The 72,089-nt window shown below is 41.5% G+C and overlaps 1 protein-coding gene and 1 pseudogene across 1 annotated transcript in view; both read right to left on the bottom strand.

The window, feature by feature from the left end:
- Nucleotides 1–5,932, bottom strand: part of guca1g (guanylate cyclase activator 1g) — a 12,425-nt gene extending 6,493 nt beyond the window's left edge. The window contains 2 exon segments of the mRNA XM_034162662.1: nt 5,454–5,603; nt 5,735–5,932. Coding sequence (XP_034018553.1) covers nt 5,454–5,603; nt 5,735–5,932 — 348 coding nt within the window.
- Nucleotides 5,933–10,473: 4,541 nt separating this feature from the next.
- Nucleotides 10,474–51,491, bottom strand: LOC117503440 (annotated as a pseudogene).
- Between the last annotated feature and the right edge of the window lie 20,598 nt (nt 51,492–72,089).

Genomic DNA, 72,089 nt, shown 5'->3' on the forward strand with positions numbered 1-72,089 from the left:
GTGGCCTACAATCTTCCTCGCGGTAGCCAAGGTGTCTATCACGTTGCATTGAGAAAGCAAGCCCTCATGCACACAAAGTTGGCAAGAATGCGTGACACAGCCTGCACTCTGCACCTCCATCTCACTCATTGCTTTCTTCATATTAGCAGCGTTGTCGCGTAAAATTACGTGGCCCCGTTGCTTGTTGATACCCCAGTTGTTTAGCATTTTTTCCATAGTCTGTTTGATACACTCTGCTGTGTGGGATCTGCAAAATTCCTGGGCATGCAGTGTCACACGGCGTAAAACAAAACTAGAGTCGACCCACTGAGCGGTGAGGCTTAATAGGGACATCGGAGTGACAGCCGAACTCCAGACATCTGTGGTAAGCGAAATAAAGGGCACGTCTGATAACAAGATAAGAGGTTTGTCCTTAACCATCTTTTGGAGTGCTGGCAGAGCTTTCTCTGTAAAATAGTGGCAAGAAGGCATTTCAAAACGAGGCTCCAAGAAATCCATCAACATAATAAGCCCAGGTCTTCGACAAAGGTTAATGTTTGGTCACTGATCGCTATCATTTGGGCTATCTTGGCGATGATTCCTTGTGCCTTTTCACTGTCACAGGGCATTTTTTTTTCCTTCTGTTTGAATGTTTCGTGGAGCATGGGTTGAGTCATTTTGGATTGTGTTGATTTAGCAAACTCCATGTATTGTTGCGGGTGTTTGTTTTTGAGATGCCTGAGGTTTGTTGTATTAAACGCAGCTTTATCCTTACCCCCCTCTTGAAATGCCAAGCTTGCATGTTATGCAGTTTGCTATTGCACTGTTGTTCTCATCGACTGTAAAGAATCTCCACACCGCAGACATCTTTATGTGCGCCTCCTGCTCAAACTGGTGCCGTATTCTGCTGCGCTTTACGGCAATAAACTGTCGTGATCCGTTCATTCCACATATGAGAGACTTCAACAACGCCATTAATCTGCAATAATGAGCTTGAAATAGCGCTGAACAAAATAATGAGGATAAAATCTATATCAGATTCCTGATCGGGATGCAACGTCTGATTTCGATCAAGTCTGAAACCACGTGATCGGGCCCGATTTCCGATCACGTGGTCAGATCAGGACATCCCTAGTTTTTATTTTATTGTTCTCCACATCAGCGGTGTGATGTGCTGCACCACGTCCCAGCTGCTCACCCTGTGTTCCTGCTCACACAACACTGTCACTGCAGTGGGATCATTCACGCCTGCCTATCAACTCATTGTTTTTGTGGTTTTCTGCCATGATTTGCCCTGATTTGTACTTATTCGTACTATTGGATAAATTATGGAAGTATGATAGCAGAGGATTAGCTCATGATTGGATAGCAAATTATTTGCACAACAGGTATCAGTGTGTTCAAATTGGTGGGATAAATTCAGAATTTTTGAAGTGCACTTTTGGGATGTCCCAGGGCCCAGCCCTTCGGCTTTTGTTGTTTCTTTTGTATATCAATGAGATATGTTTGGTTTCTAGGTTTGTGAGTTGCATTTTATTTGGTGATGACATGACTGTGTTTTGTTGTGGGGATCATTTGGGACAGGTTCTGGACATGATGGCGAGGGAACTACAGAAGTTCAAAGAATGGTTTGACTCAAATCAATTATCGCTTCATTTTGGTAAAACATTTTGGTATCATATTTGGAAATAAGCCAAGGAATTTATGTAGAAACTAGCTGGGGTACCCGGCGCTGCCCGGGTTAACCTGTTTTAGACATAAGCCAAATGCCAATCATTTTAATCAAAACAACTGCCCAACATTTGTTTTTGTAATGCTGATGTCTTATAAATATAACAGTTAATGGGCTAAAGTTTGTCCAGCAGAACTATAAGAGGTGGACTCCCCAAACTAAGTGGAAATACTTGGTTAAAAGTCAAACACATTTGAAGTCCTTCATGCAGACTTTGTTTTTCAATCAAATTATAACAAAATTACACACAAAAGGTAGGTAACAGTAAATCTAAATATCAATGACTCAAAACTGAGGTAGTGGTGTATTTCATTGTTTTCACATTGCAATTTTACAAACATAAAATTAATGTATTCAGACAGGAAGGCAAACTGGGTTGTACAGGACAGTCAGGTGCTTAACAGTTGAGAACATAAAGTAGCTGAAGAAAGGGATTAAATAAACAGAGATGGCCAACACATATACAGGGCTGGAAATTTGAATCTGCCTGGTCATACCCACAGCCGGCTATTTTGGGGGTAATTTTCAGTTCAACTTTTAGAAAATGGTACCAGTTTATTCCCCGTGTCACGAGGATTCAGAATATATATAGTTTTTAGGGCTACATATTATAGTTTGGGAGTTTATCGCACATGGTACAACAGTGTATGGTCCTAAATAAATGTATATTTTGGGGGTAATTTTCAGTTCAACTTTTAAAAAAATGGTAGCAGTTTGTTCCCCATGTCATGAGGATTCAGAATATATATAGTTTTTAGGGCTACAAATTTGGGAGTTTATTCCAGACAGACAGACGTAGTTCTTTATGTATATAGATTTACTCATACACAATATTGAAAATAAATTAAGTTGGAAAACACATATAAATTCAGTCAAAAATGTCAAAAGACATTGCCATTTTGTATAAAGCACAATTATTCATTACTTGTTTCATACATGACCTATTGTATTGAAGTTTGGGGAACCACCTACAAAACTAAACAACAAAACATTATTTGCGTCAGGTGTCCTGAGGAACTGCTGCAACCTGTTACCACATGTTATGATTAATGGCACGTGTTGCTGGAGAATTATCAGGAACCATTACGCACGGTCAAGAATAATGTTCCGCGTTATTGCACGCTATTGCACTTAACAGCGCATCATTAAGTTCTGTCACTTTGTGAATGAGGTGAATTGTCTCCACACACACACACACCCATATTCATCCAACCAAATTCAGATCACTCCAGTTTTTCAGAAGAACTTTGTGACTGCATGCGTAGTTGGGCTCTGTGCCATGGAGTGGCGCAGACGGACAGAGCCAGATGTGTGGCTTCATGCGGCAAGTCTTGTCTCGCGCATTTTCCCAAACATCAGGCACATGCAGCAGGTGGAACACCTATAGGAGCGCGCTGAAGAGCATTGAAATGAGACTTTTAGCCGACTTGGTGTCAGCAATCAAACTGAATGCAGTGCAGCAGGGTTTAATTGTGCGCGCGCTTCTTCCTCCGCCTGACTGGAGGAGGTGCAGAGATGTCTGGCTGCACGTGAGTTTCCTCTCACTCAGACTCGTTCTCCTGCTCATCGGTTACAACAGCAGGTGGAACACCTGCAGGAGCGTCCTGAGGAGCTTCAGCAGGAATTGTGGAACGACATTTGGCTGTCTTCGTGTCACTGTTCCTCTTCGGCATACTGCATCAAACTGAACGCTGTGGAGCCAAGTTTAATTGTGCGCACGTGACAGAAAACTGATTCGTCGTGGTGTGCAGTGAAATGTGACGCCACGTTACAAGTCGTGTCAAAACTTGACAGTTTCCGTGTCACGTAATAACGCGTGACAGTTTCGGCTCCAAGAACCATCACAGGAACCACTACGAACGTTGTCATGTTCTATTAAGGATCACAACTCATCAAGATGGATCAACACGCTCAGTTGCGATCTCCACGACATGAGACGAAATGAGGGTGGTGTGTGACATTTGTGGAAGATTTTTTGACAGGCAAAAACATGCTCCACGAATATCAAGAATATCATGCACCAACACGCCCTATTAAGAAACCTATTCAGATGCGTTAAGTCACGTTAAGAATGTCAGGAATGTGTCACAAATGACAGAAAAATGACATTCGTAACGCGTCTTGCTTATGCGTAAACGCACCTTAAAGGGAGTGCTCCGTCAGACAGGAATATGAAATCATCCACTTTAACAGTGATCATTCCACCTTATTTTATTATTATTATCTTATTAAATCTGCTTTAAAACATTTTAAGCAGCACTCAAATGCAACTCAAATATCCATGGTGGAATGCCATGTAAAGCGGTAACAACACAGACTGATTATTGCTGTGTGTAGTACACTGATCTCCTGAAATAGGATTTCTGAGTACTGATGCTAAAAATATCTGGCACTTGAGTGTAACCACTACTTGTAGCCAGAAGCACGTACAACTGTATTGTGTAACTTAAAATATTTAAGTTGTTGTTGAGACATCCAATTGTAAGAAATCTAATCAAAGAATACTTCCTTTGATGAGACAAGAAATTCTTTAAAACAAGATTTCACTTGTGGTGGCTTCAAGTGTTTTTTTTTTCCCCCTTTGGTGAGGTGACAGAATTTATAGTAAATTTGCAAATATGCATTTTAAAGTAAACTTTCAGTACAGTACAACATTTGTATGATATACAACTAATAGAAATAACAGCAGCTATTGTTGTTAATCAATAACAGTTACATTTTTGACAGGACACATCAAGTGGTATTTTATATGACAAGGGTCATGATATTATCAGTTATCAAGTTGTTCACCAATGAATATGGCTTTATACACCCTGAAGAAAACCATACACCCTTCGGCCTCAGGGTGTATGGTTTTCTGAAGGGTGTAAAAAGCCATAATCATTGATAAAACAACTTAATAAAGATTTTATCATATATCTATAAATGATAAATGTTGTATGGTTTTCTGAAGGGTGTAAAAAGCCATATTCATTGGTGAACAACTTGATAACAATTTTATCATATACAGTGGTCCCTCGTTTATCGCGGGAGTTATGTTCTAAAAATAACCCAGGATAGGCAAAATCTGTGAAGTAGTCAGCGTTATTTTTTACAATTATTATAGATGTTTTAAGGCTGTAAAACCCCTCACTACACACTTTATACACTTTTCTCAAACAGGCATTAACATTTTCTCACTTTTCTCTCCTGTGTAAACACTCAAAGTTCAAACCTTAGTAGAAAAAAAAAAATAGAACTTTTTCCTATAAATAATTATGATGGCTTTTATAACTAACGAATTTAATTTTAACGATCAACCTACAAGGTTGGACATGTAAGAAATTATTAATAGTGACTCACCAGTATTTCACAGTTCCTCTGACCGCGCCTCTTTGTCGTGGCACCTGTCCGCTGTCCAGATTGGCTGATTACTCGGGTGGTATGAAAAATATTACCCGTCTGCGAAAAGGGTGTATTGCTATTTATTCTTTAGGTATATGATAAAAATAAATAGTTAATAAATGAGTTAATATTATTCTCAATTTCATTGTCCAAATTTAAGGTTAGTATAAGCTTGGTTGCAGAAGGTTCCCAATTCAAACGCCACCACTGCCACGTTTCTCCATGTAATTCTTGAGTTGTGTCAGGAAGGGCATCCGGTGTAAAACATGTGCCAAATCAAAATGCAGATCTGCTGTGATGACCCTGAGTGAAAAAACAAGGGAACAGCCAAAGGGACTTACTAAATCATAATGCTTACCTTTAAAATTACTCTCAGTTCATTTCTTTCTAGACAACCATTTCCATCTCTGTCGTAAACTCTGAAAGACCATTTCAGTTTGTCCTCCAGTTTTCCTCGAAGAACAAGGTTCACTGCTGCCACGTATTCCATGAAATCGATTTTTCCATCCTGAGATGTAGATAGTTGGGAGGAATGAACAAAGGTTGAGATGACGATGTGACACTGAGTAAAATAACAAGAAATATTCACAAAACTACCAAATTGTTGTCCTGGCAAAAACGTAAAGCCACAGTCATTGCCTTATTTGTGTCAAAGGATCTGAAGATGTTTTCCATATATGCAGCTTCTCCCATGGAATTGCTGTTGATCCCAAAGATTTTCTTGAATTCATGTAAATGCAGACTGCCACTTGGACATTCTCTCATAAACCTTTGATAGAGCATCTGAATGTGTGCAAGAGTCACTTCCTTATCGCTGCCGCTCTGAATCTGGCCCATAAATAATCTTAAATAAAAATGGAAAACTTTACATTGATCCACAGTTGTCTGGCACATTTGTCACCACGAATCCAAGTCTCCGACACCCTGCGGGCTATTCCAGACACATCTAACTGATTTCCAATGGTCTTCTCTCAACCTTTTTTGACAATAGAATTTTCCCCCAGTAAAATTCCAGCATTTAGAGAAATTCAATGTAAACTGCTCCGAAACTATACAGCTTCACTCACTGCCGAGTGTCACCTTTACATGGAAGTCATGGATTCTTTGCTTCACTGACCACAGTGAGTGGGAGGATTAGAACAACAGGTCACAATCAAGACTTATACATCATTAACAGAATGCAATGTATAAAAAAGGATGATGCTTCATTTATAACATACAGTGTAAAAATGGGCTAATGGCTCATTAATAATGTAGTCAAAAAGGGCCCATACCTTATTAATAATACACAGTCATTAATGAGGTATAATCCCATTTTAATTGTATATTATAATGGGCTCATGTCTCAATAATATACAATTTAAATGGAATCATACTGCATTAATTTTATGCAGATAAAAGGCTCTTATACCTCATTAACAGTATGCAATGCAAAGAAGGATAATTTTAGTTACAATATACTGTCTAAAATGACGCTAATGTAACATGAATGATTTACATTTAAAATGGGCTAATACCTCATTAATAATATACAGTTCAAAAAGGCACTCAGACCTCATTAATAATATACAGTTTAAAAAGGGGGCTTACACCTCATCTTTAATGCCCATCTGATTTTTTTTTTTTTTTTATCAAACAGTTTGTCCATTGAGATAAGACAGTCTGACTTGGTAGGTTTGTTTCAGTTCAAGTTAAAGACTTAACTGTTTGCTTTATAATATAATTTGGATGAACTTAGTTGTGTGAACATTTTTAGCGCATTGTTAGTCTACTGCTTTTTTGTGTTTGTCTTTTAATTTTGTTTTATTGTTGGTGGGTGTGGCCAAATGATCACCTCACTGGAACTGGTTAGCTGATGTGTACCTTGCCCTTGTGAAGTCACTTGTGTTGTGCTTTGACACTACATAAGTAAGATGGAAGTGAATTCAATACCTCATTAACAACATATATACAGTGAAAAGAGGTTCATACCTCATTAATAATCTGCCATGTAAAAAAGTGGCACTGCATCAAGAGCTGTCATTCATCAATAGCTGAAATAACCACATGGGCAAGTTTATTTCTTTATTTGGAGATGGTTCTGGAGACCGTGACGTCATCTATGCACTTCCTCATGTAGGCAGTGACAGTCTCCGTGTACTCCTGGAGGTCTGTGGTATTATTGTAGGTGGCTGCCTGTCTGAACATGCTCCAGTCAGTAGTGGAAAAGCAAACTTGGAGCGCTTCTGATGCCCCCTATGGCCACACCCGGATCTCCTTTTTGGCTGGTTTTGTGACTTTAACCAGCGATCTGTATGCAGGCATTAGCATAACAGTGGAGTAGTCGGAGGTCCCAAGGTGGGGGAGGAAGGAGGCTTTGTAGGCTTCCTTGTATGTGGTGTAAACATTGTCCAAGATATTGGTGCCTCTAGTGGGAAAGTTGACATGTCCATGGAGTTGTGGAAACACGTTCTTGGCATGGTTGAAATCCTCAGCCAGGATGAGGAAGGCATCAGGGTGGGCTGTCAGCTGTTCACTGATGTGCTGATGGAGTTCGTTCAGTGCCTTACTCCTGTTGTTGGTGGTGCTGGGAAGGACGTATATAGCTGCCAGCAAAATAGCAGTATATTTCCTCGGCAGGTAGAATGGCCGGCACTTAATAATCATCAACTCCCCCAGTGGTGAGCAGTGCTTGCAAACAACAGCAGCATCGTGGCACCAGACATCACTGATCCCCCGCCACGGGTCTTTCCCCCCTTGATGAGCGCTCTGTCCGCCCGGTAACATGTTACCTGTGCTAGCTGGATAGCATGGTCCACGACACTGTCGTTGAGCCATGTTTCCACAAAAACAAAGACACAGCACTCACCCACAGTCTTGGAAGATGTCCCGAATAAATGAATATGGTCCAGTTTTTTGTCCAGCAAGCGTACGTTGGCCAGGGTGATGGAAAGGATAGCCGGCTGGTAAGGTCTGGCGGCTAATCTAGCCCGGATACCTCTGCGCTTACCCCTCTTCTGCTTCCTCAGGTCCCGCCTGTGGCGCCTCCACTGTGGGCTGGATGCAGGAATGGGGGTCGGGGATTGAACAGGCCTCTGGAGTGATGTGTTGCTGTGATGATAAATAAACAACAAGGTAATGTCCCATGGACAATGTAATGAATCTGTAAACTTAAGTGAGCGATCTGAAACCACTGACACAAGAGACACAATGTCAATATTTGAGACAGTAATACCATGAGCATGGACCAAACCCAGGGTATTTCCACTAATGTCAGTTGAACCCTGAATGCATTGCTGGAATATTAATGCATCTATAATATCTATGAATGATTTGCAGAAGGGTTCTGAAGGTTTGTTTTCATTAATATTGAAATAACCAACAACCAGAATATTACCTGCATGGGTTGCCAAATTGGAGATAAAATCACCAAATTCATCTAAGAATCCAGAATATGGGCCAGGGGCTAACATACGGTGATAAAGTAACATGTATGAGTTTTGTTCATCTGACCTTGGTTATAGTATGTGGCATCCTGAACAGAGTAGTGAGTCAAATGTTCAAACGAGTTATGGCAAAAGTAACTAAGTTAGATTGCTAGTTACTTTATTAGTTAGTTCCACCAGCTGCCGACGACACCCCCCTGCCATCTCAACATGAAAATAACTCGTTTTGCCAATACTCACTTTATAGTCACCCTCTCTCAGTGGTGGGCACAGTTCTGCTAATCCACTAACTGCTAATTTGTGAATCTTACTTTTTCATTAGCGTGGGAGCTTTTCACCTAACTTTGAAAATCATCAATGGACCAATTAGCTTCCGCGAAATTTAGTTCTGCTAAGTTTCAGTCCGCTAACATTTTTTTTCCTGGCATTGTGAATAAAGCTTAACCCTAAAATCTTACATGTTAGGGCCTATCATGTGTTTTGCAATAATCAAACGGTTGTAAGAAGTTCAGTCCGCCCCCCCCCCAGCAGAAGAAGAAAGCAGACCGGCTGCCAGGTGCTAAAAAACATAACATCATCATTTTATTTTTTTAATTGCAAAAAAAAAAAAAAAACACCTTAAATGTTACATTCACAGATGTGCTTAAATCAGCTGTTAATGTTAATCATGTAAATTCATGACTTTACAGGAAGGTCTTTAATTCTTTTCTATTGCATTTAACATAATTTGTCATTATTATTATTTTCATTTGTCATATTTTGTCAAACAAAAACAGAAGAAATAGCATAAGCATTAAACAATGACATGTTGTGTGGGGCTGCTGAAGAGGAGGTACTGCTGGCCCACCACCAGATGGCGCCCTACCATGTAGGCACCTTTTTGTCCTGAAGAGGGCGCACTGGCCTGTTGGCCTCTTTTGGCACCACCAGGTGCGCACTGTTAAGCTGTCATCAGCTGTTTGTCATCTTCATCACCATAAAAGCCTGGGAAAGACACCATAACTCTGCCGAGTTATCAGCTTACCACACAGGTAAACCTTCTCAGCCGTTTTGTGCCGTACACGCATTCATTGTACTGAAGTCTTTGCAGTTGTGACTTATACTTGCAGCTTGTAGCTGGATTTGTGAAAGTTGGAGGAGTTGGTGTCTCCACTCCTCACTTCTTACTTGCTAAGTATTACAATTGACACTGCACGTTCTCAAGTTTTCCTCTGCACTCTGGGAGTTATTGGATTTATTCCCTCAGGAGGATTACTGAGTTTTGCTGACTGTTTGCTGGGTGTACACATACCCACCTAATCTGTTTTTGCTCCTGCCAGCAGTACCGGTCCGACAGCCTTGAGTGGTGGCCACCTGGGGTACCAGGACTTGGCGGTTCTGGTGTGTTGCAGACCTCCGGCTGGCAGTGGAACTACGTGGGTCCCGGCTCTTCTCTGGATAGGCGTCTCCTACCCTCGGGTCTGCCCACGTGTCACCATTTGTTACTTAATTGGACTTTACATATTTGGGACCCTGTTTGCACTTTTGCATAATAAATGGTAATTTATTGGAATTCCTATTGACCGCTCATTTACGCCCCCTAACGTGGGTCCGTGCATTCACTTTCTCAACATGACATTTATAGAAAAGCTGTTTTTGTAACATTCACATATTACACATTATAAGAAAAAGGCTGCAATATCTGTTCACAAGCATGTATTTAAAATTGCAGCAAATATTAGCTCAGCATGATTAATATGGGAGATTGACATTTTTCTGTCCATTCATTACTGGCATTTTCCACAATGGGGTTCTCACATGGTCTCAAATCAGATGATGCCTGTTTGTGACTGATTATTTTACAACTACCCTCCCCCCCACCAAAAAAACAAAAATTCTGTTTTTGTACATTTCCACTCTTGCGTGTGTGAGTTTCACATGCTTTTCTGTATTTATGGAAAGGCCAATGTGCTTTTAATTTCTGTCATTGTAGAAGAAAGTACTCTTTCTTCTCTGGTCCATCATCCATCCACAGGGATTTATGTCCAGCTTCTCCTCGAATAAACTCGTCCATGCTGACGTGACCTGTTGAGACAAACATTAGTCAGTTTAAAAAAAAAAAAAAAAGAAACTTAGTCCCTGTTTTTAACAGCTGCAATGACGTTAAAGCACTGCATTAAAACCTGTCAGCACTCGACACATCCTGCTGATTGCTTTGTGAGTGGAGGACTCAGGCAATCAATTCGGCACAAACTTTTAATATGACTAAAACTGTTAAAAAAAAAAAATCAATTCATTTCAGGTTCCTGCTGGCTTCCAAAATGCTTACCGTCTTCATCGGTATCGATCAACAGCCTCATCTACTGTCAGCTTCATATCCTGTGGATCTGTCTTTGAGCCTTTCTTTAGCCTGTGGATGATCTTCATAAAACAAGAAGATATATCATATTAATGATCACACACACACATGACAAAAAAGAAAGAAAAAATATATTTGTTCAACTGAAGTACAAATTTCAGACATGGTCACTGTGGCTCAGTGTTCCTCCAAGATCTTCTGGATCTGGGTTCTAGAATTATTTAGATAGTGGATTATCACTGAACGTACATCTGAACAAAACCTGAAAAGAGGGAGCATCCTGCAAGACATACTGTTAGGGTTGACCCAGGAACGGACAGATAGGGTCCAAAGTGCAGACACAACCTGGGGACAAAGAATCAATCAATCAATCAAACTTTATTTCAGACACTATTGGTCCATATAAAAATAAAAAAAATTATAAAATAAAATATATTAAAAAAAAAACAACAGACAGTATATAGAGAGTACATACTCTATAAACGCTATAGTCCATACAGACACATTCTCCAGTGCCTCCAATAGCAGGAGGTGTATCTGATGCTGCTCTTTTGTAGAATTTATTAAAACAACAATTATGTAATTTTTGGAGTCCTCCAGTCGTAATAAAAACTTGTACTCAAGATTTCTGATCACAGCATTTAGAGTAGGAACATTATTTTGCACAAACAACTGGCTGGCACTCATCCAAAAAGGGACCTTCCACGGGATCCGTAGTGCATCATTATATGCCACTTGTAACTTCTGCATCTTCACCTTACTATAACTGCACCACTAGTGGGCAGTATACAGTGATGTTCAGTAGGCTCAGGTTCAGTAGTGATGGTCTAGTGGTTAAGGTGTTGGGCTTGAGTCCAGAAGATCATGGGTTCAAATCCCCGCCTGACTGGAAAATCACTAAGGGCCCTTGGGCAAGACTGTTAATCCTTTTGCTTCTATTGCTCCCGGTGTGTAGTGAGCGCCTTGTATGGCAGCACCCTGACATCGGGGTGAATGTGAGGCATTATTGTAAATCGCTTTGAGTGTCTGATGCAGATGGAAAAGCGCTATATAAATGCAGTCCATTTAAAATATAATTACTCTAAATCAATAATAATGACAGTATTTATTTAAAATACATAAAGTATATTGTTTGAATTGCATAATAATTATGTTACCTATGCCATTTATCTTGTATAGGTAACATAATTATTATGCAATTCAGACAATATACTTTATGTATTTTAAATAAAAACTGTCATTATTATTGATTTAGAGTAATTATATTTTATTAATACTAAATACATAAAGCTGAGGATTATGCATTTCAAATAAATAGGATTCATTACAGTAATGAATATGCATCATGTAAGGTTTATTTGGTAGGTTTGTATTAAAATTATCTAAAAAAGTAAATGGGAATTTGTCATGTAATAAAATTACATAAATCTTAAAAGTCAGGGTTAAATATTTCTGTGAGTGCACTAACAGGAGCTCCCGATGACCCAGCAGGTGGATGTGGACAGGAGCGATGAAACTCCCTCACTAGGATTTAGCACTCACTCCATCCTAGTGGGGATGGAGCGAGCGCTCCTCTGGCCCATAACCCTCCCAATCAACCAACGATCAAGGTTGGGTAGGATTACTTTGAAAGAATACATGTGGATTACATGTATGTATGTACATACATTTGGATTACTTGTAATCTGATTACTTTTGGATTACTTTTCAAAGTAATCCTACCCAACCTTGCCAACGATTGGAGTCCCCTGCCATGCCAACAAATATTCAGAAGGACAGAGGACAGAGCAAGCCGGATGGCCATCGGCAAGCCGGGCGAGAGGACTGTCAGAAACAAGTTTGAATTGGACAACATGGAAGGTAGGGTGGATGCCTCAACCTGACAATGGTTGGGCCGACAAGCTTGTCAATAGCAAAAGGACCAAGGTAACAAGGTGCCAGCTTCTTGGAATCTGTTTTTATAAGAATGTTCTTAGATGACTGTAAGGCTGTAACATAAAATGTGGAAAAAAAATGAAGCACTGTGAATACTTTCCTGATGCACTGTAATCCAGATCATGATTCACATGACAGATGCTGCATGTTTTCTTCCAGATTTCCACATGCTTGTGATATTCCACAAAGAACTAAATCCAAACATCCTATATAGAAGTGGGGAACTGATCAGCATGGCTGGAGGTCTGCAGTTGGTCAGTTGGTCATAATTACCTCCGCCAAGGAGGTTATGCTTTCGGTCGCGTTTGTTTGTTTGTTTGTCTGTTTGTCTGTCTGTCAGCAGGATAACTCAAAAAGTTTTGAACAGATTTTGATGAAATTTTGTGGTGATCCAGATCACAATCCGGATCCCGATGCTAACGCGTTAGCATGTCTATGGCATTTTCAATGTTAAAAGTTAGCATTAAGCAGTTGCAGCTGTCATCACGTTCGGGTGCATTTGTTTTCAAATTGTAAATTTCTTAAATTTATTTTTGTTTATATATTAATAATCTAATGATTATTATATACAATTTTAGAGAAAGAGACAAAAAGAAATAGATCACTGTGCCAAGGAGGGAATCTCTTTAGGGTCAGTGACCCTATGGCCTTGTTTAGAGAAGTGTTTCATAAATGTTAAAAAATTCATATATTTGCAGTTTAGTTGAATAATAAATTGAATTTTGTCTCTTATTTGTTTTTGTCTATAAGCACATGCAATATCTATATCAGTGCTCAGATGACAGTAGCTTCTGGGAAAGGTGCAAGTTGCAATAAACGGTGATGCCAAGCGCTAAGGATACATGCTATCCAGTCACAGCAGATGAAAATGCAATATCTATATCAGTGCTCAGATGACAGTAGCTTCTGGGAAAGGTGCAAGTTGCAATAAACTGTGATGCCAAGCGCTAAGGATACATGCTATCCAGTCACAGCAGATGAAACTTTTTTACTACTGAGCAAACATCATTGTTAGACTTTTTTAGGTTCAATGATTCCACAGCGTGTCGACATGATGGTGTCAGTGACCCCATGGCCTTGGTGGAGGTTTGCACTCTCTGAGTGCTTCTAGTTTTAAAATAAAATTCCAACATGTAATGCACTGAGTCATCTGAATATTATTACTTAATGGTGAAAAAGTCAGTTTTGTAGGTAAATATTTATGTAAGAGACAAGGTGTTACAATTAATTCAATAAATATAAATAATAATATTCAGTAAAAGTGGTAATACTGAGATTGTCAAATGAGTAGGTGAATGACTTGATTTAATTACAAAAGCAATCACCTCCAAAATGCAGTGGAGTCTTCCATGCTCCAATATCTAGCTGTGGTGCAGATTTGATGAGAATCCATGAAATATTTTTGACGTAATCCTTCAAAGCCTATATAAAGTGAAATATTGATCCAGAATTCAGATCCGGATCACCTCCCAAATTCAGTGGAGTCTTCCATGCCCTAATATCTATCTGTGGTGCAAATTCAGTGAGAATCCGTGAAGTAGTTTTGATGTAATCCTTCAAAGCCTATATAAAGCCATATCTGGAACCAGAATCCGGATCTGGATCACCTCCAAAATTTAATGGAGACTTCATTGGCCTAATGCGTATGTATCTGTGGTGAAAATTTTGTAAAAATCCGTGCAGTAGTTTTGACATAATCCTGCTAACAGACAGACATACAGACAGACATAAATAAATGCCAATGATTTTATTATGTCCTTGGCAAAAAATACTAAAAGGAAATGTGAGGGTAAAAAGAATACTAAAATTTGAAAATACAAGCAATAAAACAAATATGCATGATGTTTTTTTTATTATTATTTATTTATTATTATTTATTTTCATATTTTGAAATATTGTATTCCATGTGACTGAATGAACTTTTGTACATTTTGACATTTACTTTTACATTTTAATAATACGTAACTTTTTTATGGTGAACTCTCTAGTGCAGTCATTCTCAAATGAAAGTATGTGTTCCCCTGGAGGTACTTAAAGGCACTCCAGAGGGATTTGGGATTTTAAAAATATATAGGTAAAAAATGGCATCAATTGGGCAGCGCAGTCTCGTTTGAGGGCGGGAGCTAAAGGGGAAAAATATGTTGCATATGACGTAATTTCTCTACTTCCATGGACAGAAACATGGCACTTCCTCTGAGTTTTTGGGCAAATTACACGCAAACAAAGTGAAAATGCAAGGAAAAAGTGATGATGTGGTGGGAAAGTGGACATGTGTTGTGGTTTGTTTATGACCTGGAGCTCAAACTTGTCGAGGCTGTTGTACAGGTGAGAGAACGCAGCTACTCTGGCTAGCTGTATAGACTAACACTTAAGGTGAACTGACACGAGCATGTTTTTGATTCACGCAACAGCACGACCTGTGTCGTGCTGGAGAGTAAACTCATCTTTAACTGGTGCAGACAGGGCACCAGAGGGGTGCCGGTGCATGCTATTGCGCACAGAGAATTTTGAAATGTTCAAAAAAATTTTCACGCACAAATGTCGTGCTATGTGGCGCGATCTAATCTCCAACACGACGTGCAACTTGTCAAGTTGAGAAAAGAAAAAGTGAATAGAGCGAGTGGCGATGTCAGCGGATCGCATCAGAGTGCAGCTCGTCTGAAGGATTATAACAAGAAGTTAAATTTGATATAAACATAAATAAATACTTTAACAGCTGCAGACAAGAAGGAAAAAACACACAACTGTTTTATCAAGCCATGACAATGTAAACAAGTCAAATAATTACCTTTTTAGACGGCTCAAAATGCTTTCTGCAGCTTGTTAGGCACGCGCGTGCTTTGTGCTGAAACTCCCACACCCCGCCAGGGGATTCTGTGCTGTGTTTGTGTCGGCTGTCCCCAGATGGGGTCAAACCCCGCAATATCACGTAGGGGTTCAAATGAGACTGCACTGACCTAATGAAAAATCATTTCAAATCATTATTCAATAAATATTTCAATAAAATATAAGTGTAAGTTCATAAACTGAATTTTATACTCAGGGAGTAGGCTACTCAATTTGATTATTAAAAAAAAAAAAAAAAATCCAGAGCCTGCCCCATCCCAGGATGGTTTGACCCAACCTGGCACGTGCCACACCTGTCAATCACTGCCACCTTCACAACCCAAACAATGGAGTTGTGGTTGAATCCTAGCAGCAATGTCACTGGAAACAAGGAGGGACAAGTGCCAAAGAAGGCAAAACCAGAGCCAGCAAATTCCAGCAGGAATCAGAAGAAAATATTTTAATGGGGTTTACATCCATGAGTTCAAACCCACCGCCGGCATTGTGTTTTATCTGTGGGGAAAAATTAGCCAACAGTAGCGTGAAGCAAGCACATCTTCAGCACCATCTCAAAACAAAACATGCATGTCATGTTGGTAAGCCACCTGAGTTTTTTAAGAAACTTTCTGAATTCAGGTCATCTCAAGACACGACGCAGAGATCCTCCATGATAAAAGAGATCACACAGCAATGTTTTGCATTTACAAAGTTGAATAAATCAGACAGTGATGACAATGTTGTGTTCCATGTGTTTTTTTCAACCAAAAATGCTTTGCACTGGTTAGGGGGTACGTGGGTGACCCTGGAGGTTAAAGCTGTGGATGGCAGTCTGTTGGGGAGAATTATTCACCATACCCAGTCAGTCCAGTTAGTGTTTTCAGAGCATAGTGACACTATTAGTTTTCATGTGTTTAACATGACTCACCTTGCTATTTTGGGGTACTCCTGGCTTAAAAAGCATTGTTGGAATTTGGACTAGGCCAATGGCCGGATTATTTCATGGGGACCAGCTTTGTCAACACCTGTTCTGTCAGAAACAGGGAACAGTCAGTAGATGCTAATCCGGATCTCACTGGGGTACCTCCCTGCTATCAGGATCTGGCACTCGTGTTCAGTAAAGGTAGGGTGAAGTCATTACCACCCCATCACAGCTACGACTGCATGATTGACCTCCTCCCTGGGTCTAATCCCCCAAAGGGAAAATTATTTTCATTATCCACTTCTGAGCACCAAGCCATGGAAGAATATATCAGTGAATCCCTGGCCGCAGTGTTCATCCTTCCATTGTCCTCTGCACCTGTAGGTGCGTGTTTTTTGTGGAAAAGAAGGATAAGTCTTTGCAGCCATGTATTGATTACCAGGGTCTGAATGATGTCACAGTGAAAAATAAGTTTTCACCAAATTGTACCTTCGCAATGCTTAGCATTTGGTCCACATTAGGGACAGTGACGAGTGGAAAATGGTCTTTAACACTCCCACTGGCCATTATGAGTATCTAGTTATGCCCTTTTGGCTGAAAAACGCACCAGATGTTTTTTCAGGGATTAGTTAATGATGTACTAAGAGAATTTTTGAATAAGTTTGTTTTTGTGTACTTGGACAATATTTTGATATTTCCCCCCAATGAGGAATCTCATGAACAGCATGTCTGTACCATACCATGAAGGTTGTTAGAAAACCAGTTGTATGTCAAGGTGGAAAAATGTGAGTTTCACAGACCCTCAGTGTCCTTTCTGGGGTTTGTGCTGGCTGAGGGTAAAAGTCATATGGATCCTTCTAAGGTAGCTGCCATATCCGAATGGGCCACCCCTTGTAGTCATAAGGAGGTCCAGCTCTTTCTCAGATTCGCCAACTTCTACAGGAAATTCATCAGGAATTTTGGTTCAATTAGGTGCTCCTTTGCAGTCATTCATCTGGTCACATGAGTGTGAGGAAGCCTTTCAGGAGCTAAAGAAGTGATTCACATCTGCCCCGATGCTGCTCCTGCCTGATCCTAGTCCACAGTTCATGGTTGAGGTGGAAGCCTCAGATATAGGAGTGGGGGCTGTCCTGTACCAAGTAGGTGCTGCTGACAATAAACTGCATCCTTGAGCATTCCTCTCAAAGAAATTATCACCTACTGAATGCAATTACAGCATAGGTTACAACAAACTGTTGGCTGTCAAGGTGGCCTTGGAGTAGTGGAGACATTGGATGGAGGGAGCACAGTTGCTTTATCTCATCTTGACCGACCATAAAAACCTTGAATACTTGCGTGTCACCAAAAGGCAGAATGCCAGACAAGCCCAGTGGCCCATTTTCTACAGCCGGTTTAATTTCACTCTATCCTACTGTCCAGGTGATAAAAATGGTAAACTGGACTCTTTGTCACGCAAATTCGAACCTGAAAGTTCTGCTCTTACTTAAGGTATCAAAGATAAGGTAAGAGCGGCTTCTGGAGGGAATCCGAGGCCTCCAGGATTGTCAGTCTAATACGTTTATGGTTCCCAGCAGCCTTAAAGGGGAGGTAATCAAATGGGCACATGACAGCCCATTTGCTAACCATCCCGGAATTAATTAAGAGGACTCAATAGTTAATTCACCAGCGGTTCTGGTGGCCCACAAAGCTTCTAATCATAAACTGTTAGGCAAATTACTTCCCCTATCCATCCCTAAATGCCCATGGCTGCACATTGCTGTGGACTTTGTCACCAGACTACCCTTATCTTAGGGGTTCACAGTAATCCTCACTGTAGTCAATAGGTTTTCTGAAATGTGTCATTTCATATCACTACTCAAGCTGCTATTGGCCAAGGAAACTGCCGAGGTCTTCTTGGACTGGCACCTTCTGTCTTCACGCTGCCGTGGCCGGTGAGTGCAGTAGCTGGTGGACTGGGAGGGGCATGGTCCGGAGGAGTGTTTTTGGGTGCCCTCTCGGTTCACTGTGGACCCATCGTTGATTTGGGACTTTCATGCCTCACATCCTGGTGTGCCTGGGCCATCGGGAGTTGGCCGTGAGGTGGGGGCGGTGTGATGATTAGGGTCTGTGGGAAGTGTGTTTTTACTTTATTCTGTCTCTGCTGGTTTTCTGTCACTGTTATGTTTGCTTGGGTTTTTGGTGGAAGGTCTTTTCTTGTCTTCTGTCTCATGCTTGGTGATGAGCATTCCCTTCCAGTCCTCTCTCCTGATTGCCACACCCCTTTCCAGATCCTTCCACACACACCTGTCTTGCATTTCATTCTAATCACTCTCTCTATTTAAGTCACACCTTTCACCCCACCTATTTGTGAGATTGTTGAGCCTTGAGCCACTTTTGAGCACTTTTCCTCTGAGAATTGTTTCCTTGTTGAGCCTACCCGTGTTTCTGACCTGTTTGCCTGTTTTGACACTGTCTCTGCCTCATGCTTCGGATCCTGCTGTTTATCTTGACCTACCTACTTGTGTATCGAACCCTGCCCTTTTTTTCTTCCCCATTTCTGCATATATAGTAATGGTAAATGCCACATTGGCAGAACCATTTATGAACATTAATACACATATATGGAATTTATTCTTGCAAGACAGAGGGTATGTAGTGCATGACTGAACATGGTGTGCACTCATGGTGTGAACATCCGCCCTTCCCGATCATCCTACAACCTCCTACTCAAAGCCAATCGACAACTTCTGTCAGGAAGGGCCGACCACCAAAACAACACAAAGACAGACAATAATGAAAGACAAGTGGTGAAGGCAGTAACTGAAGTGAGACACCAAGGAGACGAGGCCCCAACCATAAAACATACCAGGACAAACAACCACACATAAACAAACAGTGACAGCAACAGTCTGTTATCCAATTAGTGAGCATCTATACCCTAATCTAGGACACCAGAGTCTTGATCCCCTTGAGAGCACCCAAAACCAAATTGTGGTGATGGCCACAAACACGCAGCCATCCACACACAGAGACCCAGATCACAGCTACATATCCGGTCACTACTGTGGCTGGTGTGTTGGGCCAAGACAAAAGTACAGAACCTTACCATATGACATGGACCACTCCGGCACGTTGGAAGCCATACAGCCGGTCGCAAGCAACGATGGAAATGGGTCCAGGATGCAGGGCCCCAGGAGAAACCAGGAGAAAAGGCAGCAGAAGGGCACAGGGGCAAGGAAGGGCAGCTCCCAGAGCTACCCGGGCAGCACAGTGAACCAACAGGGGAGCAACCTGACGGTACCGGAATGCACCCCAGACAGCACCCATACCCCACGGAGGCACAGGGAGCAACCCCATACCCAAGGTGAGCATGCAGGGTGCCAACATAAGCCCACTAATGGGGGCGGGAGTGAGTGGCGGCAAAGACGGGGGCAAAGGAGCCACCACAAATGAATCCAAAGGATGGGCAGGGACCACTGAGCCATACGAGGGTGGGGCCCGGCCCCCAGACAAGATGCAAGGCCCAACCCCCAGGACCAGGAAGCACACGAGGCTCCCTCAACACCAAAGTCCACCCCAGCATAGCCAGTAGGACCCCTCCAAACTCTCCCCCAGCCCCCAATCCACCCCCCACCCCAGACCCCACCACAGACACCAAAGCCCAAGATCAGAAGACTGCCCGAGCGAGGTGGGACACCACCCCATGGAGACCACGGCCCCCAACCCCCCAGCAGCCATCAGCCCCCCCCAGTGCCAAGACCCACATGCCACCGCCACCCCCCCCCCCCCCAACGGGCCATGGGACCCCGGGCCCCACAGCCCCAGAACAGGGCCCCGGGACCACGGCAGAACCGGTGAGGCAGACCCCCCGTCCCAGAGCCCCAGAGATCCACAGCCATTCAGGGCCAACCTCACATGCCATACTCACCCTACCTACCAACCCCACCATAGTTGTTATAATTAATCTCCCTTGCTGTATGCCATTCCCTAAGTGAGCAAAGATAAAGTGTTGCATTAAAAGCAGGGCAGGAGACGGCAGGTGGCAGATTTCTGTGAGAGGCCGTGGCACACCGCTGCACCACAAACTGCCCTGCAAACCTACCACTGCCTAGTGACCCCGACTCTAAATTTGTGAGTGTGTTTACTGCTGTGTAAATACATCTACTGATGCTACTGGTGTTATGGTGAAAACACCCAAGGCAGAGGTTAGAACTCGTTTGCAGGAAAAGAGACCGGGAATAGCAAAAATATAACAATTTATTAGTAAGTGAATATAGAACTGAATTGAATGCACAGATGAACCAAGCACTGGAGGAGGGAGAGACGAGCCAGGGTACTGCAGTGAGGGTACACTTCCAACTGAGGTAAATGGAGCTGAGCCAGAGCAGGACCAGATGGCTGACCAGGCTGATTGAGTCCAAAATCCTGAAGGCAACTGAGTTTCCGGCGTCTGAGTGAGTGAGGAGTAGAGGTATATATACAGGTGTGGTTGATTGCAGTCAGGTGAGTCCATTCAGCTCCATGAGTCAGCCAGAAAAAAAAACAGGAAGGGAGGGGGAGTGAAGCAGCAGCACAACAACTAGACACATCATCAGCGATGTTCCTTGAATCATTGGGTGTTTCGGGTCTTTCACCATCATACACCCTCAACCAGTCAACCCAGCTGGGGTTGATCAGACCCCAGCTTGTATCCACGTGGCTAACTAGCTACCACGACTCCATGGTTCTCCTCTCTTGAGCCACAGCCATCTTGAGGCCCTCTTTGCTGCTTCAATGGTGTTGCGGATGGCTCTCCTCTTTCGCTCTCCTTTTATGCCTAAACTCTTAAAGGCTCTGACAAAGGAACGGGTGACAAAACCTCTGCATCTGGCCTCCACTGGGAGGCATCTCGTTCTCCATCCAGACTGCTGACAATTGCTGACCAGCCCCGCATACTTAGAGCACTTCCTCTCAAATGCTTCCTCCAAGAAATCTTCCCATGGAACTGTGAGATCCAGTAGCATAACTTGCCTGGTCAACTTTGACACAAGGACAATGTCTGGTCAGAGGGTGGTGACAGCAATGTGGCTGGGGAACTTCAGCTGCCGTTCGAGGTCCACCAGCAGCAGCCGGTCTCTAGCAGACATCAGGATACCTGCCTGTGATCTTCTCACCGGGCCTGCCTACTCCCCAGCTCTGACAAAGGCGATGGATTTCTTGGAGGGACGGAACTGCTTTCCCCACACCAGCCCAGTGCTGATAGCTTCAGCGACGGTCTTAAGGACTTGATCATGCCTCCACCGGTATCGTCCTTCTCCAAGTGCCATTGTACAACAGCTGAAGATGTGCTCTTGGGTACTAAACCGGAATTTATCCTCCACCTTTCCCTTTCTCAGCACCATGGATCTTGATTTGGCAGGTTTACACTGCATCCGGGCCCACTCCATCATCTTCTCAAGTCCCTTCAGAATCCACCTACAGCCTGGGACTGATTCTGTCGTGACTGTGAGGTCATCCATGAACGCTCTGATGGGTGGCTGCTGTTGTCCGGAATACATTCGGGGCCCTCTGCACTCTGGCTCAGCAGATTTAGTAAGCGTATTCATGGCCAGGGAGAACAGTGTCACAGAAATGGTACACCCTGTAATGATGCCGATTTCCACCTTATGCCAACTAGATGTTGTTGACCCAGAGGAGACCCTCATCCTGAAATTGCTGTAGTAGTCAGCGATGAGGTCTCGGCACCTACTAGGGACATGATGTTTTATCAGGGTGAGCCGGACTAACTTGTGTGGAATGGAGCCAAATGCATTTGCCAGGATGAGCCATAGCACTGCCAAGTTACCTTTGTACTCTCTGGCCTCTCAAATTAGCTGTGTCACCACACCATTATGCTCCACCCAGCCCAGCATTCCTGAAATGCCGCCCTTCTGGATTGATGTGTCGATATAGGTGTTATTTTTCAGGTAGGTGCACAGCCTCCTGGAAATGGCACTGAAGAAGATTGTTGCCTCAACACACAGCAAGGAGATGATGCGGAACTGGTCTAGCTTAGAGGAGGTATCCTCCTTTGGGATCCAAACCCCTTCAGCAACTCGCCATTGATCTGGGATCTTTCCCTTTCTCCAGAAAACTCGCAGGATTTTCCACAGTCGCAGTAGGAGTTAGGACAGTTCTTGTACACTTTGTATGAAGTGCCACTCGGTCCTGGTGCAGATTTTGTCCTTGCTTTGTGGACGACTTCTCTGACTTCCTTCAGCTGCAGCTCCGACAAGTCAAACTGTACTTCTGGTTCAGGGGGATCTATGAGGATGTTGCATTTTCCCAGCTGCAGCTCTTTTCCAGGGTCACTGTAGATCTGTGTGAGGTGACGATCAATTTAAATTATTATTTAAATTATTATTATTTCTAAATATGTAGAAATAAAGTGTGTGCATTAAAATGGCAGGACAGGAGTGGTGGATGGAGATCACAGTGGAAGGCTGCAGCGTACAGCTGCGCCACAGACTGCCCTGCAAACAACATAAACACAGTATTAATCTCTGACAGCAAGAGTATCCCAAAGAACTGCAACCTGGATCTGCAGCACAAGAGAAAAGTCAATAGGTCAATAATAATAGTAACAAGTCATCATCTGATATTAATACAGTACAGGTGCAAGAGTGGCATTCCCTAACAGGCAAAAAGAAAAGAAAATAGAAAAAAAATTTAGACCTCCAAATTCCAATTCAAATTTAATGAATTGATAAATAAGGACCATGTTTCATTAAATTGTGGTAATTGGTTTCTTAATGAAATGGCTATTTTTTCCATTATATATTATTATATATTCAATAAGGAGGTTTGACCATTGGTTAATATTGATTGATTGTTTATTTTTCCAATTCAGCAAACTTGTTTTTTTGGCAATAGTTAGTGCTACAAGTATAGTATTAGATTGTTTAGTTGGCAGTTCAATAATTGTAGTGTCTCCAAGCAAACATAAGTTAGGAGATAAGGAGATAGCACTAATATACTGAGATGGAGGACAATTTTTCAGTGAGTTTTGACCAAAAACACTGGACAGGTGAGCAGAGCCAAAAAAGCATGATAATAGGTATCAGTGGTGTTTAGCTTACACTGGGCCTCAGGTATCAACGTGCGTACGGCAATATTTGAGCGTATATGGGGTGTACGCCAAAACGGCTGCGCTACTTGGCATTTATCAATGTGGTCGTTGGCGTATGCTGCGCTGAAAATATGCACCAGGTTGAGAGGTGGCGTAAATTATACACCAAAATGAACCAGCGCTGGAATCCACATAAAAATGAAAATGATCAACATGATAAACAGTGCCATTATACAAATCAATGCATATGTTACATAAATAACACTTTCCTGATTATACTACATAATAATCAATACAAATCCCGCTTTTGCGGGATTGCTGGTCTATCGAGCACGATCCGTGGTCACAGCGCTGACTGCAAAGAAAGCGCTGCTCGCCTTTTTCTCCAGAGCGGTATTGCGTATTACGGGCTATTTTTAGAACGTAACTCCCGCGATAAATGAGGGACCACTGTAACACTTTTTTGATTATACTACAACACAATTGATACGACAGCCGCTTTTGACGCTCTATTGGCACGCATCGTGATTGGTGGAGTTCTTTTTCTTTGCTGTCTTCCTGGCTTCCATGTCGTAAAATGAGGGTGTGTCTGAAGCGGAGTCTGAATATTTATGGGCGTGTTTATTATAATTACGATTGTTTTCACCCGCCGCATTTATCAAGGTCACGTCAGGCGTACGCTGGAAATGGGCAGGTGCGCACTGCTTGATACATGTCACGGCAACTTTGGTGTACTTCAAATTTACACCGTAAATTTACGCCACAAGTGCACAACTTTGATACATGAGGCCCACTGTGAGCAAACATCAGTCTGAAAAGCCCATTTTATACATCTTATAATGTGTAATGTGTGTTCTATGAAGAATTTTGTATTGGATGAGCTGTAAGTTGGTATTTTTTATCATTGAAAATGTGTTTTTACAAATCTGTGTCCAGTGGTCAAGGTCAGAGGTCAGGAGGAAGTCCAACCCCCATTTTAAACTGGGTAAATGTAAAGCAGTGTCCACGCATGATATTAACTTATATACCTTAGACAAGGTTTTCTTTATTGGGAGGAGGTTCTTGATGTCTGTCACTAATGCGGGTGGTTGTGGTGGACACTGATGCGTCTGAATTTTTGACATCACTGTGCGCTTTACTTGATAGTAATGAATAAAATTTCCTCCTATAATTCCAAACCTCTGAATCAATTATTAAATGACATGAAGCTATTATTTTGAAAGCAGTGATGAAGGTGTGTGATTCCTTTCTGTTCCCATGTGTTGACATGAAGAGTCGCTTTACTGATCTTGAAGTCTGGATTGTGCCAAATAGGTGCATATATACAGATTTCCATTAGTGAGTTTGTAATTTCTAAAGTTTTCCACCAGGCAGTCAGAGTGGAAGAAATCAACAGATTTTTAAAACATTTATGGCGTTTAATGGAAGTAGTAATAAAGGGTAAATCTGAGAGTTTGATGTTGTTACATTCTAACTGTTCTAATTCAATCCAGGAGCTGTGGACTGGATCGGGATGAATCCATTTAATCAAGTACTGTATCTGGTTAGCCAGATAGTAATGTAGAAAATCTGTGCTTCCAGACCCCCTTGAGATTTATTTTTCTGAATAGTAGCTAGACTAATTTTAGCTTTTTTATCTTTCCAGTAAAACTTTGAAATGGCCGAATCTAAAGACTGAAACCCTTTGACTGTGGGTTTGAATGGAATCATTGAAAAGAGGTAATTAATTTGTGGTAATATTTTCATTTTGATAGTTGCTATCCATCCTAATAATCATTACAGATTTTGTCAGTGAGTGGGGCGAAGATCAAATGGGCCAGCTCTCCTAATTTACAACCCCTGGCAAAAACTATGGAATCACCGGCCTCGGAGGATGGTCATTCAATTGTTTAATTTTGTAGAAAAAAAGCAGATCACAGACATGACACAAAACAAAAGTCATTTCAAATGGCAACTTTCTGGCTTTAAGAAACACTATAAGAAATCAGAAAAAACAATTGTGGCAGTCAGTAACGGCTACTTTTTTAGACCAAGCAGAGGGAAAAAAATATGGAATCACTCAATTCTGAGGAAAAAATTATGGAATCATGAAAAACAAAAGAACGCTCCAACACATCACTAGTATTTTGTTGCACCACCTCTGGCTTTTATAACAGCTTGCAGTCTCTGAGGCATGGACTTAATGAGTGACAAACAGTACTCTTCATCAGTGTTGCCACAGTTACTTTGAAAAAGTAATCCAATTACTGATTACTGATTACTCCTTGAAAAAGTAACTTAGTTACTTTACTGATTACTCAGTTGTAAAAGTAACTAAGTTAGATTACAGTACTAGTTACTTTTTTAGTTACTTTCCCTAGCTGTCGACAACAACCCTCTGCCACCTCAACATGACAATGATACTTGTTTAGCCAAAACTCGCTTTATAGTCACCCTTTCTTGACTTCAATGAAAATAAATACTTGTTTTATAAAAAGTAAAATAAAGACCTCTTTCTTGATCTCATATTTAACTGTTAACAGCACTGTAACAGTAAAACTTGCAATTTCTAGCCTACATTGTTTAGAAATGTAACTATTAAATTCTTTCTAACATTTTTGTAACATTTAAATTCTCTCTAAATATTTTACTTGTCGAAATTATTATTATAAGTAGTATTAGTAGTTATAGTAAAAAAAAGGCTTCAAAACTGGACCTTTAATCTAGGGGTGTTGTGTGTGTGTGTGTGTGTGTGTGTGTGGGGGGGGCACATCCTTGACCCACGCCCCATTCCATCTAGATTTGCCCCTGCTTTGGCGTTTGAGCACAAAGAATGGATAACATTTATTTATGCAGAAAACATGACCAGATTTACAGGTAAGAAAGTTTTATTGCGTTTTCACATCATGTTGTCCTCAGAAAGAGAGTTTAGGTGCATTTGAGTGGAAAATAGTGTTAGTTGTTGACGCGTTGCGGAGGATCAGCTGTTTTTAACGACCAGATACGGAGCGGCTCAGCTCAGAATTCTAAATAAAGGAGGAAAAAACATGAAAATGTCTTTGTAAAGATCAGTGCAGGTGTGCTGTTGTCACCGTGCTTTAAGAGGTGAGGACGACCTGCTGCAGAAAACCATGGATGAAAAGCTCGCAGCTCGCTTAAAGTGGGCAGTTCAGTTGAACCCCCGACCTCCTGCCCACGGACCAAGTTTAATGCTGCTATCGACCCACAATGCAAAAATAATAGTAACGCACAGTGACTTGGAGAAGTAACTTTAATCTGATTACTGATTTGGAAAGATTAACGCGTTAGATTAGTCGTTAGTAAAAAAGAGTGGTCAGATTAGAGTAACGCGTAACGCGTTACCGGCATCACTGCTCTTCATCAATCTGGCTCCAACTTTCTCTGATTGCTGTTGCCAGATCAGCTTTGCAGGTTGGAGCCTTGTCATGGACCATTTTCTTCAACTTCCACCAAAGATTTTCAATTGGATTAAGATACGGACTATTTGCAGGCCATGACATTGACCCTATGTGTCTTTTTGCAAGGAATGTTTTCACAGTTTTTTCTCTATGGCAAGATGCATTATCATCTTGAAAAATGATTTCATCATCCCCAAACATCCTTTCAATTGATGGGATAAGAAAAGTGTCCAAAATATCAACGTAAACTTGTGCATTTATTGATGATGTAATGACAGCCATCTCCCCAGTGCCTTTACCTGACATGCAGCCAGTATCTGCCAACATTTTTCAGGAATTCAGGAGGAAAACCATCTGGGGCCGGAGCCCTGCCGTTAGGCATTTTATTCAAAGCTGCATGTTGTTCTATGATAGTAACAGGTGTGTCTAATATATCTGTGTGCTGATAGCTGAGGTAGGTTTAGATTGTCGAGTAATGACTGGATATCTACTGGATTAGGTGTATTCTCTGATGACTATAAATTGCTGTAGTAGTTCTTAAATATCTGATTAATTTCCTGTGGTGACTGCGTATAGTTTCCAGCTTGATCCCTGATAGATGTTATCCTTGATTTTTCCTTATTGCGTTGTAGTTGCTTTGCCAGAAATTTACCTGATTTATTATTATATTCAAAATTATTGTATCTAAGTCGTTGAATGAGAGACTCTGTTTGTTTTTTATATAATATTGTCAATTTGGAATTTTGCATTATTTAATTCAAAGTTTGATCGCTTGCGTCCACAGCATATTTATTTGTTAAATGTTTAATTTTTTCTTCAAGGTCATTTTCTAATTTATTTAGAATTTATTTAGAATTTTTAATTAGAATTTTCTAATATATTTCTAATCCATTTTATTTTTATAAGAAGAATATGAAATAATTTTCCCTCTAATTACTGCTTTTCCTGTTTCCCATAGCAAAGAAGGAGAAACACTCGGAGAGTCATTTCTTTCTATAAAGTCTGCCCATTCACTTCTTATGATTTTATCAAATTCACAGTCCTTTAAAAGTGAGGTGTTAAAGCGCCATGAGTGAGATGGTTTAAAAGTGGATTCTATTTGTATGGAGAGTGACACAGGAGCATGAGCATGATCGCTGATGGTGATGGAATGAACTTTAGAATTAATTTTGGGAGTTACAGAATTACTAGAAAGGAACAAGTCAATTCTAGAATGAGACTGATATACAGGAGAGAAAATGTGTATTCCTTTGTCAATGTATTTTTCATTCTCCAACTATCCACCAAACCAAAGTCCTCCAGATGTTGGAGAACTGGAGCGATCTACAGACGGGTTTAAAGCAATGTTAAAGTCCCCTCCAATGATGACTGCCGAATTGGCCATTAAATTAGAAATCTGAAATGAAAAAAGGTTGGGTCATCATTGTTGAGAGCATATAAATTAACAATTGTAAATATTTCACTAGCAATAGTTGCCTGGGTTATTATATACCGACCTTCAGGATCCGTCACCGAGTTATTAAGAATAAATGGAACTCTTCTATGAACTAATATACTTACTCCTCTCTGTCTGCTGTTATAACAAGCTGAAAAACACTGACTAAATATTGGGCCGGTCAGTATATTTTCCTCTGCTTTAGATAGATGTGTTTCTTGTAGTAGACAAATATCTGCATTTAGTTTTGCAATGTGATTTGTGATTTTTACCTTCTTTGCCTGTGAGCAAATGCCACATATATTCCATGACACCAATTTTAGAGGATGCATATTAAAGAAAAAAAGAACTGTGATACTACATATTGAAAAGGCTCTCCAAAAAGACAAACAGACACAAGTATGACATACATAAAACATAAATTACACCTCAGATTGAGTGTAACGAGTGTAAGCAAGTTAAGGTGCGTGTGTAGTTTAAGGGGAGACTGCATGCAGTGGGAGCGTGTTTAAATTATCCATCTTAAGACTGCGGACATCCTCAGAAGAGCCAAGGGGTTGTGGATGGACTCCGATACACTGACCACCTATATACGTACAGTTTATCTACAACCAAGTATGCGCATTCATTATTCTGTCTGTGCTCTTACATGATTGGGTAAAGAATCTTTCTGCAGTCGATTTCTTTTGGAAACTGGTCGTTTATTCCAAAGTTGGTCCCTCTGAGCTCTCTGGCTTTGCTTTTAATGAGGTCTTTATGCTTTAATGTTCCAGTTTGGCAATGATGAGCCAAGGTCTTCTGCTCTTGGGTCCACCCAGTCTGTGCACACGATGGAAAGTGATGTTGTCAACAGAAGTTTGAGTTTGGAAACCATGAAGTCTTTTAAGAGGGTTTCTGGATCATCTGAGGCAGGGTTTTCTGGTATCCCTGAGAAAACTAAGTTGTCATGCATGTCCTAGATTGAATATCCAGTATTATTTCATTTTTCTTCTTGTTTTCATTGGTTACGTGTCTGTTGTTTTGGTTAATAACTCCACTGATGCTTTAAGTGATTTATTTTCAGACTCCAGCCGTTCTATTTTTTCATATGCAAAATTGTTGTGTGGGCCGCTGAAGAGGAGGTACTGCTGGCCCACCACCACCAGAGGGCGCCCTGCCTGGAGTGCGGGCTCCAGGCACCAGAGGGCGCCGCCGCCTCACGTGAGCAGCTACGGTGACAGCTGTCACCCATCACCTGAGACAGCTGACGGCAATCATCTGTGGGGTATATCAGCAGGACGGCACCTCCACCTCATTGCCGAGATATCGTTTCTACCTACGAGGTAACGTATCAAAGCTGACGGAGTGTATCCTTTTGGATTAGTGTATAGCTTGTGGATTACTGTTCCAACGAGAGGTGGAGGTAACTTCCCTGCTGTTCGGAGTCTTGGGTGCAAACGCGTCCCCATCTAACTGTTCTTTGTTCCTCGCCAGCAGTACCAGGTCCGACACGCGGAGGCAGTGGCCACCTGGGAGTTCGGGACTTGGCGGCTCCAGTATTTCCGGGGTCCTGTGGCGGAGGAAGCCGTGTGGTTCGGGTCTTACCTTGGAGAGGCGTCTCCTATCTTCGAGCCTGCCCACACGACACTTTTGTGAATTGACTGTTGTCCATTTCGTGATTGGTTGTATTCGTTGTGCACGTTCACAACAGTAAAGACTTGTTATTTGACTTTCTCCATTGTCCGTTCATTTGCGCCCCCTGTTGTGGGTCCGTGTACTGACACTTTCCCAACACAAAATTGAGGCTTACCTGAATGTCTTGAATCTCCGTGTGTAACGTCATGAGCAAATCCAGCTTCGTGTTGATGGAACGGAGCACACTTACCTCCACCTCCATTGTCTGGAGATCCTCTGTGTCTGTAGAGGAATCCTTTTTCTTACGTTTACACGGGTTGTTGTCGTCTTTGTGTACCGGAGAAGCCATGTCTGAACAGCAGGCCTGGTAGTAGTGATCGATGTAGTTTTCTAAATCCCTGATGCAATCCATCGTTGTCGGCGTTATATGTGGATATTACATTAAATCCAGCAGGTTTTTTCCATTACTTGAAACACCACGCCGTCAAGTCTCACTCCAGTTGTTGTGCTGTGCTGTTCTCTTGAAGACGTATCGAACCCTGCTTGAACATTTATTAAACTCTGAATCCTGCACTTGTGTCCAGCCATGCTGTACCAGTAAGCCTGACATGCTGTGCATGAATTATATCTTATTACTAAAAAAAAAAAAAAAAGTGACAATTTTCTATATTATTTTCCCTATTTATTTCTGCTTTTCCTGATTGGGCATAAGCTGTCATTCAGTTTACCAATCAATCAAATTCTAAGCACAACCAACTATGACAATTGTGCCATTTTATGAAGCATTAGTTCCAATGAAAATCAAAAATGAATACCTACAAATCCTAAGAAACTGATGTACATTTATTTCCATGAAAAGCTTCCTGATTTTGTAAATTGGGATTTCATGGAGCATCCTATCTTGAGTCAACCTGGATTAGTGTTACAGTGCTAAATCTCTGTGTCTGTCTGTGTGTGTGTGTGTGTGTGTGTATGGGTGGGGTAGGGTGGGGGATGGAGTACCCCACATGACTTAATCCACAAACATTAATGAGCTCAGTGATGCTTAGAACTAAACAAGAAGGATAAAGCACAGCCAGTAAACACCACTAAGTCATTCCTCATTGAGGGACTCATGTTTTTCAAGCACACCTTTGTGACACATTATGAAATCATGAAATAAATAAAGTGAACCAAAACCTTGACTGAGCTAAATTCCACTGGTCTAACTCAATTTACAATCAGGCAGGGGGAGTAACGGAATACATGTAACGGCGTTACGTAATTAGGATACAAAAAAAAAGGTAACTGTATTCTGCTACAGTTACAGAAAAAAAGACGTATTCAGATTACAGGTATAGTTAGTAAAAATAGGGATTAGTTCGCAGGATTACAATTTTAATGCATTTTATGATATTATCCAGGGTTCTAGGTATTGCAGACTTGCATTATGGCCCATTACGCTATAATTTTGCACCTTTACGCAGCGTCTGTAATCAACCGTTTCTGCAGCACGACTCCACTTTGAAGCGTGATGGCTCGTGGCTCTTTGATTCGCTGCTCTTCAGAAGCGGTAAGTCCGCTTCTTAACCCCTCTGAAAGCCATTAAAATATCATGAGTCACTTTTTTTGTGGATTAAAGTCACTAACTGGGACTCTGGTCTTGTTGCAGTCGAGAAACGAGAATCGTCCTCCGTTCCGTTGGCACAGCTTCAAACTCTCTGCTGAGACAGAGTCCACTCGGAATGAATAACTTCAAAACTATTTAAGCATAAAAATTCAAAAAGAAAAAATAATATAGTACCTTCAATTGCACCACAGACTAAAACAGTTAAATGTGGTCTATTAAACATTAGGTCTCTCTCTTCTAAGTCCCTGTTGGTAAATGATATAATAATTGATCAACGTATTGATTTATTCTGCCTAACAGAAACCTGGTTACAGCAGGATGAATATGTTAGTTTAAATGAGTCAACACCCCCGAGTCACACTAACTGTCAGAATGCTCGTAGCACGGGCCGGGGCGGAGGATTAGCAGCAATCTTCCATTCCAGCTTATTAATTAATCAAAAACCTAGACAGAGCTTTAATTCATTTGAAAGCTTGTCTCTTAGTCTTGTCCATCCAAATTGGAAGTCCCAAAAACCAGTTTTATTTGTTATTATCTATCGTCCACCTGGTCGTTACTGTGAGTTTCTCTGTGAATTTTCTGACCTTTTGTCTGACTTAGTGCTTAGCTCAGATAAGATAATTATAGTGGGCGATTTTAATATCCACACAGATGCTGAGAATGACAGCCTCAACACTGCATTTAATCTATTATTAGACTCTATCGGCTTTGCTCAAAAAGTAAATGAGTCCACCCACCACTTTAATCATATCTTAGATCTTGTTCTGACTTATGGTATGGAAATAGAAGACTTAACAGTATTCCCTGAAAACTCCCTTCTGTCTGATCATTTTTTAATAACATTTACATTTACCCTGATGGACTACCCTGCAGTGGGGAATAAGTTTCATTACACTAGAAGTCTTTCAGAAAGCGCTGTAACTAGGTTTAAGGATATGATTCCTTCGTTATGTTCTCTAATGTCATATACCAACACAGAGCAGAGTAGCTACCTAAACTCTGTAAGGGAGTTAGAGTATTTCGTCAATAGTTTTACATCCTCTTTGAAGACAACTTTGGATGCTGTAGCTCCTCTGAAAAAGAGAGCTTTAAATCAGAAGTGTCTGACTCCGTGGTATAACTCACAAACTCGTAGCTTAAAGCAGATAACCCGTAAGTTGGAGAGGAAATGGCGTCTCACTAATTTAGAAGATCTTCACTTAGCCTGGAAAAAGAGTTTGTTGCTCTATAAAAAAGCCCTCCGTAAAGCTAGGACATCTTTCTACTCATCACTAATTGAAGAAAATAAGAATAACCTCAGGTTTCTTTTCAGCACTGTAGCTAGGCTGACAAAGAGTCAGAGCTCTATTGAGCTGAGTATTCCATTAACTTTAACTAGTAATGACTTCATGACTTTCTTTGCTAACAAAATTTTGACTATTAGAGAAAAAATTACTCATAACCATCCCAAAGATGTATCGTTATCTTTGGCTGCTTTCAGTGATGCCGGTATTTGGTTAGACTCTTTCTCTCCGGTTGTTCTGTCCGAGTTATTTTCATTGGTTGCTTCGTCCAAACCATCGGCATGTTTATTGGACCCCATTCCTGCCAGGCTGCTCAAGGAAGTCCTACCATTATTTAATGCTTCAATCTTAAATATGATCAATCTATCTTTGTTAGTTGGTTATGTACCACAGGCCTTTAAGGTGGCAGTAATTAAACCATTACTTAAAAAGCCATCACTTGACCCAGCTATCTTAGCTAATTATAGGCCAATTTCAAACCTTCCTTTTCTCTCAAAGATTCTTGAGAGGGTAGTTGTAAAACAGCTAACTGATCACCTGCAGAGGAATGGTCTATTTGAAGAGTTTCAGTCAGGTTTTAGAATTCATCATAGTACAGAAACAGCATTAGTGAAGGTTACAAATGATCTTCTTTTGGCTTCGGACAGTGGACTTATCTCTGTGCTTGTTCTGTTGGACCTCAGTGCTGCTTTTGATACTGTTGACCATAAAATTTTATTACAGAGATTAGAGCATGTCATAGGTATTAAAGGCACTGCGCTGCAGTGGTTTGAATCATATTTGTCTAATAGATTACAGTTTGTTCATGTAAATGGGGAATCTTCTTCACAGACTAAAGTTAATTATGGAGTTCCACAAGGTTCTGTGCTAGGACCAATTTTATTCACTTTATACATGCTTCCCTTAGGCAGTATTATTAGACGGTATTGCTTAAATTTTCATTGTTACGCAGATGATACCCAGCTTTATCTATCCATGAAGCCAGAGGATACACACCAATTAGCTAAACTGCAGGATTGTCTTACAGACATAAAGACATGGATGACCTCTAATTTCCTGCTTTTAAACTCAGATAAAACTGAAGTTATTGTACTTGGCCCCACAAATCTTAGAAGCATGGTGTCTAACCAGATCGTTACTCTGGATGGCATTTCCCTGATCTCTAGTAATACTGTGAGAAATCTTGGAGTCATTTTTGATCAGGATATGTCATTCAAAGCGCATATTAAACAAATATGTAGGACTGCCTTTTTGCATTTACGCAATATCTCTAAAATCAGAAAGGTCTTGTCTCAGAGTGATGCTGAAAAACTAATTCATGCATTTATTTCCTCTAGGCTGGACTATTGTAATTCATTATTATCAGGTTGTCCTAAAAGTTCCCTAAAAAGCCTTCAGTTGGTTCAGAATGCTGCAGCTAGAGTACTGACGGGGACTAGCAGGAGAGAGCATATCTCACCCGTGTTGGCCTCTCTTCATTGGCTTCCTGTTAATTCTAGAATAGAATTTAAAATTCTTCTTCTTACTTATAAGGTTTTGAATAATCAGGTCCCATCTTATCTTAGGGACCTCGTAGTACCATATTACCCCATTAGAGCGCTTCGCTCTCAGACTGTGGGCTTACTTGTAGTTCCTAGGGTTTGTAAGAGTAGAATGGGAGGCAGAGCCTTCAGCTTTCAGGCTCCTCTCCTGTGGAACCAGCTCCCAATTCAGATCAGGGAGACAGATACCCTCTCTACTTTTAAGATTAGGCTTAAAACTTTCCTTTTCGCTAAGGCTTATAGTTAGGGCTGGATCGGGTCACCCTGGACCATCCCTTGGTTATGTTGCTTTAGACGTAGACTGTGGGGGGGTTCCCATGATGCACTGTTTCTTTCTCTTTTTGCTCCGTATGCATCACTCTGCATTTAATCATTAGTGATCGATCTCTGCCCCCCTTCACGGCATGTCTTTTTCCTGGTTTTTTCCCTCAGCCCCAACCAGTCTCAGCAGAAGACTGCCCCTCCCTGAGCCTGGTTCTGCTGGAGGTTTCTTCCTGTTAAAAGGGAGTTTTTCCTTCCCACTGTTGCCAAGTGCTTGCTCATAGGGGGTCGTTTTGACCGTTGGGGTTTTTCATAATTATTGTATGGCCTTGCCTTACAATATGGAGCGCCTTGGGGCAGCTGTTTGTTGTGATTTGGCGCTATATAAGAAAAAAGTTGATTGATTGATTGAAAACTAATTGCCGCTTTAAATAAAATTACTCCTCTTACAGACATTGCAATACAGACAATAAACTACATTTGACTAAAACGTTTTTTCCTCCCAAAATGAGACGTCCTGCATTCTTTATAAACCTGACTTGCAGCACATCTGCAAGAGCTCAACTCATAGGTATGGGAAGACATTCATGCCAATAATAATGTCTGAAAGGAAATGCTTTTGACAAAAACAAACAGATTTTATTTCTGTTTATGTCCAGAGATCAAGGATCCACCATGTAGAGTTTATTATGTCCAGAGTTTAAGGATCCAGTAACCAATTTCATATTTATTTACTTTAAGACTCAATAAAATGTTGTTCAGTCTCAATTTAATCAGTGTATAAAGTGCCAAATTACAACAAAAGCCGTCTCAAGGTGCCTCACACAGAACAGTTCAACATAAAAAAAAAAAAAATTAAAATACCTAATTAAAAACAGAAGTAACAGAATAAAACATAACAAAATAAAAACTACTCATAAAAAAGAGAATAAAAATAGGTTTTAAGTCTTGACTTCAATGGAGATTTGTGACTGAACACACTCAGAAAAATGCTGGCAAAATACATGTAAAACATTTTGACCTGGATATCGAGCCAGTAAAATTAAATTACATTAAATTCTGTCAGGAAAGTATTAAACTTACTCTGACAACACACACATTCCCAAACCTACCTTTTTATTTTTTAAAAAACTATATGGATTTGAATCATGTGCGCTTGCATCAGACAAGCTTGAACCTTCGTGCGCATGCGTGAGTTTTTTCACGCCTGTCGGTTGCCTCATTCGCCTGTGGGCAGGCTTTGAGTGAGCACTGGTCCACCCCCTCGTCGGATTTTTATTGTCAGGGAAATGGCTGAGAGGCTGCCGCTTTGCTCCATGAAATTTTTTTCAGAAACTGTTAGAGACAGCCAGTTGGAAACCATTCGAAAGATTCAGATGGATTTCGGTGAAGATTCTGTCGGCGTCACATGGATTAAGGAGTGTTAAAACCTTTTTAAAGATGGCCCACAGCAGCGGAGGACGTGCGGCGCACCGAGCGGCCATTGACAGGCTGGAACGACCAGATCATTTCTACACTGAACGCTGTGTTGATCCGGGACATCGTGTGACTACCACAGAAATGGCAAGAGAGCTAGAGATAGCACTTTTGCAGCACATTCCACTGTTACAGGAGATTTTGTAATGAAAGACGTGCAGAGGATTTCGCGCGTCGGCAAAAAAAAAAAAACGCTCAACAAAAAAACACCTCCGTGTTGGAAACCATTCGTAAGATTCAATCGGCTTTCGGTGGCTTTTCAGTCGAGTGAGTATCTGAGAAATTGTTTAACAGCTGGGCATGTTCCAACTTGTCCTGTGAGACTTCCAACACGGAGGTGTTGTTTGTCCCGCGCCATGAGCGGCTGCATCCCGACACGCAAATCCATCCGCATTTCTCTGCTAGTCACACGACGTCCTGCATCAACAGAGCCTTAAATTTGGAAGTGATCTGCTCGTTCCGCTCGGGGCGTGGTGCGCCTTCTGCCGCCGTGGGCCGTTTTTTAATCCAGTTTTAATGGTCATTAATCCGTGTGATACCAATAGAATCTTCACCAAAAGCCATCTGAATCTTCCAAATGGTTTCCATCTGGCTGTCTGGCAGAGTTTCTGAAAACATTTTCATGGAACAAAGCGGGAGTCATTCCGCCATTCCTAAACAATGAAAATCCGACGAGGGGTGTGGACCAGTGCTCACTCAAAGCCTGCCCACAGGTGAATGATGCAACCGACAGGCGTGAAAAAACTCACGCATGCGCACGAAGGTTCAAGCTTGTCTGATGCAAGCGCACATGATTCAAGTCCATATAGTTTTTGAAAAAATAAAAAGGTCGGATACTTTTCTAACAGACCTTGTATATATATATATACACAACCCCTGGCAAAAAATTATGGAATCACCGGCCTCGGAGGATGTTCATTCAGTTGTTTAATTTTGTAGAAAAAAAGCAGATCACTGACATGACACAAAACTAAAGTCATTTCAAATGGTAACTTTCTGGCTTTAAGAAACACTATAAGAAATCAAGAAAAAAAAATTGTGGCAGTCAGTAACGGTTACTTTTTTAGACCAAGCAGAGGGAAAAAAATATGGACTCACTCAGTTCTGAGGAATAAATTATGGAATCACCCTGTAAATTTTCATCCCCAAAACTAACACTTGCATCAAATCAGATCTGCTCATTAGTCTGCATCTAAAAAGGAGTGATCACACCTTGGAGAGCTGTTGCACACCAAGTGGACTGACATGAATCATGGCTCCAACATGAGAGATGTCAATTGAAATAAAGGAGAGGATTATCAAACTCTTAAAAGAGGGTAAATCATCACGCAATGTTGCAAAAGATGTAGGTTGTTCACAGTCAGCTGTGTCTAAACTCTGGACCAAATACAAACAACATGGGAAGGTTGTTAAAGGCAAACATACTGGTAGACCAAGGAAGACATCAAAGCGTCAGGACAGAAAACTTAAAGCAATATGTCTCAAAAATCGAAAATGCACAACAAAACAAATGAGGAACGAATGGGAGGAAACTGGAGTCAACGTCTGTGACCGAACTGTAAGAAACCGCCTAAAGAAAATGGGATTTACATACAGAAAAGCTTAACGAAAGCCATCATTAACACCTAAACAGAAAAAAAGAAGGTTACAATAGGCTAAGGAAAAGCAATCATGGACTGTGGATGACTGGATGAAAGTCATATTCAGTGATGAATCTCGAATCTGCATTGGGCAAGGTGATGATGCTGGAACTTTTGTTTGGTGCCGTTCCAATGAAATTTATAAAGATGACTGCCTGAAGAGAACATGTAAATTTCCACAGTCATTGATGATATGAGGCTGCATGTCAGGTAAAGGCACTGGGGAGATGGCTGTCATTACATCATCAATAAATGCACAAGTTTACATTGAAATCTTGGACACTTTTATTATCCCATCAATTGAAAGAATGTTTGGGGATGATGAAATCATTTTTCAAGATGATAATGCATCTTGCCATAGAGCAAAAACTGTGAAAACATTCCTTGCAAAAAGACACATAGGGTCAATGTCATGGCCTGCAAATAGTCCGGATCTTAATCTAATTGAAAATCTTTGGTGGAAGTTGAAGAAAATGGTCCATGACAAGGCTCCAACCTGCAAAGCTGATCTGGCAACAGCAATCAGAGAAAGTTGGAGCCAGATTGATGAAGAGTACTGTTTGTCACTCATTAAGTCCATGCCTCAGAGACTGCAAGCTGTTATAAAAGCCAGAGGTGGTGCAACAAAATACTAGTGATGTGTTGGAGCATTCTTTTGTTTTTCATGATTCCATAATTTTTTCCTCAGAATTGAGTGATTCCATATTTTTTTCCCTCTGCTTGGTCTAAAAAAGTAACCGTTACTGACTGCCACAATTATTTTTCCTGATTTCTTATAGTGTTTCTTAAAGCCAGAAAGTTGCCATTTGAAATGACTTTAGTTTTGTGTCATGTCTGTGATCTGCTTTCTACAAAATTAAACAACTGAATGAACATCCTCCGAGGCCGGTGATTCCATAATTTTTGCCACGGGTTGTATATATACGAGGTCTATTAGATAAGAAAGCGACACTTTTATTTTTTTTTAACTATATGGATTTGAATGACGTGTGATTACACCAATCATGCTTGATCCCTCGTGCGCATGCGTGAGTTTTTTCACGCATGTCAGTGATGTCATTTCCCTGTGGGCAGGCCTTGAGTGAGATGTGGTCCCGCCCTCTCGGCTGAATTCCTTTGTTTCACACGCTGCTCGAGACGGCGCATGTTGCTTTATCAAAATTTTTTCTGGACCTGTGAGGAATATCTGAGTGGACACTATTCGAGAAATTAAGCTGGTTTTCGTTGAAAAGTTTAATGGCTGATGAGAGATTATGGGGTGTTTTTGTCAGTGTAAGGACTTCCCATGGAGCGGGACATCGCGCAGCGCTTCCAGGCGTTGTCGTTGGCCTGTTTCGACCTGAAAACATCCTAATTTAAGGCTTAATTCACCCAGGACGTCGTGAGAGAACAGAGAAGATTCAGAAGAGGCCGGCATGAGGACTTTATGCGGACATTCCACTGTTTAAGGACATTTTTTAATGAAAGACATGCGCGCAAATTCGCCGAGTCGTCATCTGTGTGCGCTGCGACAGGAAAAACACCTCCGTGTTGAAAACCAAAATTCAGGCGGCTTTTGATGGCTTTCAACAAGTGAGTAACTGAGAAATTGTTTAACAGCTTGGGCATGTTCCAACTTGCCCGTTAAGGTTTCCAACGGAGGTGTTTTTCCTGTCGCGACCCCGGCCCGACATGTGACTCTGCCCGCACGTTCTTTCATTACAAAATATCCGTTAACAATGGAATGTCCGAATAAACTCCACATGCCGACTTCTTCTAATATCCGTTAACAATGGAATGTCCGAATAAACTCCACATGCCGACTTCTTCTGAAAGTTCTCTGTTCTCTGACGACTTACTGGGTCAACAGAGCCTGAAATATGGAAGTTTTCAACTTTAAACGGCGAGACGCTGCCGCCTCGAAGCGCAGATTGCCGTCAGGCACCATGGGCCGTCCTTACGGCGACACTACCAGACCAAAATCTCTCATCAGCTGTTAAAATTTTTACCGAAAACCAGCTGAATTTATCGAATGGTGTCCACTCAGTTGTGCCTTACAGTTTTGAAAAAATTTTGATCAAACAAAGCAGCAGTCTCTGAGCCATTCCTAAACAATGAAAAAATCGACGAGAGGGTGGGCCACTCTCACTCAAAGACTGCCCACAGGCGAATGACGTAACGGACAGGCGTGAAAAAACTCTCGCATGCCACACGTGATTCAAATCCATATGGTTTTTGAAAAAAATAATAAGGTCGGATACTTTTCTAATAGACCTTGTATATATATATATATATATATATATATATATATATATATATATATTTTTTTTTACACAATTATCCTTTATTGACCGAGTTTCATTCATGAAGTCAGTGGTGTGTGTACACATCTCTATGTGTGGGTGTGACTGTGAGCGGCACAGCGCGGGTCATTATAATCTCATTATTTTAAGGTGCAAATTTAAAAAAAAAATCCCAGTCTTGTTGAACAATTTTAATCACTAGCGACAAGTATTTTAACTAGACATTGGTCTAGCAGTGGAAAATATCAACTAGACATAAGTGAAGAGTTAATGGTCCGTGTCATCGGGCGACACAGGTACGGCAGGAGACATACAGCTGTTTATCATCCAAATATCATGGACAAAGTGACAAGAAGAACCAAAACAACTTACTTATGGAAGGAAATATTGTCTCCCTTGGTCCTCCATTTGTGGCTTTGCCAACATGCGCAGCTTTCCGGCATATTCCACCTGTTTCTTGAACTTCTATGCACACAAATCAATAACTTGCCTGGAATTAAAATGGAGCTCACGCCTCCTTACTGACAGTATTTACTTAATGGTTTTCATTATGCTTTTGTTCTTATTTTGAAAGTTCAATAAATGGACTGATATGTTAAACATGGTGCGAATGCCATGTGAAAGACTAAAGTAAGATAATTTTATGTTTACTGAACAAGTAGCAGACTTTTTTGTTTCGTATATTGTTCTGCAAGCCACTTTTAATTACACATTCATCCACCCACCACCTGAGTTTTCATTATCCTTCATTTGTTTGTCTTTTTTTTGTTGAAAATTTAGCAGGTGAACAATGGGTGTATTTAAAACAATATTGTGGGTGCTCTTAAGTCATAATGTGAAGTAAAACAGAGCATGCCATGTAAAAGAAACAGTTTTATTTTTGCTTAATTTTTTTCAATTTCAATTTATTTTCATTTATATAGCGCCAAATCACAACAGAGTTGCCTCAAAGCACTTCACACAGGTAAGGTCTACCTTTACCAACCCCCAGAGCAACAGTGGTAAGGAAAAACTCCCTCTCAGGAAGAAACCTCAAGCAGACCAGACTCAAAGGGGTGACCCTCTGCTTGGGCCATGCTACAAAACATAAATTACAGAACAATTCACAGAACAATTCACGGACAAATATACAAGAAATGCTATTGGCGTACAGGACAGGAGGATCGCCAACACGAACACAACTCCCATCTCTGGATGGAGCTGCACCTTAAACAGAGAGAGAAAAACAGAATCAGGCATCAGAAAGACAAGAAATACTGTATAATTTGTCAGCATTAAACAACAAGAAAAACAGAGAAATACTAAGCTGATCGCTGGCTGCTAGCCCTAAACTTCACTAAAAGACCCAGAATTTAGGTAAAGCTGAGGCCGCGGCCCGCTCCAATTACTAATAAAATGAATTAAAAGAGTAAAAAGCGTAAAACAAAACTGTACCAGTATGCTAGCCATATGAAAGGGAAAATAAGTGCGTCTTAAATCTGGACTTGAAAGTCTCCACAGAATCTGACTGTTTTATTGAAGCAGGGAGATCATTCCACAGAACAGGGGCACGATAAGAGAAAGCTCTGTGACCCGCAGACTTCTTATTCACCTTAGGGACACACAGTAGTCCTGCACCCTGAGAACGTAAAGCCCGGGCCGGTACATAAGGTTTAATTAGGTCAGCTAGGTAGGAGGGTGCCAGTCCATGAATAATTTTATAGACTAGTAGCAGAACCTTAAAATCTGATCTCACTGGGACAGGAAGCCAGTGAAGGGATGCCAAAATGGGTGTAATGTGGTCGAACTTTCTGCTACGTGTCAAAAGTCTGGCTGCAGCATTTTGAACCAATTGGAGACCCCTAATGCTGGACTGCGGTAAACCAGAAAATAGAACATTGCAGTAGTCCAATCTAGAAGAGATAAATGCATGGATCAGGGTCTCAGCATCAGCCATAGACAGGATGGGACGAATCTTCGCTATATTTCACAGGTGGAAGAAAGCAGTCCTAGTAATATTTCTAATGTGGAGGCCAAAGGACAATGAAGGATCAAAAATTACCCCAAGGTTCCTCACTTTGTCATGTGATGCATGACACATAAGCCGAGGCTGAGCATTAACTGGTCAAATTGATGCCGATGTCTCACTGGACCAAGAACCATCATTTCAGTCTTATCAGAGTTTAAAAGTAGGAAGTGTCATGCCCGGCCCAGTTCCAGGCTTCGATCTTTATTTTCTCTCTTTATTTGGTTCTGCTCCTTCTGCCCCGGCTTTGTTTTATTAATTGTTACCTTCATCATGTGTTCTATTTTTGCTTTGTTACTTTCTTTCTTTGTTACCTTTATAGTTCAGTCATGTTTCAGTTCCATTCTGGTTTTGTTCAGTCAGTCTGTGTTTTTATGGTTCTTCATTTAGTTATCATCTGCCTATTTTTGCTGTTCTGTTATAGGTGGTTCTCTTGTGTCAGGTTTTGTTTTCACAGTCTCTGTTTTATTTGTAAATTTGTTTAGCCGCTTTGGTTTCTTAGTCAGTTCCAGTTTAGTTTTGTCTTGGTAATATTTTCTTTCAGTTCTCATGTTCATGCCTGGTTTGTCATTGTATTATATTCTGCCCTTGATTTCTATTTTAGGTCTGTTCTGTTTTTGCCATTTGTTTCCACTCCACACCCCTGCACCTTCCATCATGTCTTTGTCCCTCACTCATATTTGATTGTGTTCACTGAACCTGTATCGCTACTTTCACTTGTGCTTTTTGCACCTGCATTCCTGTCTTCATCTCTCACAGCCAGTTGATTAAGTTCTCTCTGCACCTGCCATGTGTCCCTGTCTCTCTCTTTAACTCTGTCTGCTTTGTGTTTTCATTTAGTCACACTCTTGACACCGATTCACAAATCTGTGTCTTTTCTTCATTCCACCTTGTGTTGTCCTCCCTCACTGTCTTGCACAGTGTTTGACCTTTGTCTACTATCCACACCTCCTGGAATCTTCCCTCCACACCTGCACCTTGTTACCTAATTAGTCTGCACTTGCACATTGTTCACAGCACCTGTTACTTAAGCCCTTACAGTCTCACAGCACACCGCCAGATTGTTGTCTTCGTACACTTTCCAGCGCCCATTCACAGTCCTGATTTTTGTCTTGCCGTGTTCTGTACCTTGCTCTGTATTCTTCGACCATGCCTCTCGCTTCATCCTGGATGTCGGTGTTTGCTTGTGCCTCTGACCCCTGCTTGTTTATGACTGCGTCTCAGCCTGATCCCGTTTGTACCTCTGCCACGCTGACTGAACCCATGTGTACCGAACCTGTGCCTGAAATAAAGACCACGTTTTCTCTTACACCTAAGTCAAGTCTGGGAGTCTGTATTGCGGGTCCAGCCGCTCCTAGTGATGGGCTCCCGCCCGTCCTGTCAGTACAATCTGGCCAGAATATGGACTCCGCAGACTCCACTCCTGCCAAGGACACTGCTGCCGTACCCCCAGATATTGAGGTGATAAAGAGGATTTTTTCTGATCTCTCATTTTTTTTTTTTTTTTGTCTGTTTTTGGGACTGTTACATCCCTGGAGAGAAATTTGATTATCTTGACCAGGCCTGGAATGTAGTGAATTCAAATTCATGGCTGTTTGATTATTTCCCAGAGCTTCTGAGCCAGGATGACGTTTTTTGTCTTCAGAAGCGTCCAGATTGGATGAAGCAACCTGAGGCCTACATGCCGTCTGAGGATGATGAAAACGAGTTAGACTGGACAGATTTGGATGAGGACGAAGACTCAGAGTCAGAGCAATTAGCTTTGCAGAACATGGCTACGTCATTCAAAATACAAGACTTATTTTTTGATTATCAGGACTGCCACAGTCAGCAGAGAAAACAACGCATTTTTTCAGCTCTCGATCAAATCTTTCTAGCTGAGCCAGAGCTGTTAATCACATTCCCAGAACTAAGAGACATTAAAACGATGTTTAAGCAGGGTAAGGCCCCTTCCTGCATTGTGGATCCCATGGACTTTTTGTTCGAGTCCGAGCTCACCGCCACCTGTTGTGAGGAGCCGCGCGTCATTACTCTTTCAGACGCCGCCCTCGCTCCACCCTGGTACGACATAACACCAAAGCCGGCCGCTTACCTCATGTCTCCTGTTCCAGAGATGTCACCTCCAAAGCCAGCTCCACGGAGAAATCCAGTGGTGTCCAGAATGTCGCATCCAGATCCCACGGAGCCGCTCGTCCCAGTCACTCGCTCCACAGTGCTTCCGGCACTTGTCACTCCAGTGCCGGCGCCACGAAGATTGCGCATACCACAGCCTGAACCTCAAGTTCCAGCATCAGAGATCACCTCGGCTCTAGCTTTGCCCGAACCCTCTTTTACGATCACTCCTCCAAGATCAGCTGATCACCCGCCACTGAGATCGCAGATAGAGCCATCAGGAGAAGTCACGCCATCATGGAGCCCAGAGGAGCCTGTTCCTCATGAGCAAGTCAAGCCGCCCACTTCTCCTGTGTGCCCGGCCTTGGTCACGGCGTGCGCCCCGCCTCCTGATGCCAGTTTTGTCTCAGCTCTCACTGCACTGACAGACATTGGAATCATCACGGCGCGCACCTCGTCAGCAGCGGCAGAATTCGCCACGGCGCGCGCTGCGTTGTCTCATCCACCGATCGATGCTCCCACAGTCGGTCCAGCTTTGCTGCCACCAACAGCCTGCTCAGACTCTGCTTCCGCATATACCGTGGCCACCTCGCTGGTGACATCATGTCCATCTGCTGCCTCACCCTCGCCTACTGTCATCGTGGCTTCACCGTGCTCCGCCTCTGCTTCACCCTCGCTGGCTGCTGAAGGAATCTCTCTGCACCCGGTGTCTCCACCAGTGGCGACTCCAGAGGGGGGAGCTCACCCACACACAGACAGTGCCGCCATTCCTGATCTTCACCAGCCTGCTCCAATCACAGACCTGACCACAGCCTCTGTGAACTGCGACCGCGGGACGGTCAGTGACTTTTCTTTTTCCATCTGGTTTATAATTTTGTGTTTACTTGCCTGTGACTCTGTCAGAAGTCTGTTAAACATGCCTCATCTGAAACTGAACCAGTTTTCTTATGCATCTTTTGAAAATAAGTTAAAGGCACTACTTCAGAACTTGAGATGGTTTCCTTGTGAACCTTTTACAAAATTGCTAAGATTTCCAAGTCACACTCTGCAACTTGCTTCATGCAAGCTTCTCTTGCAATTGCTGATTGCCATGTGTGCACTTCTGAGCTGCAGATTTATTTCTGTGTTTGGTTCCTCCCCAGAGAAACTACATCATTTTGGGATATGCAACTCCACTCATGCAGGTGCTGTGTCCATTTATGGGTTCCCAAATTATTTTTTTCAGTCTGGATCATATTACGGATTTATCTGGAAGGATCAGTAATAGTGTGAATTGTTTGAAGGAAAACATCTACAAAATTGGCCTGTTCTCTGGTGGACTTTCATTGTTTTGGCTGTGTTGCAAGTGGCGACGGTATCTTTCGGGTCCTTGGATTTTGCACCTGTGTGCTTCATATGAGCTGGGTTTTTCAACTTACTGTACAGCATAGTGGAAGCTGATAGAGTTCCATCTGCATAGATTTTTTCTCTGGCACTTGAACAGATGGCTGAAATGATCTGGAGTTTTGAGACGGTTTATGGTTTACTTCAGAAATTGTCTTCTTTGAGATTTTGGATTAAACACCTCGGTGCATCTTGTCAGCTTGCTTTTTGTGCCCTCTCTAGTGCCACAATTACTTCGATAAGATGTCATTTCAGAGCTATGGTTGACTGGTTTTCGTACTCCTATGAGGGGGTTGTGATATGGAATGGGGATTTGGAAACAAATGGGGGAATTTCAGTTCATTTGGTTTCCGGGATATTTTGGATTTTGTCATTAGTACTGTTTCTTTGGTTTTCTAGCATGGTTGTCTCTTCCTTTACACGTCTGGTTCTCTCCCTTTGGGGTTCCTGGTGTTTCACCCCTATGTTGGCTCCCGTTTGTGCCCCCGACTCTGCTTCTGGGCCTGCTGGCCCCGTTACCCATCAATCTGACACTAGGTTGCGTCTAGAGGGGTCTTCTGGTCGCCCCCCGGACCCGGTCTTAGGTCGGTCCCCTGAATCAGTAGCGTGTTTTGAGAGGCCTCATGGCTGCCCCTCGGACCCGGTGTTACTCCAGCCTCCTGACTTATGGAGGCGCCAGGTTATACCTGGTGTCCGGCCACCTCCTGGGGTGTGTTGTCCGGTTTGTCAGCCTAGGGTTCCCTTCCCCGCTTTTGGTCATATGGTCAGTCACTCTTGGAATCTCTGGGTTTTTAGGCCTTTTTGTGTTTACCCGGCCTCTTTTTGTCCCCTGTCCTGGGTCCCCCGCCGCCCTCCCAGTGTAGGGTTGTGTTTGTGTGGTCATTCAGGGACGCCCTCATGGGGGAGGGGTACTGTCATGCCCGGCCCATTTCCAGGCTTCGATCTTAATTTTCTCTCTTTATTTGGTTCTGCTCCTTCTGCCCCAGCCTTGTTTTATTAATTGTTACCTTCATCATGTGTTCTATTTTTGCTTTGTTACTTTCTTTCTTTGTTACCTTTATACTTCAGTCATGTTTCAGTTCCGTTCTGGTTTTGTTCAATCAGTCTGTGTTTTTATGGTTCTTCATTTAGTTATCATCTGCCTATTTTTGCTGTTCTGTCGTAGGTGGTTCTCTAGTGTCAGGTTTTGTTTTCACAGTCTCTGTTTTATTTGTAAATTTGTTTAGCCGCTTTGGTTTCTTAGTCAGTTCCAGTTTAGTTTTGTCTTGGTGATATTTTTCTTAGTCATTTCCAGTTTAGTTTTGTCTTGGTGATATTTTCTTTCAGTTCTCATGTTCATGCCTGGTTTGTCATTGTATTATATTCTGCCCTTGATTTCTATTTTAGGTCTGTTCTGTTTTTGCCATTTGTTTCCACTCCACACCCCTGCACCTTCCATCATGTCTTTGTCCCTCACTCATATTTGATTGTGTTCACTGAACCTGTATCGCTACTTTCACTTGCGCTTTTTGCACCTGCATTCCTGTCTTCATCTCTCACAGCCAGTTGATTAAGTTCTCTCTGCACCTGCCATGTGTCCCTGTCTCTCACTTTAACTCTGTCTGCTTTGTGTTTTCATTTAGTCACACTCTTGACACCGGTTCACAAATCTTTCTTTTCTTCATTCCACCTTGTGTTGTCCTCCCTCACTGTCTTGCACAGTGTTTGACCTTTGTCTACTAGCCATGCCCCCTTTCTGGAATCTTCCCTCCACACCTGCACCTTGTTACCTAATTAGTCTGTACTTGCACATTATTCACAGCACCTGTTACTTAAGCCCTTACAGTCTCACAGCACACCGCCAGATTGTTGTCTTCGTACACTTTCCAGTGCCCATTCACAGTCCTGATTTTTGTCTTGCCGTGTTTTGAACCTTGCTCTGTATTCTTCGACCATGCCTCTCGCTTCATCCCCGATGTCGGTGTTTGCTTGTGCCTCTGACCCCTGCTTGTTTATGACTGCATCTCAGCCTGATCCCGTTTGTACCTCTGCCATGCTGACTGAACCCATGTGTGCTGAACCTGTGCCTGAAATAAAGACCATGTTTTCTCTTACACCTAAGTCAAGTCTGGGAGTCTGTATTGCGGGTCCAGCCACTCCTGGTGACAGGCTCCCACCCTTCCTGACAGGAAGTTTCTAGACATCCAACTTCTCACTGCTGCGAGGCAATCTTCTAAGGACTTTATTTGAACGAGATTACCAGCAGTTATTGGCATGTATAACTGAGTATCATCTGCATAGCAGTGAAAGGTAATCCCAAAATGCCGCAATATGTGCCCAAGGGGTGCTATATAAAGGGAGAAAAGCAGGGGGCCTAAGACAGACCCCTGTGGAACCCCAAATTTCATGTCACTAAGGTTAGAGGTAGTGTTACTGTACAAAACACAGTGAGAACGACTGGTCAAGTATGGCGTCAGCCATGCAAGAGCACTTCCAGTAATCCCAAAATGATTTTCCAGCTTATCAAGTAGAATATGATGATCCACTGTATCAAATGCAGCACTGAGATCTAACAGCAACAGAACCGTAGTGGTGTCCGAATCCATTGTAAGCAGAAGATCATTCACCACTTTAGTGAGAGCCGTCTCTGTGGAATGATATTTTCTAAAAGCAGACTGCAGTGGCTCAAAGAGATTATTCTCAGTAAGATAGTCTACGAGCTGCCGTGACACCACTTTTTCCAGAATTTTAGAGAAAAATGATAGATTTGATATCGGCCGATAGTTTGTCAATACAATAGGGTCAAGATTAGGTTTCTTAAGTAATGGTTTAATCACTGCAGACTTGAAACATTTAGGAACAGATCCAGAAGTTAAAGAAAGATTAATCATTTCCAGCACAGTCGGCCCAAGAGTGGGCCACAGGTCCTTAAACAGTTTTGTTGGTATAGGATCAAATAAATAGGTTGTGCTTTTTGTTGACATTACGAGTTTTGTCAGCATGCCTAGTGAGATACTGTCAAATTCTGTAAATCTAGGTGTATTACCTAGATTTACAGAATTTGACAGTATCAGTAGTGGCGCCCACATCAATAGCAGGGTGTGGTGGCTGGATTAAGGCATGCCGGGATATGTTTAACCTGATGTCTGGGGGAGCTCGGTTTTAACACAGGTGGTGCAATCATGTCGAGTGTAGTTTTGAGCACTGAGTTTAAACTATCCACAAGTCTGTCTACTGACTGGGTATTTTTCAAATGTGAAGCTAAGACATCAGGCAGTCTAGCTTTGAGTTCAGTCTTAGTTGAGGAGTTGATGCATCACTGTAAAGATATATAAGGTTGTTGTTCCACTAAACACGGCAGCGAAACTGTAAACTTAATAAGTGAGTGATCAGACACCACTGATGTAAGAGGCATGATGTCAGTATTCGTGACAGCAATACCACGTACGAAATCCAGATCCAGGTTATTTCCACTAATGTGCGTCAAATCCCGAATGCATTGCCGAAATCCTAATGCATCCACAATTTCCATAAATGATTTGCAGAGGGGATCAGAAGGCTTATTTATATGAATGTTAAAGTCACCAATGATCAGAATGTTATCTACACTAGCTGACAAGTTAGAAATGAATGCACCAAATTCATCTAAGAATTCAGAATATGGGCCAGGAGGCCTATATACAGTGACAAAGTAATATGACTGATTTTTATTCTTCTGACCTTGGCAGTGTGTACTATCCTGAGTAGAGCGGAGAATCAGATGCTCAAATGAGTGATATTTGTAACCCCCAACAGCTAATAAGCTAAACCTAGATTTATAAATAAATCTAGGTTTATAAACTGCATAAAGTAGACCTGCATTGAAATAAATGTGGTCAGATTTCAGAAAGAAATAGCTGATATGTATTTATAAGACCCTTGTGAATGCAGTAAAGTAAATCTGTAAGTCCAAATTTGTAATTCAGCGGAAATCTTCGTTTAAAAATGACAAATTTGCAGCTAAAATTTAGCCCTCTGTGAAAACAGTTTGTACAGCCGTATCATTTCCATGACGTCAGGGACAAGACGACGCGCTCCCACCTTCAGTCCGATCCCGCATTGAAATTGATTTTATCTGTTAGTAATGTTACTTATACACGTCCTGGTTTCAACATCCAAAAGTAAGCTGCAATGAATGTGAGATACAGATCTGTGTGCTCAGATCAGCAACGACATCGACAGCGGGCGCTGTTCTTCCTCTCCCGCTCTCTGCCTCCGCTGCACTTATTAAGTCTGCGGGCTCGTTAACGAGCTCGTTAACCACCGACGCGGGCCACTCACACCGCCCATGTCTGCTTTGCAGCCGGTGTTGTGCCACATTCAGCGCACAACACCTGCATCACCTCTCTGTCTACTGAATGGAGCTGCAGCACACTTGGCACAAGTCCTGAGATTACGCTCGCTGTTTTAATGCGAAGCGGCCGGTACACCTGTTGCTGCAAGGACAGACTTCTTGCGGCAAAATCCACAGCACCGCACGTCTCGGCAATCGGAGTCCCAGAGCTCCACGGACGCTGAGAGAGGTTTATATATTTTTAATGACTGGGATTCTTTGCGGGTCTCGCCTCCATATCCCGCGATGGTACCAGAGGCGAAAGACAGTAGATTTTCATTGCGACACCACTCAATCAAACGGGCGTATGAAAAAGTCCCCCAAAATAATTTTCAAGCACAAATAAAAGAAATGTGTACTCACCAAACGTGCCGCAAAACAATATGAAGTTTTAAAAAAAGTAGATCCTTCCGTATAAGACAAGAAAAAGGTGCGGATGCAAACTGACGTAAATCCACAAATTACAATTGGCGCAACGCATGCTGGGAGAGGGTCTTGTCCGTGACGTCTCGGCAGCGTCCATGATGAGAGGGACAGTTTGCGGAGGGCTAAATGTTAGCTGTAAATTTGTCATTTTCAAATGAAGATTTCTCCGTTGAATGACAGATCAGGGCTTGCAGATTTACTTTACTACATTCAGAAGGATCTCATGTGTAAATGTAAGTCATTTTTTGTTCAAAAAAATCTGACTGCATTTTTTTCAATGCAGGTCTCCTTTAATAAACTGTACTATGTGGTCAAGACTATTTCTATTTAGTTTCTTTTGTCTGTATTAGCATATTTGATATTGGAGTAATCCAGAAGTAATTGAAATTAATCAAATTACATTACTTTAATATTATGGTACTTGGATTACGTTACTGACTACATTTTTCAACAGGTAACTAGTAACTGTATCGGAATACATTTTTAAAGTAACCCTCCCAACCCTGTTTACAATGTATAGTCACAACATACCTGACTCAATATCACATACAACACAGCTTAGGGACACAGACGAAGACCACATTGTTTGAGTAAAAACAGGCTAAAATCGAGATTTTTATTTTGAACTTAAATTGATTATTGAGTGCAGCTCCTCTCTGTCCACGCATCCATTGTTATCTTTATCATACACTTTAAATGACCAAAGCAACATGTTCCAAATCTCCACGAAAAGCAAGATTTACCACTGCCACAAATTCCAGGAAATCAATCGTGTTATCCTGAAAGGTATCATCAAGACAAGATCAACATTTATTGAATATTTTCCCATATCCTGATTCAAGTATATATAAGGATGTAATATTCATCATTTTGCTCACCCCATTTTTGTCGAAAGCTCGAAACATGTTCTCGGCATAGTCGGTGGCTTCTCCTTTTGGGTCATTACCAAAAAAATGCTTAAACTCAAGAAGAAAAAGTAATCCACTTGGACACTGTGACAAACTTTTTGTACAAATCCTGAATTGATTTGACATCAATCTCTTTATTTTCTGTTTGCTGCCTTTGTCCCATGGCCAACTGGAGTTAAAAAATGAAGTCCATAGTCGTGTTGGAAATGAGCAAATATTTGCACAAAAACAATAAAGTCTATCAGTTTGATCATTAAATATCTTTTCTTTGTAGTGTATTCAATTCAATATAGGTTGAAGAGGATTTGCAAATCAGTGTATTCTGTTTTTATTCACATTTTACACAATGTCCCAACTTCATTGGAATTGGGGTTGTACCACACGTTGAGGCTTCATTATTCAAGTACAGTTTTACACAGTCAAAGTCATATCCCATGCAAGGAAATGCCAAACATGCCACTGGAAGTGTTGATATGTGTTGCAGAAGTTGAACCTTATACATCAGTAAATGTATTTAGAAAGTATATAAGGAAATATGTTGTGTATCCATTTATCATCGCAATATACCAAAGTAAAATGTCATGAAACCTGAATTACTTTTTAATTTTGTCTTTTATCCATTAGTAAATTCTCCAAATGTATGACAAGATCAATTCTTTGTCAGTTATTCATACATTTATAGCTTAACTGTACTGAAGAGATTGGTTATATATGGAGCATATGTCCACAAAATGCATCCATTTTGTCCCTGTGCATATGCTCAGATTCCAGTGAATTAGATATTGTTCCACTACTTGGATTTTAGGGGAATTGTAGTATGTTATTTAAGAGACATTGTTGCACCCATTAATCAAGAAATTAATTCTGTTGCAATTCTTGGTGGGTTTCATAACTTTACTGGACTATATTCAACCCATAATCACATTCATTTAAAAAAGGAGGAAAAAAAGAAACTGTAATACATGTGCCAAATTCTGTGCTGTTACCATACAATGCAGAATCATAGTGTTATTTTACACAAATGGGCCCCACTAATAGTTATTGTGTGAAAATATATTCCAGGACAAAGACAGCACCAAAAGGAACCTGCCAGATGTACGAAAACCACGTCCCAAGCCAAGCAAAGTTCTGGATGAAGTGCAAGGATGGGTTGTGCACGGAGCCCCAGGTCCAAATATCATTTTCTGTATCTTGTATGTGCTACCATTGAATGTCCACTCGGTGGTGACAAAACATCTCACCAAAAACAGCACCAGCACTGTCAGCTGAAAAACCATCCATGTGTTGTTAATCACTCTCAGACCTTAATACTGTTTCCACATCTGTCAACAGCTGGACCGTCTTCACCTCAGCGCTCAGGCGAGTAATTGTGTGATGTCACTCTTACTCTTCCGAATACAGACAGCAGATTTTTCTTAAAATAACATTTAACATAACATGCATTCAGAATTCAGCATCAACTGCAGAATGAGGTCTGAAACAAGTCCAGTTCATGTTTCTGCAGTGGGCTGATAACTTCAGTCTTTTAATCATCAAATGTGAGACATTTTGAGTTTTTCTATCTGAATGAGCATACAGTGATAAAACCATCTGTTTGGGTTTAGACAAATGGGGTCAGATTAACCTGCTTCCATTGTCTGGCACGGTGCGTCCAGAAAGTATTCACAGCACTTCACCCCCCCCCCCCCCGACATTTTGTTATTTTACAAGCTTATTCTAAAATGGAGTAAATACATTTTCCCCTCAAAATTCAACTCACAGCACCACATAATGACAACATGAAAAAAAGTTTTTTTTTTTAAATTTATTTATTTATTTTGCTAATTTATTAAAAACTAGCGTGTTGCTTGAGGGGATCCACAGGCTCTAGATTGGGTAATGTTTATAAAATAGTAAGCTGACATTTTTCAAGGGCCAGAATGTTTTTAGAACCTCAGACCTCAAGATTTTTTAGAAGAAATCAACCCTTTTATTTCCTGTTAATTCTGTAATTTTTAAATGTTAATTTACTGTCTTAATGTATTTATAAATTGTTTAGGTTCTTGTTATCGTATAAACACTACATGGCTTAGACAGTATGCATGCTCTGATTGGCTGATTTCTAGGTCTGGTATTTTCCCATATCAGACCGTTACCATGACAATCGGTCCGGTTCGCGCATCAGATTTGCGACTTTGTTTACAATTTTCATGGTGTGAAATAAAACAAAACAAAAAGCGAACAAATAAATTATGAGTGACGAAGAGGACCATTCGCTGAGCAAATTTTATAACACTGACAAGTCTGAAATGGAGGAATTAACAGCAAACAAGCTCAAAGTGGACATGCGAAATGAAGACCAACAAGATGAAAACACAGCTCTGAACAGCCAAATAATAAAGAAATTATTAACCTCGCTTGCTTGGTTTGTACAAAAAAGACAGAGGTCTGATATTTTCCCATACAGACCTTGCGCTTCGTTAATAATCCTTATGATTATTATTATTATATTGTGTTTTTACTTCTATTTTGTCATTTGATTTTTGAATGAACCACAAGGAAAATAAGTGTTTTCACTTTCTTGTGTCACCCATGTATTTTTAATATATTTACAATTATATTATGCACTTACATTGAACTTACTAAATAAAATCTTACCACTCTGCTGGATTGGCGTGTGAGTCCAGACAGTAGTTAGCAATATCCATTGTTCAGTGTTGTTAGCTAATGTCCATAGCTTCTCCAAAAATATTAGTGCTGTCAACATTCTGTTTTCACAGCGTTCATCCTTGACCCAAAATACATAAGCATACCAAACAGCAAATGCCAGCTGTCCACAGTTTGCCTATGATCAAAGTTGCATGCATGCGCAGCTTCTGTAAGTAGGTGCTTTTAATTTGACAAAAAAAAAAAAAAAAAAGAGACCGTGGCTGAAGACATTAAAACCACTACACATTTCACTCATGGTATCAGCATGAGAATTTAAATGGACTGCATTAAATGGACTGCATTTATAAATGCTTTTCCATCTGCATCAGACGCTCAAAGTGCTTTACACATCAGTGCTTCACATTCACCCCAGTGTCAGGCTGCTGCCATGCAAGGCACCCACTACACACCGGGAGCAACTAGGGGATTAAGGACCTTGCCTAAGGGCCCTTAGTGATTTTCCGGTCAGGCTGGGATTTGAACCGAGGATCCTTTGGTCTCAAGCCCAACGCTTAATCACCTCCCCCAACATTGAAGACAATATTGATCTGGACTGTTTCTTCCTTAAAATAGAAATAGTCACTAATTATTTTACTGAGGAACAATTTAAGCAATATTCCCTCACAAATGGTGCATTCTCTATTATGCATTTAACAGCAGAAGCCTTCCTATGAATTTTTCTAAAATCCAGGACTGTTTGAAAATTGCTAATAAACATTTTTCAGTTATTGCAGTTACTGAGACGTGGTTAAAAGAAGAGTATGTCGATTTAACTCACTTATGGAGCAACATAATACTTAACTGAACTGAACTACAAAACACAATAAATCAGTAACATTAACAACACTGTTAAACTAACACACAATAACAACATTTAAAAACTCAAAACCCTGAACTCCCATGGTGCACTGCAGCATAATATCCATTGTTTACTGGTGAGCTAAAATGGCTAATTTCTCCCAAAAACTTTTGTCCTATCAACTTTCTGTTTTTGCTGCAGTCATCCTTGACTCAACATACATAGGCATACCAAACAGCAAATATCAGCTCTCCCTAGTTTTTGCGTGGATGCACGCATGTGCACGCATGCACTCAGGCCTTCTGGAAGGTTCTCCTCTCTCCACAGAGGAATGCTGGAGCTCTGACAGAGTGACCGTCACATTCTTGGTCACCTCCCTGACTAAGGCCCTTTTCTCTGATTGCTGAGTTTAGATGGGCGGCCAGCTCTAGGAAGAGTCCTGGTGGATCCAAACTTCTTCCATTTATGGATGATGGAGGCCACTGTGCTCATTGGGACCTTCAAAGCAGCAGAAATATTTCTGTACCCTTCCCCAGATTTGTGTCTCAAGATAATCCTGTCTCGGAGGTCTACAGACAATTCCTTTGAATTCATGCTTGGTTTGTGCTCTGACATGCACTGTCAACTGTGGGGCGTTATGTGGAGACAAATCATGTTCAATTAACTTAATTTACTCCAGGTGGACTCCAATTAGTAGAAACATCTCAGAGATGATCAGTGGAACCAGGAGGCACATGAGGTCAATTTTGAGCTTCTTGGCAAAAGTTGTGAATACTTATGTACATGTGATTTTTTTTTAAGTTTTTTATTTCTAATAAATTTAAATAAAAATCTAAACAACAAACAAACCAAAACAAAAACCTTTTTTTCACATTGTCACTGTGGGGAATTGTGTGGAGAATTTTGAGGAGAAACATGAATTTAATCTATTTTGGAATAAGGCTGTAACATAACAAAATGTGGAAAAAGTGAAGCACTGTGAATACTTTTGGGATACACTGTAAATACCACAGCAGACATGCTGCATTGTAGCCCAGATCTTCATCTCATCTGTCCTCTTCTGGACAGGTGACTCCCCTCTTTCCTTAGCTGAGGGAGGATGGAGCCCTCCCAGGAGGAAGAGAGGTTTTTTTCTCCCTCCTCACATCACAGCGCACTGCAGCACGGATGAAAAATGCCAAGTGGATTCTGACATCCTACATTTCTGACAGCCTGTTCATTCTCCAATGTAAAACATCCATTAAGTCAGTGTAAACTCATTGCATGACACTGTCGTTCTCACAAACACGACAAACGATGCGCTTTCTGTCTGTCAGAGGAAAACGTGAGAGGATTGAAGGTGATGTGAGTGGAGAAAACTGTGACTCTCAGGTAAAGGACATTATTTTCAACATGAACCCAGACACGGTACTGAAGGGACACAGAAATCATAAAAAATGATGGTGTCAGAATGTGAGTGACAGAACTCAGCCAGTGAGAGGATTTAGAAATTGGGCAAAGGAGGAGGAGAAAAACACGCAAACGGACAAACCTTTGAGATGCACACTGCACATGTGCATGGAAATTCACAATTCATTTGCTAATTAATTTTTTTTGCCACTTATCCGGGTCTGGGTCATGGTGGCAGTTGACCATGCAGCTCATCCTACACTTTCCTATCCTTGCCAAGGTCCCACGACTCTTCCTGAGGGATCCCAAAGTGTTCCCAAACCAGCTGGGAAATATAATCCCTCCAGTGTGTCCTGGGTCTTCCCTCGGGCCTCCTCCCAGTTGGTCCCCATCCTCATCAGAAGCTCAAACCACCTTAACTGGCTCCTTTTGATGCAACGAAGTAGTGGCTCTGCTCCGAGTCCATTCCTGGATAGTCCAGCTTCTTATCCTGTCGCGGACTGTAAGTCCAGATACCCAGTGGAGGAATCTCATTTCTGCCTCTTGCATCCATGACCTTATTGTTTTGGTCCTTACCCAAAGCTCATGACCATAAGTGAAGACAGGAATGTAAATAGTCACACCTTCTGGCTCAGCTCTTTCTTTATCATGACAGCCTGCAAAACATCAGATGCCACCACAATTCGGTCAATCAATATCACGCTCCAACTTAAGCCCACTCATGAAAAAGACCTCAAACTACTTAAAACCTGTATCTCATGGAGTGGTGAATTCTGATGAAAGTAGTGAATTTTGGGTTTTGTTAGAGTTTGTAAAAGTTTGCAAAACAGTTTTTAGGGTCGCAAACAGTATTTCTTGTCACAAATAAATTTTGAACATATTTCCAAAATTTCGGAGAGAATTTATTTCTCTGCAGACAGTTGCAAACATATTCAAAACAGTTGTAAGTCTAAACTCTTCCCTGACAGAGAAGGGACCATCTACCCTTTTCCATCAGAGAGCCATGGTCTCAGATTTGGAGGTACTGATCCTCACCCCAGTCACTTCACTCTTGGCCTCAAACCTGCCACCTTAAACCACCTTAAAATCCTGTACATTGAAATTGTGAACAGCATTCTGACAAGGAGCAGCCCTGATGGAGTCCACCACCTGATGCTGAGAATGTGAACACGGCTCCTACTTTGGTCATATGCAGATCAGATATCATGTTGCAGCGGTTTCAATACCCCATGCTCCCACAGTACTCCCACAGGACACTTTGAGGGAGCCAGGTGTACACCTTTTTCAAGTCCACAAAACACATGTAGACTGTCACACTCCCAAACTGCTTCTAATAGTAAGTCCTATATACGTCCTGAGGCCCGTTGGTGTTGGTGCTTATCTCCAGATTCCGTAGCATCAAGTAAATGAGAGTTTATGGCTCCCCTTGGATGGGACACCACTCTGATCAGTTTACTTCCACAGTAGAGGCTAGTACCCGTTTTTACAGCAGGATGAACTAAGACAATGTAGATTAAGTGTTGGGGTTCGGTTTGGTTAATTTGTTGTTGATATCCTTTTTAAGTGGTTCTTGTCCCCATGTCCTTTTATGTTTCTGGTTACCTGTCCTGTCCTATCCCCCGTTGTCTGTGGGTGTGTGTGTCACTGTATCGCCTGTCTGTCATGCGCGAGTGTGTGTTTGTCCGTCATGGTCTGTGTGAGAGTACATGCTCTGTGTGTGTGTTTTTTTTTCCACTTGGGTTGTCTGTTTATTTTTCATCTATGTGCACTCCATGACTTTCTCTCTTGTGTCCCTGCTGTTCCATTTGTCCTTGCGGCACCTGTTAGTAATCACTAATGATTAAATGCAGAGTGGTGCATACAGAGCAAAAAGAGAAAGAAACACTCAGTGCATCATGGGAACCCACCAGCAGTCTAAGTCTATAGCAGCATAACTAAGGGATGGCTCAGGGTCACCTGATCCAGCCCTAACTATAAGCTTTAGCAAAAAGGAAAGTTTTAAGCCTAATCTTAAAAGTAGAGAGGGTGTCTGTCTCCCTGATCTGAATTGGGAGCAAATGATGATAACTGGCTCATAAACCAATTTAATTTGCCATGCTCTAGAGCACAATACGGCAAGGATCCAGGGGATGTCTGTGCCCACACAGGTGCTAACCACGGGTTCCTGGCAACAGGATCATTCCAGCAGGAGTTGGCCGATCGGTCATGAGTGTGCCAGTCAACCTTAAGCTGAGCCATGCCAGCTGTGTAGGATGGAATCATGCGAATGTCATCCAGGTACATCACTTTCCTCTACAATGCTGTTGAACAGGCCAAAATTAAAGTGCAATTTGCAGCAAGAGCTGGTTTCCCTAATGTAATTGGAGCTATTAACTGCACACATACACTCAACAAAAATATAAACGCAACACTTCTGGTTTTGCTCCCATTTTGTATGAGATGAACTCAAAGATCTAAAACTTTTTCCACATACACAATATCACCATTTCCCTCCAAATATTGTTCACAAACAGCTCACAGCTATGGTTTTATACAGACATTTTTAGCTTTTTTTCTTTAAAACTCTGTGCTGCTATGTGTGTGTCGTCGTTAAAAACAGCTGATCCACGATGCGCAAATACTAACAATGTTTTTTTCCACCCAAATACACCCAAGTCTCTTTCTGATGACGACATGATGTAAAAACGCTGATTAAAAACTTTCTTACCTGTCAGTCTGGTCATATTTTCTGCATAGATAAACATCCATTCTTCTGTTCAAACTGCAAGCCAGGCGCGAATCCACACGATAAAGGAGCGTGGGCAGCCCAACATTACAGGTCCACTTTTGAAGACATTATTTCATACTATTACTACTATTAATATTATTATTATAATAATAATTTCAACAACTAAAATGTTTAGAAAGAATTTAAATGTTAGAAAAATGTTACAAAGAGTTTAATAGTTATATTTATAAGTTTACATTGTAAGTTTTACCGTTACAGTGCTGTCAACAATTAAGTATGAGGTCAAGAAAGATATCTTTATTTATTTATTTTTTATAAAACAAGTATTTATGTTCATTGAAGTCAGGAAAGGGAGAATATAAAGTGAGTAAACAAAACGGGTTAATATTTTCATGTTGGGGTGGCGGGGAGGGGGTGTTGTCGGCAGTTGCTGAAAGTAACTAATAAAGTAACTAGTAATCTAACTTAGTCACTTTTAAAATTGAGTAATCAATAAAGTAACTAAGTTACTTTTTCAAGGAGTAATCAGTAATTGGATTACTTCTTCAAAGTATCTGTGGCAACACTGCATAGGAAGCATGTCATGAGAATACTTGGGCACTAACCAGTGACACAAGAGGATGACGAGATGTCTCTTCAGACTTCTGTTGTTGGCTTTGTGCCAAACAAGTGGATACTTTGGGAGACTCAGATGAGGAGAACTTGCATTGTGATGGCATGTCCACAAAGACATTTTGGCCATGTTGCACTTTTCTCTGGACATGATCCAGCAAACAAGGACTCCAGAAACTGGGCAAGGACACATCTATGTTTCACCTGGCTGCAGCAGATGAATGGTGGGAATGGACTGGTTAAATGCCTGAGAGGGTGCTGTCTAGGATCCAAGCCAGTTTCGCCGTGTAATGGATGTGGCGAAAAATGGCACTCTCAGCCCTGACTTGACTGGTTGATGCTAGAATGTGATGGAGAGGAGACATAATGTGTGGCTTGAATGGGAGGAAAAATGACTAGAGGTACTGTAATTGTGAAAGAAGAGCATACTGAGCGAGTATTTGAGGTTCTTCTCCTTGTCAGATAAAGTTTAAAGAATGGGTGCAACTGCAGCAAGCTTTAATGATGGAGGAACACAGCCTGAGGACAGAGTGGCGTTAATGAGCTTTATCACTGCAGCTGGGGCCAAAGATCGAGCTTTCACCATGACAGTGGTAGCAGAATCCAGAACACAGGTGGGATTTCTCACTATGGCTCCAATGAGGAGCTACTTTCAATTTAAGTAAAATGAAATAGTGAAAGAAACTCAGGTTTAGAAGGCCCATTGTTGAATTAATGTGAGGTATTTTTTTGTTGGGGGGGGGGGGGGGATCTGGGGGGTGGAGGGGGATCACATCCCTGAACTTTGAAATCTTCACAATTTAACTGGAGGTTGTAACATTTTGTTGACCGTGATAATTAATTCATAGAAGCATGAAGAATGTGGTAATTAAAATGATTTGCATCATTACGTCTGTCTGTAACTGTCTGTAATGGTGTTTTGTGACGATGTATGATCATGAAGTCATTCATACCAATCAATCACAAATATTTTGCTGAGCAATATATACAGTACTTACAACAAAAAAGTGTTTTGTGGACCATGCTTTCCTTGACCTTTGACCAAACCACTCCAAAATGTACTCACCTCTAGACTTCTATCTAAGTATTGTCCCCACCAAGTTTGATGCATCTCGGCTTCTGAGATTCACATATATATATATATATATATATATATATATATATATATATATATATATAAAACCATCAGCGGACCAATAAGCTTCCGACAAATTCAGGTTCAGATAATTAGTTAGTAGTAGTTCAGATAATTCAGATTATATCATAGTTCAGATAATTTTTAGACCGCTAACATATTTTTACAGGCATAGTGAATAAAGCTTCACAGTTAAAAACATTTGTGAAGTCTGAAATCAAAGATTTTAGTGCCTGCCTATTACATGTTTTGTAGCAGACAGACATCTATGAGAGGTACAGCTCTATCCTCTGCAGGCAGAGGAGAGCTGACTACCAGACAGAAAAAAGGGAGGGAGCAGGAGGGGGGGAAGATAATTTGTCTTCATGCCATACAGACATATCACACAAGTAATGAAAATTCAGTAAGGTATATCTTATATATTATATTCCAATTCTAAGGTGGAACTTTTCTAGTATATAAAGGTATATCTAAATATCTGAAAAGAAAGAGTAAATCAGGAGAGTAGAAAAGAGTAGAGTAGAGCCACTTAGGTGCCTGGTCTTGAGTTCATGCACAGGCAGACAGTTTTGACTTATGGTTAAAAATTTAAACAAACTAATTCCGGACAAGTTACTAAAATTAATATCACATCTGTTATTTTACAAAGTGAAAATATCAGCTATATGTTTTTGTTTTAAAGTAATGCACTAATTTTGAAGGTTTTAGGATTGAGACACACATGCCAATGCATTATGGCTAAATTAGTTTCCTGACATGAGTGATTGGTTGTTTTTTTTTTTTTTACAAATAAAAATAAATGACATATTTACAAATAAAATGTATCTGTAAATAAATGTCATGTCAAGAAACTTGTGTGCCACAAAATCTTTAAGGGGCTTATCGGTTTAGCTTTATAAAAGTTAACTTTTCAGTTAGTGGATTAACGGTTATCAAAGCTAACTTTTTGGTTAGCTGTACCCACCACTGTGTATATGTTTCGACTTGTTTATTGTGGCCAGCCTAAGGTACACCTGTGCAATAACCATGCTGTCTAATCAGCATGTTGATATATCACACCTGTGAAGTGGGATGGATTATCTCAGCGATGGAGAAGCGCTCATTAACACACATTTAGACAGATTTCCGAACAATATTTGAGAGAAATAGGTCTTTTGTGTATATAGAAAATGCTTTAGATCTTTGAGTTCAGCTCATGAAAAATTGGAGCAAAAAAAAGTGTTGCACTTATATTTTTGTTCTTCAGTACACACACACACACACACACACACACACACACACACACACACACACACACACACACACACACACACATATATATATATATATATATATATATATATATATATATACATATACACTTAACAAAAATATAAACACAGCACTTTTGGTTTTGCTCCCATTTTGTATGAGATGAACTCAAAGATCTAAAACTTTTTCCACATACACAATATCACCATTTCCCTCAAATATTGTTCACAAACCAGTCTAAATCTGTGATAGTGAGCACTTCTCCTTTGCTGAGATAATCCATCCCACCTCACAGGTGTGCCATACCAAGATGCTAATTAGACACCATGATTAGTGCACAGGTGTGCCTTAGACTGCCCACAATAAAAGGCCACTCTGAAAGGTGCAGTTTTATCACACAGCACAATGCCACAGATGTTGCAAGATTTGAGGGAGCGTGCAGTTGGAATGCTGACAGCAGGAATGTCAACCAGAGCTGTTGCTCGTGTATTGAATGTTCATTTCTCTACCATAAGCTGCCTCCAAAGGCGTTTCAGAGAATTTGGCAGTACATCCAACAAGCCTCACAACCGCAGACCACGTGTAACCACACCACCCCAGGACCTCCACATACAGCATGTTCACCTCCAAGTTCATCTGAGACTAGCCACTCGGACAGCTGCTGAAACAATTGGTTTGCATAACCAAAGAATTTCTGCACAAACTGTCAGAAACTGTCACAGGGAAGCTCATCTGCATGCTCGTCATCCTCACTGGGGTCTCGACCTGACTCCAGTTCGTCTTCGTAACCGACTTGAGTGGGCAAATGCTCACATTCGCTGGCGTTTGGCACATTGGAGAGGTGTTCTCTTCACGGATGAATCCCGGTTCACACTGTTCAGGGCAGATGGCAGACAGCGTGTGTGGCATCGTGTGGGTGAGCGGTTTTCTGATGTCAATGTTGTGGATCGAGTGGCCCATGGTGGCGGTGGGGTTATGGTATGGGCAGGTGGTTGTTATGGACGAAGAACACAGGTGCATTTTATTGATGGCATTTTGAATGCACAGAGATACCGTGACGAGATCCTGAGGCCCATTGTTGTGCCATACATCCAAGAACATCACTTCATGTTGCAGCAGGATAATGCACGGCCCCATGTTGCAAGGATCTGTACAGAATTCTTGGAAGCTGAAAATGTCCCAGTTCTGGTATGGCCGGCATACTCACCGAACATGTCACCCATTGAGCATGTTTGGGATGCTCTGGACCGGCGTATACGACAGCGTGTACCAGTTCCTGCCAATATCCAGCAACTTCGCACAGCCATTGAAGAAGAGTGGACCAACATTCCACAGGCCACAATTGACAACCTGATCAACTCTATGTGAAGGAGATGTGTTGCACTGCATGAGGGAAATGGTGGTCACACCAGATACTGACTGGTATCCCCCCCAATAAAACAAAACTGCACCTGTCAGAGTGGCCTTTTATTGTGGACAGTCTAAGGCACACCTGTGCACTAATCATGGTGTCTAATCAGCATCTTGATATGGCACACCTGTGAGGTGGGATGGATTATCTCAGCAAAGGAGAAGTGCTCACTATCACAGATTTCGACTGGTTTTTGAACAATATTTGAGGGAAATGGTGATATTGTGTATGTGGAAAAAGTTTTAGATCTTTGAGTTCATCTCATACAAAATGGGAGCAAAACCAAAAGTGTTGCATTTATATTTTTGTTGAGTATATATATATATATATATATATATATATACAGTATATAAACTGGGGAGATCTGATATTTTTCCTTTTTCCTTTTGGTATGCTTATGCATTTTGGGTCAAGGATGAATGCTGCGAAAACGAAAGTTGATAGGACTAATATTTTTTGAAACGTGTTGCAGGCATCCATTTCAAAATGAGCAAATATTTGCACAAAAACAATAAAGTTTATCAGTTTGAAGATTAAATATCTTGTCTTTGTAGTGTATTCAATTAAATATAGGTTGAAGAGGATTTGCAAATCATTGTATTGTTTTTATTTACATTTCACACAACATCCCAACTTCATTGGAATTGGGTTGTATGTATATCAATATAACCAATTTAATGTAGTTAAAAACAACCCTGAAATGATTCCTGCTGACAAAAGTCCAAAGATTTTGTGCTTGTAAGTTGGACCGTGCATTTAGGCTTTCCACCAGGTCTCTGGGACGGTGCTTTCTGTCCTGTGAGAACCTTTACAGAGTACCTGCAGGTGTTTGGTGTCAGTGTTGTGTTCATGAAGCCCTTTGAGTGTGTATTGTGTTGTTTTAAGAACACGAAGCATTGTGGGACGTGAGAACTGGTTGAGTTCGAGTGCTCAGGGAAATTCTAAATCATTAATGCAGTTTGATTCCAGCAGTGGTGCTGAACATGTGTACGGAAGGTGTGAGAGAGACCCGCGTCAAACTCAAAGGCACCAGAGCAGAACGCGCTTACACCCAAAGACAACATTTTCAACATGGAACTTAAATTGATTCCATCTTCTGAAAAGCCCCCAGGATGTGTCGTATTCTTCCAGTTTGAGAAATCCCAGATTCAATCCAGAGTTTTATGAACTCTTTGTTGGCTGAAGGCACAGCTGCCTGCCACCGTTTATAAAAAGACGACTTTGACACTAATTGCATAAAAGAACAGGCTTTTTCTGTTTCTTCATTACCCAAAGAGTTTGTATCTTTTCCCCCTGCAGCTCAGCCAGTGGGCTGGATGTCACTTAGGGTGAGGGCAGTCAGTCAGTCAATCATGAGACATTTCATTTGTGAGTGAGATTCCTTCACTTGTACTCACCTGATTGTCCCCAAGCTTGGTATATGCATTATGCATAGTGACCCCAAGAAACCAATTGATTTTGGGTTCAAAATGTTAAAGATCTAGTTAACTAGCACATACTTTGTAAAAATGTTTCACCAAACTTGGTTTGTATATTGACCCCAAGTAGACCGATTAGCTTTGGTGTCAAAAGGTCAGAGATCCAGGTCACAAGAACATACTTTGTAAAAATATTGTGAGCACAATAATTTCTTCTTTAACTGCCCAACTGTCAGCAAACTTGGTATGTATGTAAGGGCCCCTTCACACATAGTACGAATAAGAACAAATCAGGGTGAATCATGGTGGAACAGCTCATATGAGTGAAGCACAAAAGCACTGAGCCAATGGGCAGGCGTGAATGATCCCGCTGCAATGGTGTCGTGCACGCGGTGGTGTCGTGCACGTGACGGTGTCATGTGAGTAGGAAAACAGCCGCTGATGTGGAGAACAATAAAATAAAAACCAGCTGTATAAATACTGAATATCACTGGGTTGATATAAATAAGAAATAAAAGGGGAAGCAATACAGAATCCCGTGGTTAAATAGCTCTGGTTAAATAAAAAATAAATACCACTCAAGGGATTCAAACCTGCAATTTACAAAAGCTCTGATTTCCAGACGGAAACTTTACCACTGTGCTACAATCACTGTCTTATAACAGGAGCGTGAAATGACTAAAATCAACAAGCAGATAAACGTATTTTTTTTTAAAAAGAGAAAAAAGTGCAGTAATAACTGACCAAACAGCATTTGTTACAGCATATTTCTGCTGATAAGTGACTGCCAACAGCTCCCAACACTGCTCGGCTCTCTGCCAAGCCAACAGTGCGACTATGTGTCGCATTGTTGGCTCGTCATATAGTCCTGCGCCACTCACAGGACACGTGTCGGATAGTGCCCACGCATGTGACCAACCCGACATGCGTGTCCTGTCAGATGTGACATTCAGGTCTCCTGCTACGTGTCCACATGAAAAGACAGTACATTTCTCCAGCCCGTCACAAAAACGATATATGTTTTTATGTATTTTCCACGTGAGGACAGCAAGGACACACACATGCATGTCCATCAAAACACAGTACGTGTTCTGCTGCTGTGACATCCAGGACCAGAGATGTCTCAATAGCTGTTGGCAGCCAGCCATGCCCCCATTTGTTCAGTGCACAGGCCAAGGTGTCACTCTGTGATCAAATGAGATGTGCCTTGTGTGCAGGGGGGCAAACCACACACACACATGTTGGGGGGGAGGGGGGCATGAACCACACGCATATGTGTTGTGGGGGGGGCCGACACCTTGGTACACCACATGCGTACTTGGCAACTCCACAGTTGTGGGGGCACTTAGATAAATTTCACCGCCAGCTCGAAAGTGATCGTCTGCTGACTGTTCGTGCTAAGACTGCGAATGCCCGCATATTTTCTAAGTGCCATGCGAGCGATGTTAGATGTCCATGTGTGTCACCTGGAATTTGGCCAACACCTGCTGCGAGAGGGTTCAATGGCCTCACACAGCACACACTGTCTTTCAGCCGCTAGTGTGTGCATATAGTTGTAGTAACAGGAGTATGAGGCATTGGAGGCAGCTACAATTTTAGTCATATCGCATACGAGTCTTGCTTCATTCGCAATTCATGTGCATTTCGACCACAGTCGTACTATGTGTGAAGGGGCCCTTAGGTATATTGACTCCAAAAAAGCTTATTGGCTTTGGTATCAAAATGTCAAAGGTAAAGGTTACTGGATTGAACTTAGTAAAAATATTGTGAGCACAATATTGCGTTTCCTCATTGCCTGATTGCCACCAAACCTAGTACGTGTGTTATGCATATTGACCACGACATTGATCATCTATTGATTTGTTGGTTAAATGTTTAAAGGTCAAAATTACTGAACTGTATTTTGTAAAAGCCTTCTGCAGAAAAGCTTCACCTGTCAATAGTAAGATTATCAACATTTGCCCAGTGTGCTGTGGGTTTGTGCACACAATGTTCTTGTTTATTTTAAGATGGCGCCCATACAGTAGAAACCATCAGGCTCAAATCAGACACATAGGATGTCTGGGTTGTGGGCAGAGGAGGGAAAAGTCCATGTGATTTGGCAGATTAGCTCGTCCACATGCCTGCAGAGCTGAACTAATTACAATCAGCTATTTTCATGGGTGGATGGACCTAATATGTGGGTGGACTCTCACTCTCACTCCTGGACAGGACGGCAGTCTGTCGCAGGGTCACATATGGACAGACAAACACATTCACACCAACAGTCAATTTAAACTGTCCAGTCCACCAAACCTGCATGTTTTTGGATGTAGGAGGAAGCCGGAGCACCTGGAGGGAACCCACGCAGACATGGGAAGAACATCAAAACTCCACACACAAAGGGCAGGAAGCCACCCCACGACCTTCTTGCTATGAGGCAGCAGTGCTAACCACTAAGTCACTGTGCCGCCACAAAAACCCAATCAAATAAAAATAATCATGAATCATCCACCAGCATCAATTGTTCACACAGAGAGGATTAGCCCACAGGAATGAACGATGGTGAGCATGGCTGCAGAAAAGGTTTTTAAATGTTTATTTTGTCACATTTTGTTAGTTCTTTCTATTTAATATTGTGTGAGCTGCTGTTTTTTTCTGTAAATGTATATTTCGCAAAGTCATTCTGCCCTTGTGTAGAGCTGTGAGCCAAATATGAGCCTTTGTTGAAGAGAAAGGATTTTCTGCTGTTACTTTCACTTTGGTGCATGGAGCTTGGTGCAGCTAACGGATTAAAGGCATCACGACTTCCAACAGTTTGCTTTCATTGATGCCCCGGAGTCATCAACACGGAACAGGGGCATCACAGAAAAATGTGTTTCTTCAATGCTTATCCATGGTCTGACCGCTCCTTACAGTGCAGGAAGTGAGATCTGCAAGGTTATTTTACCAACATGAAAAACATCTTACATTTCCTTTGAAAGGCATTTTAACAGCCTATAAAGAAAGATTTATTGGCACTGTTACAGTCCTGCACAAAGATTGAAGTAATACTCTCTGTGGATGTGCTGCAATCTGAGGTTTTGCTGTTTACACAACTGGGCCGGCTACATGTGCATGTTTAGTGCACGTGAGTACCACTCATCACTCATCTTCAACTGCTTATCCAGGACAGGGTTGCTCCAGCTCCAGCAGGGGACCCCAAAATTCCCTTCCCCGGGACACATTAATCACCTCTGACTGGTGGATTCTGAGGCATTCCCAGGCTAGTGTGGAGATATAATCTCTCTACCCAGTCCTGGGTCCTGGATCTCCTCCCAGCTCATATACCATCCCTACAGTGAAGCATGATGGTGGCAGCATCATGCTGTGGGGATGTTTTTCAGTGGCAGGAACTGGGAGACGAGACAGGATTGTGGGAAAGATAAATGCAGCAACGTACAGTGACATCCCAGATGAAAACCTGCTCCAGAGTGCTCTTGACCTCAGACTGGGGCAACAGTTGATCCTAACCATAAATGGTAAATGGACTGCATGTATATAGTGCTTTTCCATCTGCATCAGACGCTCAAAGCACTTTACACATCAATGCCTCACATTCACCCCGATGTCAGGGTGCTCACTACACCCCATACAAGGTGCTCACTACACACCGGGAGCAATAGGGCCCTTAGTGATTTTCCAGTCAGGCGGGGATTTGAACCCATGATCTTCTGGACTCAAGCCCAACACCTTAACCACTAGACCATCACCTCCCCTAGCATACAGCCAAGATATCAAAGGAATGACTTCAGGACAACTCTGTGAATGTCCTTGAGTGGCCCAGCCAGAGACCAGACCTGAATCTGATTGCACATCTCTGGAGAGATCTGAAAATGGCTGTACACCGATGTTCCTCATCCAACCTGATGGAGCGTAAGAGGTGCTGCAAAGAGGAATGGACAAAACTGCCCAGAGATAGGTGGCAAGCTTGTGCCATTATATTCAAGAAGACTTGAGACTGTAATTGTTGCCAAAAGTGGATCCACAAAGTATTGAGCAAAGGGTGTGAATACTTATGTACGCGTGATCCTTTAGATTTTTATTTTTAATAAATTAAAATAACCTTTTTCATGTTGTCATTATGGGGTGTTGTGAGTAGAATTTTGAGGGGAAAATTTAATTTACTCCATTTTGGAATAATGCTGTAATATAAAATGTGGAAAAGTGAAGCACTGTGAATACTTTCTGGATGCACTGTACATATTATAGAACTGACTAGGACTGCTTTCTGTCACCTCAGTAATATAGTGAGGATTCATCCTATAATGTCTATGGCTGATGCAGAGACTCTGATTCATACCTTTGTCTCTTCCAGACTCTACAACTCTGCAACGTCCTATTCTCTGGATTACTGCAGTCCAGCATTACAGATTTTGAACCAGTTCAAAATGCTGCTGCTAGAATCTTGACTACAACCACTCTTCACTGGATACCTGCCCCTGTAAGGTCTGATTTTAAGGTTTTGTTACTAACTTATAAAATCATTCACGGACTAGCGCCACCCCACCTGGCCAGTCTAATGGCCAGGTATGTATGGTCTGTGTTCTGGTTTCTCAGGACACAGAATTGCGATGTGTCCTTAAGGTTAAAAAGAAGTCAGCAGTCGCCTATTCTATGGAACAATCTGTCTCCTGAGATAAAACAGTCAGATTCTCTGGAGTCATTCAAGTTCACATTAAAAATTAATCTGTTTTCCCTGTCGTATGACCAGCATATGTACATGCATAGTGTCTAACCTTTTTTTTCTCATTTTAATTTTGTATTATTAACAGAGGAGCAGGTCCCAGCCTCATTATATCTAAATTCTGGGTTTGTTTGTAAAACATAGGTCTAGTTGCCGGTGATCATTAGTACCCTCTGCTTCTCCGATGATTTACTGTTAGTGAAACTAATGCCTTAGGTACTGTTAGTTCCGCCTCATTGATTCTGCTCTTTTCTCTCTCAGTTTGAGATACTCCGGCTGAGACCAGGCCCTAACCTCGGGTAGTTTGGAGCCACATGGGGAACAAATGGATGGGGTGCTATTCGCAACATATGGATGGCAACGAGGACAGAGGCAACACAAAATGTCATCGTCGGGCAGAAGAACAGACTTTGACTTTTCTAGATGATATAATTATTGATTTTCATTGCCGCTTGATCTGATGGCACAGTTTGCAACCTGTTGTTCTGTTTTGACTGTTTTTTCTTGTCTTTGTTATTTGGCAGAATGGTCTAAGTAGTGGGTCATCCCTCTGAGTCTAGTCTGTTTTAGGTTTCTTCCTCAAAAAAGATTTGACCTTACCCATGTGAAGCATCTTGAGGCAGCATTGTTGTGATTTGGTGCAATATCAGTAAATTGAATTACATATTCCAGTATGTTCATTAACACAGTGATACACCGATATTCACTGTAGCACCACAGCGTTTCTTTGATTACTGCAATCATAGCATCACACAGATCAGCCACCTATCTGCTTGGAGTAATAAAACATGCATACATCAATACATAACCTTTCTCATGCACAGGAAATAGCTGCTTTAGTCATTCTGTGACACTGCCAGCAATATACACTCAACAAAAATATAAACGCAACACTTTTGGTTTTGCTCCCATTTTGTATGAGATGAACTCAAAGATCTAAAACTTTTTCCACATACACAATATCACCATTTCCCTCAAATATTGTTCACAAACCAGTCTAAATCTGTGATAGTGAGCACTTCTCCTTTGCTGAGATAATCCATCCCACCTCACAGGTGTGCCATATCAAGATGCTGATTAGACACCATGATTAGTGCACAGGTGTGCCTTAGACTGCCCACAATAAAAGGCCACTCTGAAAGGTGCAGTTTTGTTTTATTGGGGGGGGATACCAGTCAGTATCTGGTGTGACCACCATTTGCCTCATACAGTGCAACACATCTCCTTCGCATAGAGTTGAAGAGAACACACCTCTCCAACGTGCCAAACGCCAGTGAATGTGAGCATTTGCCCACTCAAGTCGGTTACGACGACAAACTGGAGTCAGGTCGAGACCCCGATGAGGACGAAGAGCATGCAGATGAGCTTCCCTGAGATGGTTTCTGACAGTTTGTGCAGAAATTCTTTGGTTATGCAAACCGATTGTTTCAGCAGCTGTCCGAGTGGCTGGTCTCAGACGATCTTGGAGGTGAACATGCTGGATGTGGAGGCCCTGGGCTGGTGTGGTTACACGTGGTCTGCGGTTATGAGGCTGGTTGGATGTACTGCCAAATTCTCTGAAACGCCTTTGGAGACGGCTTATGGTAGAGACATGAACATTCAATACATGAGCAACAGCTCTGGTTGACATTCCTGCTGTCAGCATGCCAATTGCACGCTCCCTCAAATCTTGCAACATCTGTGGCATTGTGCTGTGTGATAAAACTGCACCTTTCAGAGTGGCCTTTTATTGTGGGCAGTCTAAGGCACACCTGCGCACTAATCATGGTGTCTAATCAGCATCTTGGTATGGCACACCTGTGAGGTGGGATGGATTATCTCAGCAAAGGAGAAGTGCTCACTATCACAGATTTAGACTGGTTTGTGAACAATATTTGAGGGAAATGATGATATTGTGTATGTGGAAAAAGTTTTAGATCTTTGAGTTCATCTCATACAAAATGGGAGCAAAACCAAAAGTGTTGCGTTTATATTTTTGTTGAGTATATGTTGTAAGTAATCATAAAATGCAAGAACTTGTTCATAACTACGCTAATTTTTAATGTTATTTTGAGATTTTTGAAAAGACAGATTGCATGTGTTTTGTCCGGATTAAATCATGCAGATGTGAAATCACTCTTAGACTTAATACAGTTGTTGAAAGTTGATTTAATTTAGAAAAATGTGACATTTTAATGACATTGCACAGGGGCATACTCCTACTGTACACTGTAGAAACTGCAACAGGAAAAAATTGTTATTGTGGTAAAATAAATGGTTGGGTTGATTATCTAAATTAAACTAAACTAAACTAAACTAAAATAACTATGCGTGGTTATGCCCATTTCATTCAACTGTGTGGAAACAATTTGCATCCCCAATCACGATCACAACACAGATTATGGACACAAACAAACAGCTTGGGGGAAAAAAACAACAAACCCCAAAATGGCACTTCAAATCAGTAATGAAAAATGTTGTGATGTTTTTAATTAAACAAAGACAGACACACACACACACACACACACACACACACACACACACACACACACACACACACACACACACCATCTCTGCACAGCCCTCCAAGGTGTGCAACCTGGTTCAGCCTCCATCCAGTCTGCTTGGGTGTAAAGCGCACACAGG

Source organism: Thalassophryne amazonica, chromosome 2 (genome assembly GCF_902500255.1).
Source record: "Thalassophryne amazonica chromosome 2, fThaAma1.1, whole genome shotgun sequence".
NCBI lineage: Eukaryota > Metazoa > Chordata > Actinopteri > Batrachoidiformes > Batrachoididae > Thalassophryne > Thalassophryne amazonica.